Source organism: Chenopodium quinoa, unplaced genomic scaffold (assembly GCF_001683475.1).
Source record: "Chenopodium quinoa cultivar QQ74 unplaced genomic scaffold, ASM168347v1, whole genome shotgun sequence".
Classification (NCBI taxonomy): Eukaryota; Viridiplantae; Streptophyta; class Magnoliopsida; order Caryophyllales; family Amaranthaceae; genus Chenopodium; species Chenopodium quinoa.
The window spans coordinates 3,879,588-3,951,676 of NW_018743327.1; the positions used below are offsets into that span (position 1 = coordinate 3,879,588).

General features: G+C 33.9%; 4 protein-coding genes and 2 long non-coding RNA genes across 10 annotated transcripts; 4 read left to right on the top strand and 2 right to left on the bottom strand.

Annotated features, from left to right (window-relative positions):
- Positions 1-1,840: 1,840 nt before the first annotated feature.
- Positions 1,841-3,124, bottom strand: LOC110737346. The gene is made up of 2 exons (XR_002514371.1): positions 2,865-3,124; positions 1,841-2,171 (listed from the first exon to the last, which is right to left on the bottom strand). It is a non-coding gene; the product is annotated as an uncharacterized LOC110737346 (long non-coding RNA).
- Positions 3,125-12,008: 8,884 nt separating this feature from the next.
- LOC110737416 lies at positions 12,009-16,549 on the top strand. 3 transcript variants are annotated; one of them, XR_002514388.1, is made up of 3 exons: positions 12,009-12,591; positions 13,341-15,669; positions 16,151-16,549. It is a non-coding gene; the product is annotated as an uncharacterized LOC110737416 (long non-coding RNA). The 3 variants fall into 3 exon arrangements; XR_002514390.1 differs by having other exon boundaries at positions 12,149-12,591; positions 13,341-13,508; positions 15,590-16,549; XR_002514389.1 differs by having other exon boundaries at positions 12,151-12,591; positions 13,341-13,508; positions 15,581-16,549.
- Positions 16,550-19,028: 2,479 nt separating this feature from the next.
- LOC110737309 lies at positions 19,029-19,466 on the top strand. Its single transcript, XM_021917668.1, has one exon. It carries the CDS (start codon positions 19,029-19,031, stop codon positions 19,464-19,466), a length of 438 nt encoding a protein of 145 aa, XP_021773360.1.
- Positions 19,467-22,660: 3,194 nt separating this feature from the next.
- LOC110737310 lies at positions 22,661-23,932 on the top strand. The gene is made up of 2 exons (XM_021917669.1): positions 22,661-22,895; positions 23,663-23,932. The coding sequence occupies exons 1-2, from the start codon at positions 22,764-22,766 to the stop codon at positions 23,930-23,932; spliced, it is 402 nt and encodes a 133-aa protein (XP_021773361.1). The 5' UTR covers positions 22,661-22,763.
- A 535-nt stretch (positions 23,933-24,467) lies between these two features.
- LOC110737417 lies at positions 24,468-27,143 on the top strand. The gene is made up of 4 exons (XM_021917781.1): positions 24,468-24,622; positions 24,727-24,905; positions 24,986-25,106; positions 26,131-27,143. Exons 1-4 carry the CDS (start codon positions 24,503-24,505, stop codon positions 26,491-26,493), a joined length of 783 nt encoding a protein of 260 aa, XP_021773473.1. The 5' UTR covers positions 24,468-24,502; the 3' UTR covers positions 26,494-27,143.
- Positions 27,144-36,877: 9,734 nt separating this feature from the next.
- LOC110737418 (uricase-2 isozyme 2-like) lies at positions 36,878-44,933 on the bottom strand. Of its 3 annotated transcripts, none has more exons than XM_021917784.1 (8): positions 44,571-44,932; positions 43,220-43,312; positions 41,614-41,689; positions 40,726-40,835; positions 38,528-38,619; positions 37,777-37,950; positions 37,562-37,599; positions 36,878-37,481 (listed from the first exon to the last, which is right to left on the bottom strand). In XM_021917784.1, exons 1-7 carry the CDS (start codon positions 44,781-44,783, stop codon positions 37,596-37,598), a joined length of 762 nt encoding a protein of 253 aa, XP_021773476.1. In that variant the 5' UTR covers positions 44,784-44,932; the 3' UTR covers positions 36,878-37,481; positions 37,562-37,595. The 3 variants fall into 3 exon arrangements, with proteins under 3 accessions (XP_021773476.1, XP_021773474.1, XP_021773475.1); XM_021917782.1 differs by having other exon boundaries at positions 37,562-37,655; positions 44,571-44,930; XM_021917783.1 differs by lacking the exon at positions 37,777-37,950 and having other exon boundaries at positions 37,562-37,655; positions 44,571-44,933.
- Positions 44,934-72,089: the final 27,156 nt, after the last annotated feature.

Here is a 72,089-nt window from a genome sequence, read left to right on the forward strand (position 1 = left end):
ATTGATTTGTCATTCCTAATGCGATTAGAATTGATTATAGTCTTCTATATTCTTTTAGAAGGTTCTTTTGAATCGTAATTTAATTAGCATTGATAAATTAACTTTAGTTGACTTTTTAGAGTTTTAATCAGAATAAGAAGTGTTTTTAAGGAAAATACGATTTTGCCCTCTCGTACGGCTAAATTTTTTCAAAATAAGAAACCGCGTGGAAAATTGGATTCCAGCGCCTGGCGACAGGACCAGCGCCTGGCGCCACGTCTAGCGTTTGGCGCCAGGGTCGTGGTTGGCGCTGCAATCATGTTTTAGTCTTTTCGAAACTCTGATTCTTTTTTATTATATTCGGCTGATTTTATCTATAAATAGCCTCCTAAAACCTCCGTTTTCAATCATCAATTCTCATCAATTTCCATCATCAATTCTCTCTATCACCAACTCTCATCAAGAATCTCTTGATTACTCTCTCTCTCTTTTCTAAACTAGTTTTTTTTCAAACAAAATTTCGCATTCACAAGATCTAGACACACCTAGCCAAGTTCGAAGTTGTCTTCGCCCTAGACGTGAAAGGTTTGATATTTCTGAGGGTTTGGTCCCAAATCTAGTCTAAACTTTCTTTAGCTTTTCTATTTCAATTATTTAATTTAATTGTTTGATTTATTATTTTCCTTGAAGTTACTAACATGTGTATTTTGTTATCATAAATAGGTACGAGGCATCCAAGTAAGTGCTTTAATTGTTTAATTGATATTATGATTTAGAAATCATGTTTAGATTGTTATTTTGATTCCTAGTATCATGTTAGGATGCTTTTCTTAGTATGATATTTAGGGTGATTTGCTTATATCAATTATGATTTCTATGATGCCTTTTATTTCTTTCCTAATATTCATGTTATTAGTATCATGTTAGGGCTAATAAAGCTTTGATATTTAATGTTTAGTGACATGCTAGGGTTTGTCATTAATCTTGTTAGTATGATGCCTAGGATCTTGCTATTATTATGCTTTAACATGAATTTTATGATTATAATTGTTATTATAATTATGATTATAATTGTTATTATAATTATGATTATGCTTTAACATGAATATTATGATTTATTGTTATTGCTTGGCCACGCCTTTTATGCATGTTTAAAGGGAATTGGTACTTGTAATCACACTTAATAAGATGATTAATAATCTTGTTTAGGGTTAATTTGATTATAATTCAAGTGATCGCCAATAATAGATTTATTTGTGCATTAATATTCAACCAACATAGATTAAACATGCTTAGTGTTAACCTATTGATTGCATGTTAGTCAGAAAGCGCACATAAATACGATCAGAATAAAGTAGAGGCCTATTATTAGGCAGGTTCAATCTCTTTTAGGTTGGATTTGTACATTCATCCCCGAACTACCGGTCATGGTTCCAGACCTATTGGAGCTGACAATCTCCTAGATCGTTAAGGGGTGCAACCTTCGCCCTGTGAACGGTTTACAAGTTTCTTAAAACTTGTTGGCGACTCTTTTGCTCTATCTTCTTTCCCTTTGGACGCCACCGTACTTAAGTGTATGATCACAGTGGGGTCTAAGTTTGGAGTAATGCTTGAAAAATTCCCTACACTAGCTAACCGGTCTTTTTGGCAAAGAGACTGCTTCATTGGAGGCGGTCTTAATTTTTATAAAATTTGAGACCTGACATCTATGATAGGCGGTCTCTCTTGGTAGTTGTAGATCAAATAAATAAGAAGCGAAGCGAAGAGAACCGTGTTGTCAGATAAACAGTCTCTTTTTTAGTTTCGCAGAGACCTGTTATTTTACAAAGGCGGTCTCTTGAAACATTTACTTTTAAAAAAAAATCCGAAAAAGCCAATTTATTCATTTAGTTGTCAATTGATAAAGTTTATGCATGTGTAAATACTTGGATACTATAATAGGTACATAATTCATACGCACTAAAACTTAAATCTGACTAAAATGAAAAAAAAACAACAAAAAATGCTATTTAATTACATATTTTGAATTATTCAGCATATAAATAAATCTCTTTTACTACAACATTAAATCCCACACCTGCCAAAAAAAAACCCCACCATTTTCGAGATTTTTGGAAAAACCCATAAGATATAGACCTCTAAAATTGTAGAAGATTGCTTCAACTTGTCACGTCCGGGTAAATAAATCAGATCTGGGTAGAAGTATTCAAATACAAAAAAATTAGAAGTCAAATGATAAGCATAAAAATTAATTTACAAAAATAATTAAAACAATAGTTGACACAAACAAATCTAAAATACTAAATTGAAACATAATAAAAGTATAAATGTAAAAAAAAAAAAAAAAAAAGAAGGAAGGAAGTAGGAGAAAGAGGATCGGAGATAACAACTATTGTAAACAAGTATAAGATTCATGTGAAACTTTGAACATTAGAAAAAAATACGTTACTCATTTTCAAACATTAAAACACAAGAAGCATTATAATATAAAAAATCTTAAATTTCATAACACAAAATGTTTCTAGATCTTGAGGAATAATTAACATATAAGAATTAGCTCAAGAACTAAAAAAACTAACCCAAAAAATTCAGGAATTTCAAAATCAAATTATAAAACTTAGAAAATAAATATACCCCGAAAAAACTACACTATCCCTACTGATTATGGTGAATAAAATAAAAAAAAATAACAAAATCAAATTAAAGTTTTTGCACCAGATCTCAAAAGCTCGAGCGAATTTTCTTGTTATCTACAGTTTTTTGGGATAGAACTTAAAGATCTAACCCAAATAAACTTATAGATAACAAGAAATTGAAGGGAAAAAAACCCTAGTTTTTACGCCACAGCAAAATAAAAAAAAAAGTGAAAAGGGAAAACTTCTCACCGATCAAGCTTTTGTGAAATCAAAGAGCTTAATTTTGGTAATTTTGTTTCGCCATCCCCCTTTCCTTTTCTTTGTTTATGGCTTCTCGATTTGAATCTTTATTATTTGGCTTGAATGAATAGGGTTTGAAGGAAGAGAGGGAAAGGGAGAAGGGAAATGAGCAGGGGTAAGTGGGTAACCGGGTAAGAGTGAAGAGGAGAGAGAAGCTAAAAAGACAGTGGTTTACAACTGTACATGGAAGCGAGAAAACAAGAGACCCGTCTTTAATGTTAACCGGTCTCTCTATTAAAAAAGGAAACCGATTATCCTAAAAAGTGGTCTCTGGTTTATTTTTTAAAATCATTTTTTTAAAAAAAAATTCGCAAGAGACCCGTCATCTTAAATAATAGGTCTCTCGAATAGTTTTATTCCACCAACAAATAAAGTAAGAGACCCGTTATTAATAATAAAAAGTCTCTTATATCAAAGAGACCGCTTATGTAGATAATAGGTCTTTTATATTGGGTCTCTTTGGCTAATTTTGTAGTAGTGGCTTAATGGCTCATTAAAGGCTAAGATAGCTCAAGTGGGAGATAACTTTTTGTTTTACAACAAAACTTTTACCCAAAGACAATATACATGTCTCTTTGTAAGCATTCAAGTGAGACCACGGGCATTACCTCCACAACCTAATTGAGAACATAGTGTTTGTTGCTCTAAGTGGGGTCTTTCTGGAAAGTAACACATTTCCAAAACGACAAGTGGGTGGAAAATGAAATCGATGACAATCGAGCTTAGCAACAAACTAGAACTGAGAATCTCGGAAGACCTTAAAAGGGCTTCGTGAGAATACTTGATCAAGTTTACTCAAAATGACTTTACAAGTGCCTTAAAAGAGAATTCATTTCTCACAAATCTTTTTGAAGTAAGATCAAGAAAAGGGCTTTGGAAGCGCCTTGAAACTCGGTGTTTGATGCAATAACCCCGTATAGGTATAGAATTCACCAAAGGCTTGGGTTGAATCTTATAAATTTTCTATTAAGTTAGAAATAAACCTAAGACTTACAAGCATACTATTTAATATTAGATAGTAAAGGAATAATGTCTTGTAAGATAGCTACGACAAATCCAAATTCCAAATAATGGTTAGAGGCCATAAAATCTGAGATAGACTCTATGTTTGAAACTTGATTAATTTGCATAAAGGGTGAAAGACCCATCGATTGCAAATTAGTTTTCAAGGAGAAAACTAACAAATGTGGAAATGTATATTCATACATAGCTAGATTGGTTGAAAAATATACAATTAAATTCACGGAGTTGATTTTAATAAATACCTATTCACCTATCGGAATGCTAAAGTCTTTTCGTGATTGTTTTAGCAAAATTGCTCATATGAAATATGGCAAAATAGATACCAAAATCGCCTTCCTAAAATAGGATTTTGGAAGTGACTATGAAAATAGTCTAAGGGTTTTGAAAATCTAAATAAATGCTAGATTTAAAAGCAAGCTCAAGGAATCCGTCATGGGATTAATGGAAGCATTGCATATAGGAATTGGAACATGTTTTCTCATGAAGTTAATAAGAGGATTGACTTATGGAGAAAAATAAAAATTCTTATGAATAAGAAGTTTAGTGGGAGCAAAAGTAAATTATATAAAGGTCCAACGAAAAGTTTATGAACTCTATTGTGAAATAACTGTCAAAAACTAAATGCTTAGATTTGAAAGTAATTTTGACAATGGACCAAGCAAAAGACAATACTTAGTACATATTAGGTATTAAGATCTATTGTATAGACTTAATAAAATGTTTGAACGTGTAAAGGAATTTACTGTGTTAAACATGAATTGAAGGACTTTGAAAGTCTTTCGACCTGTATGTATAAAACTAAGTAAATGTTTGGACTAAGTATAAGCTAGGATAAATACTAAGTCAAACATGAAAGACTCTAATAGAGACTTTCAACCATATCACACAGCAAACAGTTTAGCAAGACTCAGTGAAACTGAATGAGCTAAAATGTCACATGGATGGAATAAGATTGAGAATTACTCTGCAACTTAATCCATCATGTTCGCTATGATATGGAATCATAGCAGGACTTACTTTCTTAGAGAATATGAAGCATGTATGTAGTACCAATCAACCTGAATCTATGTAATAGATCGTTAGATTATGGCCAAGAACATCCAAGTACTTGGATAAGTAATAGGATGAGTTCTTGACTTATGGAAACAAATAAAATTTGAGAATTGATGTTGCAAGCACAAACCTTAACAGAGATTAGATTCTTAACAAGGAAGCCGTTTATAAGCACGAGCTAACAATAAGTCGTGGCTTGAGAATGGTAACATGGACGTGCATCCATGTGTAATGTGCAGGAATTTGAGGAAAATTTCCATGATCACAAGGGATTAGGGTATCCCAAATCATTGTGAGCTGTTTGGAGTGAAACCCAAGCAAAGAATCATCAGGAAGTCTACTAAAATATATGTTGAGAATATTGTTGCCTTAATGGCGATAATAAAGAAGATGTTCTATGGAAAGTTTGTTGCTGAACGTTAATGATTGTAGGTTGTCAAGTTGAAGGTCTCAATCATGAAAATGAGTGGGAGCCATCACTTGGACAATAAATCCTAAATCACATATAATCCATGACACTCTCAAATTTTATCATCTTATTATGAAAGTGATCAGTAATGAAGATGCTAAGATTAGAAAAGTAGTTATAACTAAACCTATGCAATAAGTGAACGACAACATTCACAATTGCATGAAAGAAATCAAGCATATTAGATATGGGTGTGATTTCTATAGATGTTTTATAAAGAGTGATACTCTTAAAACATTTGGAAAAAACCATTTATCATAAGATGAATCATTCAGGTTTTGGAGTAATTTAAAATTTCATGCAATTTTTACACTCCGTTTGCTATTAAATTGTGTAGAATTAAATAATGAGTCCATTCGATTCTTGGAATATTCATAATAGAGTATCAAGACCACTCTTGGTAAGGAAACACCTATTAAGTGAACGTTGAATATTATAATCGAAAATTATCCCTAATCGTGGTCATTTAAACGACGGACGATTTATGACCAGTTGAGATTAGTGTGTAGTTTGATTTATAGCACCGTTTCATGTGCTACGAGGACATGATTGTCATGAATCATTTGCACAGGTATTGGTTTAGAACCATACTGGATCGACCTATGAGAATACTTTAAGAGATTAAAAATCGTCATAAGTATACCTCTCATTATTGCTATCGAAACCTTTTTCCTTGAACATAAGTATTGTGAGCTTTCTTGTTTGAGTACTTGTCCGCTTTGATGATTGTCAAACGTCTGCCGTAACAGGGGATTATAACGGTATCACTCGGGCGGCTAGGTCCTCTTAGTAAGAGAAGCTACATTATAAGACTGGAAATGCCCCCTACTAAAAATAGCGAAGATGTCTTTGTTTTTTACAAGGCCTCTCGTAGAGCGAGACTGTAAAAATGCATGGCCGTGCTCGGATGGATTTTGGAAATCATCTGTTTATTGACAGTCAGACTCGGAATCGAGAAACACTTCTGGACGTAATAAGGATGACAAATAAATCTTACCTTATAGTTCATGAAGAGGCATTAAGCGACATAGGAAAAGGGCTATACACTAAAAGCACACTTGTCCAGAAAAACAAGTGGGAGATTGAAAGGAATAGTGTCCTTCAAACAAGTATATTATTCTGATAGTGGGTTCAGAATTATTAGAAAGCTAATATATTCAATAAGGTCAAGTGATCGGAATGCTTGGGTGGAGGCCACTTTCAATCAGTAATATTAATGCATAATTAATATTACAGTTTAATCTTGAATGAATCCTTTGGGTCACACCCAAGCAGTCAATGAACCAAAGCGACGAATTAATTCGGAAGGAATTAATGAGTCCACCAAGTAATATATTTAGACGTCGAAAATTCGAGTCTGAAGCGTCGAAACCGAGCGTCGAAGAATCTCAAATGTCGAGCCAAAAATTAGGAATTGGCGAGACGGGAAAATGCTTCAAGTAACAAGCAAAATCCCTAGCCACGCAAAAATAAGGGAAGTGCGCCAAATAGGAGCGTGCCACATGGCAGCACACATGACCCACACGTGGCAGCCACTAAGTGGCAACGTGCCACGTTGGCAGCGCATGTGGCAAGGGGGCTGTGGACCCGGGTGACGGGTCATGGACACAGGCCAAAAGAAAGTGGCCCAACCGAACCCAACTTGGGGCTGAAGGTTGGATGACACATGGATATCTCACAATGCATGTGAGTTGCCTTGGGGACCAAGTGAGAAAGTGGTCCTCACCTAACCATGTGACACTTGTTACTTGTTCCTTGGTTTATTTAACTAAGGGTTAAATTCATCAATCTTTCCATGTGGGATCTTTTTGTGAAAAAGTCCCACATTGAAAAATGAGTGGAATTCACAAGCTATCCTTCCTTATAAATAGCCAAAGCATGACTTGAGAATTCTTTGCTTGAGTAGGAGTTTAATAGGGCATTGCCATTGCAAAAAATCTTGAACTCATATAATACATTGGACCTTGTCGGTATTCGTTGGTGCGGGTGGATCATCGTTGGAGGCTTCGTGTTTTCGAAGCTTGCTTTCAAGTAAGAGCCCATTTGGTCGGGCAAAGCACGCTCCGAAAAGTAATCATTTTATCTTAATCTTGTGATTAATTTAATTATGTTTATGGTTTTATTTATTGCGAGTGCGGTCTTTTTTTAGGTTTGTTTCCGCGGTGAGTCGGACTCACTAAACCCCAACAGAGCCCGAGTCCTTCGAAGTCTGGCGAACATTGAGCTTGTGGAGCCTGCCAAGGAGCTTCCTGCAGAAGGAGAAGCAATTGATCTCCAATCTGATGGGAATGATCCCAAGAAGGAGGACCAGGCGAGCCAGCCTTAGTTTTTAGAGGTAGTATGCCAATCTTAGTTTTTCTTTTTTCCGGCCTGTGTGCCGAGTATTTGAATGTTTAATCAATAATTTATATTTTTCCCCGGATTGGTATTCGGTTAAACAATTCTCCCCGGCACTCAGTGGCCGAGTTTATATATGAAAATATCGACTAGGTCAGCTTTCTTTGCACTCTTTATTTTGAATTTGCTCTTTAAATTTGCTTATATATGTCTGAATTTTCTTAACTTATTAAAAGCATGCAGTAGTTAGTACACCGGCTACTCTTGCCCTTGGCGCCTGTGTGGTTGGTTTCAGTACTTTATGATTGATTGACTTGAGAATTTTTTATACTTTAAGGAGTATGAAATGTTCCTAAGTCAATCAATCACAGTAGTGATTGCCCTAAACCAAGTACACAACTGTCCACAAAACCATTAAGTAGCCGTTTTACCCAGCTGGGGAATTGGCTAGACCATAGCCTTGTTCCTCTGCCTGGGATATTTGTAATTCAATTAAATTTTCTTTTGATAAATCTGGCAGTGAATTTATGCCTGGCAGTTGATGAAGCAGGCGACAAACGGTCCGCCTGACATATGGTCCCCAGACAACTTTAAGGCCGTCTGGTGCAATCCATTGCACTTTTTCCGTCAGCCCTATTAGGAAGACTTATACAATTTCGTCGAATAATCTAACTCAGAACTTTGGTTATCAACCGGATGATGTCATTTGACATCTGGTTTTAAGCTTAATCATTCTTTAGACTATTATGGGCAGACAACTATAAGTTGACCAATTAGGTCGTTCAATCTTTGTCGTCTGCATATGCTTGTAGAGCAAATGTTAGAACGCCCTCTGCTACGATAACACTCGGAGGGGCGTCGCCGGACGCCATACTCATGTTGGAGCAAACGTATTTATAAAAATAAATTTATATCCGGCCATTGGCCTCTTAATTTAAGCACTGATTTAGCCACTAAGTTCTTAACTTAGCTTAATTTATTTAGTTGGACCCTCTTTGTTTTGAACAGACGGTAATTTATTGTTGTGCATGTATATATACGAGGTAATCAAAAGGATTGAAAACAAAAGCAACTTTTTTTCATTGATAGGCTTTTCATTTACAAAAATTTACAAGTCTTAGAAGTAGTACTTTTTCAAGTAGTCTACATTCCAAGTTCTGGGAAGCCGCCTGCCGACTAGAGTTTCCAGGCGGTAGGTGTCGTTTCTTACTTACTCATAGATCCGGTAGGGGCCTTCCCAATTAGGAGTTAGCTTCCCCTGCTCATTGGCCCTACCGGTTTCCTCCATCTTTCGTAGCACAAAGTCCCCAACTTTCAAGGGTCATTTGTGTACTCTCTTGTTATAGGTCGGGTCATCCTCAAACAGTAAATCTCATGGCGTAGGGCAACATTGCCCCTTCGCTCCGGGAGTGAGTCCAATGATAGCCGCATGGCCTCTTAGTTTGCCTCTTCATCATATAACATGACTCGTAGAGTTGGCTCATAATGTTCGATGGGCAAGACGGCTTCAGCACCATAAACCATGAGAAATGGGGTTTCACTGGTTGCCCCTTTTTCAGTTGTCCGGATGGCCCATAGGACATGAATTAACTCTTCAACCCATAAACCACCAGCTCTTTCAATTTTCTTTTTGATACCGTCTGAGATGAGCTAGTTAAAGGCTTCAACTTGGCCATTTACTTGGGGTTGGTTGACTGACGCAAAACAATGTGAGATCCCTTGATCTCCTAACCAAGTCTTAAGCTAAGGCGTCTCAAACTAAGGACCATTATTAAACACCATAAACATAGGTACCCCAACCAGGTGATAATGTTCTTCAAGATGAAGGAGATGACATCCTTTGTCTTGATGCCCTTGGTCGCCTCTGCTTCCACCCACTTGGTGAAATAATCCACAGCCATCAAAATATAGCGCTTTCCGCCTGGTGCAGGCGTATAGGGACCTAGCTTGCCAAATCTTTGACACTTGTCACATTTTCTAACAAACTCCATGGCGTCTGACTCAAGAGTGGGCCAGAAATAGTGTCGCCTGGCTCTGACGGCCAAGGATCTGCCGCCTCCATGCGAGGCGCAGTATCTCGCATGATATTATTCAAGAACTTCTTTCCCCTTTTCTAGGGTAACACACTTCAATAGAGGCTTCAAAAAACTTGCTTTGAAGAGCTCTCCTTGTCTTATCTTGAAGTTTGCAGCCGGCTTCTTCAGTATGACCGCCTCCTGGGGTGAATCAGGGAGTGTGCCGTCTGTCAAATATGCTCGAATGCTATCCATCTAGGTAGAGCTTCAGTCAAGTACTCCAATGGGCTCTTCATCAAATATACTCTTTTTTTTCCATAACTTCCCAGAATAATGACCGAGGCGTATCACAGGAGGCGGAGGATGCCAATTTTGACAACGCATCCGCCTGATGGTTTTCAAACCTAGGCACTTGACTTAGATGAAATTTTTTTTCAAGTATCCCAACTTAAGCTTTGACCACCTGCAAATATTTGATCATAGCCCGATGGGTGGCGTCAATCTTGGTTGCCCCTGCCGCTTTGCACATACGGATGCCGACTAGTAGGGCTTCATATTCTGCCTCATTGTTTGAGGCTTGAAACTTGAAGCGTAGTGCATATTCATATTTATCTTCTTTCGGAGACTAACAGATTATACCTGCACCACAGCCGTTCATAGTAGAGCTCCCGTCTACATGCACCTTCCAAACCTGATCAAGGTTGTTTGGAGCAACCAGCCTTGTCATTTTGACAATGAAGTCGGCAAATGCCTGACCCTTCACTGCCTTTTTTGGTTCATAGGTGATTTCAAGACTCTAAATTTCAATAGCCTATTTGAGCATTCTACCGGATGAGTCCAAGGTTGTCATTAGCCGCTTGAGGGGTTGATCTATATAGATCACCACCGGATGTGCCAAGAAGTATGGTTTCAACTTCTTAACAACCATGTACAGAGTAAGGTCAAAATTTTCAACCATGGGGTACTAGAGTTAAGCATTTATGAGAACATGGCTAAGGAAATAGACCAGGAGCTTAATGTCGTCTTTCTCAGCAAGGAGAACGACACTAAGGGCATGATCTTAGACGGCTAGGTACATATATAGCGTCTCCCTTGGCAAAGGGCTAAGAAGCCTTGGCAAAGTGTGTAAATGTACTTTCAATTTCTATAAGGTTGCCTCATCATCATCCCCCCATTTAAATCTAGTCTTCTTCCTGATTGTTTGGAAAAAGTAAAGGCATTTGTCACCTGACCGGTTGAGGAATCTCCAAAGCACAGCCAAACAATCGGTAAGCCTCTGAGGTTCCTTGACAGAACGAGGTGACTTCATGTCAATCACCGCCTTTATCTTCTCGGGGTTAGCCTCTATCCCCCTTTAATCAATCGGGAATCCGAGAAATTTCCTTAACTCAACACCAAAAACAATTTTTTTAAGATTTAACATGACCATATGCCTCCTGAGTGTGGTGAAGGTTTCTCGGAGATCAGCAAGGTGATCCGTCTGTAGCTTGGATTTGACTATCATGTCATAAATAAACACCTCTACATTCCTCCCAATTTGATTAATGAAGACTACATTAATCATCCGTTAGAAAGTAGCTGGCGAATTCTTTAAGCCAAACGACATCACTGTATAACAAAATAACCCCTTATTAGTGACAAAGGCCGTCTTTTCTTGATCTTTTTTCCACAGAGGTATCTGATGGAAGCCGGAGTAGGCATCCATAAAGCTCATCAAGGCATGCTCGGCTGTAGAGTCAACCAGACTGTCGATCTTTGGAAGCGGGTAACTGTCCTTTGGGCATGCCCTGTTCAAGTCAATGTAGTTAACACACATACGCCAAGTACCATTAATATTCTTCACAAGCACGACGTTCACAACCAAATCAAGGAAGTTACATGGCCGAATGAACCCGTCGTCTAATAGCTTTTTGACCTCGGCAGCTACCGCCTGACTTCTTTCCTTGCCGTGATTTCTTTTCTTTTTCCGGATGGGCTTCTTTTTAGGATCCGCGGTGGGTTTTCGGACAGTAAGATCTGGGCTGATGACTGACATCTCTTCCACTTCAAAGGCAAATATGTCTTTGAATTCTTTAAGCAGGAGGTGCAAGTCTAAACCCAACCTTTCAAAGGCAGCCGTCCCCACCTTAACAGTTCGCTCAAGACGGCTGTCATCAAGAGTAATATCAATGTGCTCGCCAGCCGGCTGGTGACAGAGATCATCTGACGGTTCCCTGGTAAGTGATTGCTATTTCTTCTCCTTTTTCTCCTCCACCAGTTGATCAATTTTTTTTTTCTTTGTAGCTGCTGGTAGGGGTAAATTAGGGTCTTTGACATAGTCAAGGTCTATTGGCTCCCACTAGTAGAAAAACATAAATAGGCACTGAATAAATGGCACTAGTTTTTAAGAACCGGTGGTAAAAAAAATTAGGCGGAATCAGTATAAAAGAAATGCCACTAGTTCAAACCAAACCGGTGTCAAATTGGTGAAATGGCACAGGTTTGAACCGGTGGCAATTCATTAATGTAAAAAAAAAACGCCCCTTTAGTTTCTTTCTCTTTCCTCAATCTCGAGTTCTCTCTCTCTTCTTTCTCCTGTCTCCTCAACTAAGATCTCCCTCTTCTCTTTCTCTTTCCTCTCTCCTCAACTAGATCTAGGGTTTCTGATTTCTACTCCACCTCACCCTCGTACATCTGCTTTTTCGGTGGCCGTCCCAATCAAGTCCGAAACAAGGTTCTCTATTCCGGCGGCTTCAACAGTTCAACATGGTTGGTAGTACTGTAGCATCGTTTATTCCAGGTAATTCGCTTCTACATATTCAATTTCTTATCAATTTTGGGTAAAATTAGTCTATGAATTTATATAATCAACTATGAGAGTCGATTGATATAACATGCAAGGTAGAAAACCCAATTTTTTTACCGAATTATTTAAAATGTGAGCATTTATAGGAGTCGATTGATATAATCAATTAATCCTGTCACACTATATTTGGTTCGGTTTCTCTTTTTTTTCAATTGTTTTGCGATTCTTTGTTATTGGTTTAATATGATTATTTTTTTGCTGATTCTGTATTGAATTGTTGTTTTATTTTTTATTTTATTGTGATTTTTATTGCAATTTCTGGCAATTTTGTTGACTGATTATACTCTATGTTTGAGTTGGGTATGCAAAATTAAAGATTTTCCACCCAAGTTGGGTATACTCGTTTATTTTGTTTTTTGGTTTTTGTTTGGTTATGAATCTGATGGGTTTTTGATTTGTTGTGGAATTAGTTTTGTTTGTTGGGTTTCAGGGATTGGGATTGATCTAATTGGATTGGGATTTTGTGGGTTTTCATTGAATTATTGTAATTTAATCTTATAATGTGGAACTGTGATGGGTTTTTGAGATATGGTTGAGTTTGGATTATGAGCTTAATTTGGGTGTTTTTATTTTTGAGCTTAATTTAAGCTAGTATTCTCTGCCGGTTTAATTAAAACTACACTACTTCTTGTCTTTGATTAATACACACTCTGAGATCTCTTATCTTTGTTTGTTGATGCAAGTGGCTGTCTGAGATGTTATCTATATTGAAGCGAACAAAGGGGCAGTTAAGTGGGTGGGAATAAGTGATGCTTTTTCCACAGAGTTCGACCTTGAGGCAAAGGAGTCTTTCCCACTTCCTAAAGGAGAAGTTCACAAAACAAAACAAAAAAAAAAAGGAAATTGTGCAGGTTTGTGATGTGATTGTTTAGGTGTTTTGGATTTATTTTTGTTCTCCTCTAGCTTAATTTGGGTGTTTTAGATTTTTTTTGTTCTCCTTCAGCTTAAGTTCATTGAGACAAATTATGAGCTTAATTTGAGTGTTTTGTATTTTTTTTGTTCTCATTCAGCTTGGGATTGTTTGGAATGGTTTTGTGAGTATACTAGTATCAAATGTGATTTTGTTTTGTGCGATTATAATAGTATCTATTTTGTTTTGTGATTTTGTTTGGGATTGTTATGTTGGATGATTGCTTTGTTTGTAATGATGATGATTTTGCTACTTGGATTTGAACAAGATCTCGAAAAGATGATATTTTTGGTTGTTTTGGTGGATTGATTGGTATGATAATTGATTTCTCTTTGTTCTTGGTGTGTTAATTGAGGTTATGTGTATTAGAATGAATTTTTAGAATTACTCTTTGTTTCCTTTTCTTTAGTTCCTGTATTTTTTAGAGTGCGTGTTATCAGGTTTATGTAGCTACTCATAACAAACTTATGTAGGCGTTCGGCTTAAGATGAGCACTGTAATATTTATAGAGATGAGCAGTGCAATAACAAACTTTCTTGTGTCCTTATTGATTTGAATGATTTTGAGTCAAGTTTTGTGATTTTACTGCAGTGATATACAGATGGGATAATTGTAGATCAGTTCCTGTTCTTAATAAAAAGAAGACTATAGCTATGTATGAACAACTTTACATCTTTGTCATAAAATGTGGAAGTGTTAGTTTTAAGCTTGTGTAAATGTGTATTTGATCCCTATTGTGACTTGCCTAGATGGGAGAACCTTAAATTTTGAGCCCCGGGTTTTTGGAAATAAGTAATATATAGAAGTGGAGTTCAAAAGAGAACATTCATCAAAACCAAGTCTGACTCTAACAATTGCACCATTTTTTTTTCCTTCATAGGACTACAACAGTACAACTCACTAGTAGTCATGACTCAGTAATTTTTTTAATTTTCAATATGACTTTGATTGTTTTTAAGTAATGTTAAGTGTATGGTAGTGGGTTTGGATGCTTGTTATTGGTTGTATTATGGGTAAAATTCAATTTAGAATGTTGGCATAATACTTAGATTAAATAAAACAATTGAATATTCTACTTTTGTAAAATGAAATTTAAAAATTGAAAGAATAAAGAAGCATTTTAGGAAAAGTAGACTTCTATTTATGCATTACATTCCTGGATCTGTTTAGCCGTTGCCTTGCAAGGCTGCTGCTGCAGCCGCTGCCTCGTAAGGCTGTTGCTGCATGCTTCTACGCCCTGCTACTGTTCTGATCTCCTGATGTTGCTGCTATGCTCTACGCCACTGCTGTAATACTCTCGCTGCTGCTAATCTGCTCTACACTACTGTTAATTTGGTTCTGTTTTGCTGTCATATTTGCTTATAAAATTTTCATTTTTGTAATTTTTTTTTTATTTTTTTTATTGAGTTGTGCCTCAAAATTTTGTTATAACATTCATAGTTTCTGCGTATTTCAAAAGACAAAAAGAAAGATGATTCTTGCAAAAATCTGTTTTTTTTTTTTAATGGAATACTAATAATAAGAAATTAAGAATAAAGAGGTCCTATTGGCTGTGGGAATTCAGAAGGTTGGACAGTGAGATAAGGGTATGCACGTGTATGTCTAAAAGCCTTACACTTGACTTAGTTGGTAGTTTGAGTTTACGTGTATCAGTATGTACCTCATGCACAATTTTGAGGGTGGATGTATTGGAGAGGTTTCGAGTGATTCCAGTGATAGGAGAAGGGTTTGAGCCTGTTTATGTTCCTCAATTGACGACAAATATGCAAGTTGGTTTGTTGGTAAGGATTGAAGAAAGAATCAAAATTTGAATGACCGAATTGAATTGTTGAATTCTAATGCTATATTGTCTTTTTAAGTCTAATACAGAGTACATTTTCGCCTTGATTTCTCCTTTTCCGTAAAAATGATTATTTATTATAAGCAGACTTTCAGGTAGTGTACCAAACTAAGCTTTTTATTAGATTGAAATTTTAACATTTAGTTTTTAATAAAGCTCTCTGCTCTCTCAAGCCTGATCAGGATGATTTCCTTGCTAATTAAGGGGTTCAAGCTGCGATTTTCACAAATTTGAAGATGCTAATGCAGGTGAACTCTGCAATGTATACTTCTAAACTCATTTTTCAATGATTTAATGATATCATTTCATGTGCTTAAATGACTCGCCTTTACTGTGTGTTGCTTCCTTTTTGGATAAAAGAAAAATTAATAAGTTATTAAGCTCGGTGCTTTATTAGTTTTTCTGAACTTTGAAAAACTTGTTTTTGAATAGTGATAAGTCATAGGTTATATTAATTGTTAGGAAAGATTTCAATTATGACGTCGTTTTGTATGTTTAAGAGAGATACAACAATCTATAATTTGAATGTGCTGTACATAAATTTGGTAGAGATATGGCGGTAAGAACTTTGTTTGCTAAGGCAAGAGCTAACCTCCCATCAAAAATATTGTTTGATGAATAAATGGACAGTTAGGATTAAAAATCAGGTTTACTAAGCAGTGCTATAATGTTTTTGCCTTAATTACATGATAACTTGTACCTACTACCCTAATTAAATGATCATTGGCTGCTTTCAAAACAAGATGAGGAATTTTATCAGTTGTTGAGGCTGTTCGTGTGATTGTGGACCGACACACAAGTCTTGAAAAAGGGATAGCTTATGTATTGTTCAAAACAAGGGTGTATGCCTTATTCTCTGTCTGTGAAACCACTAGCAAGGCTGCTACTGCTGTCCTGCAGCAACTGGCTCGCAAGGCTGCTGCTGCCTCGCAAGGCTGTTGTTGCTGCTGCCTTGCTAGGCTGCTTCTACCCGCTTCTATGCTCTTGTTGTTCTTATGGTCTACGCTACTGCTTCTATGCTCCTTCAGATGCTGCTGCTATACTCTACACCACTGTTGCCAATCAGCTCTACGCTACTGTTGTAATATTATTGCAGTCGATCTGTTACAATATAAAACTATATTCTTTTTTTTGAATTAAAATTGTAATGCTACAGCTTTATATTAATAAAAATTATAAGTTAATATATATGTAAGTGTTTATATATCAATTTAATTTATAAAAATGCAAAAAAAATAAAAAAATTAAAATTTTTTGGGGCATTAAGGGCACCGGTTTTGAACCGAACCGGTGCTAAAAACTGTATTATTGGCACCATTTTTGAAGTGAACCGGTGGCAAAATTTTCACTTTTTGGCATCCCTCACATAAACACCGGTTCAAAACCAGTGTTATAAGGGGGTTTTGAACCGGTGCCCTTTTACAATTTTCTATTAGTGTCCTTCGGCTGACAAGCAACAACAACCTTTGGTTTGACGTCTGAGAGGTAACACTCCCTTGCCGTCTTTTGATCCCTGTTGACTTGTTGAGGGAGTCAACAGAGCCATTATCCTTTTCATATTTAAGAAGCATAAGAGTTGGGATGATGACGGCCTTGCACTCGTTCAAAGTGGGCCGGCCAAGAATAATGTTGTAGCTAGGCGGTTAGCTCTTTAACCACCAGCTTCAAATTAGAGCAGGAAACATGCTCTTAAGAGTAGGTCGTGCATTTCTGCAGTACATCACATACATGTATATCAAAGTTGAAAACACAAGGTTAGATTTTTTCTGGCAAAATCAAGATACAATAAGAGGTGATCTTTATAGAGGAATTCTAGACACGGTAGAGAGTGGCCAGACAAGTGCAACTAATGTTGGTCATAAGTTCATTCTGCCACCATCATTTATAGGAGGCCCTTGTGATATTAAAAGGAGATATCTGAATGCAATGGCTCTTGTGCGGAAATACGGGAAACCTAATCTCTTTGTCACTATTACCTGCAACGCAAATTGGCCAGAAATAAAAGCCGAACTAGAGCCCGGTGAGACTGCACAAGACCAGCCAGAATTAGTTGCTCGTATATTTCGAGCAAAATTGATTGCTCTGAAAAAAAATAAAGAAAGACAAGGTATTTGGTAAAGTAGCAGCAATGATATATGTCATAGAATTTCAGAAAAGAGGATTGACACATGCTCATTTCCTCTTGATTCCGGAGCAACAGCATAAGATGAAGTCTCCTGCTGATTATGATAGATATGTTTGTGAGAGATACCTCCTGTTACTCAGCCTGAGTTGCGTAAAATCGTGTTAAAGCATATGATGCATGGACCATGTGGCCACTTAAATCCAGAGTGTCCTTGTATGAGAAAGAAGGATAATGTTGTTTCTTATAAAAATGGGTATCCAAAACAATTCACCGCACAAACAACAACAAATAAAGATGGTTATCCTTGCTATAAGAGAACTGATACTTGAAAACAAGTGAAAGTCAGAAATGCTTAGTTAGATAATCGATGGGTTGTCCTTTATAACCCTTACCTCGCAGCACTCTTTGATTGTCATTTGAACGTAGAAGTTTGTTCAACTCTTAAAGCAGTGAAATATTTATATAAATATGTTTACAAGGGACATGATCGAGTGGCCTTCAATATTTCGGCCGAAGATAAAAAATTCTAACGATGAAATTGCTCAGTTTCAGTCAGGGAGGTGGGTGTCACCATGTGAGGCAGCTTAGAGAATTTTTGGATTTGATTTATTTGAGATTCATCCACCAGTCTTACCTTTGTCTATTCATATTCCAGACATGAACACTGTTTGTGTACGCCCTTATGAACGTTTGGATGTTGGTATTGCAAGCGGTGTTTATGCTAAGACTCAATTAACCGAGTTCTTCCGTACGAATGCAGCTACTGATAATGGTCTTGGTTACTCATATGTAGAATTTCCTGAACACTATAAGTGGGATGCTTCAACAAAACCATGGTCCAAACGGCAAAATAAAAAGGTGATGATTAGGCGATTAGCTTTTGTCACTCCTTCAGAGGGTGAACGCTTTTACCTTTGGCTTCTATTACTGAATGTCAAAAGTCCAAAATCTTTCACAGACCTACGCACAGTTGAAGGTTATGTGTGTGCAACTTTCAAAGAAGCATGTCTTAAAGCTGGCATTTTGGAAGAGGATGATGCTGCAAGCATTTGTTTGGCTGAAGCAATTGAAATTCAGCTCCCTGGGGCTTTACGCCGACTATTTGCAACTGTTATTATATTTTGTCAGCCAAGTGACCCTGAAGAATTATGGCACAAATATTATTCTGCATTGTCAGAAGATTTTGCACAGCAATACCCTGGTGTAGAAAGCAAAATTAAGAGATTTACTGTCAGATCAGTAGAGCAACAGCTAGAGGCCATGGGAAAGTCATTATCTGCCTGTGGTTTGGCTGTTTTAATGGATGACAATGATAAAGAGATTGATAGAACAAAAGACATTCAAGATGCCTTAGATGCTCCGATTCCTCAGGGTTGTATAGACAGCCGTCGCTTGCCAAATACCGCACAAAAGGAAAGTTTTACTTGTATTATGCAGCATATAGTGGAAGGAAAACCAGGGGCTTTTTTGTAGATGGTCCTGGTGGAACCGGCAAAATGTTCTTATATAATGCACTATATGCTGAGATTCGCCTTATGAATAAGATAGTTTTACCTACTGCTACATCTGGAATAGTCGCTGCAAATATTCCATCAGGTAGAACAGCACACTCAAGATTCAAGATTCCAATGGATAGTGATGCTTCATTAGCGTGCAGCATTTCTAAGAAAAGTAGCTTAGCAGCATTAATAAAGGAAACATTGCTTATAATCTGGGATGAAGCATCAATGGCAAACAAGCAAATTCTAGAATCTCTTGACCTTATATTGCAAGACATATGCGATAATGATGTACTATTTGTTGGGAAAGTAATTGTCTTCAGTAGAGATTTTCGACAAGTGTTGCCTGTTATTCCTAACAAGACTCATAGAGAAGCAGTCGAAGCAAGTGTAGTGAGTAGTTATATATGGCAGTATTTGAGAAGATTCAGATGAACTGAAAATCTAAGAGCCAAGGAGGATCCTTCATTCTGTCAGTTTTTACTTTCACTAGGAAATGGTAAATTGCAAACCATGGCAAGTGATTTTGTTCGGTTTCCTCCACAGATAGTGCAAACTTTCCAGCCCGACGCTGATCCAATAGATGAGTTACTTCAATCTTCTTTTCCATAACTTGGTTCAGGTGCTCTAGATCCTCAGATCTTTTCAAGAAGGGTTGTTCTAACACCTATAAACAACGACATTGATACTATAAATTATTTCATGATCAAGAAATTCCCAGGACAAGCCATCTCTTATACAAGCTATGACAGTATTCTAGATGATAGTGGCAGTGTATATCCTACGGGATTCCTAAATAAACTATGTCCAGGGGGAATGAGTCCTCACAATCTGTGCTCAAAGAAAATTGCCCAGTAATATTACTTAGAAACCTCCTTCCCTCTTCTGGTTTATGCAATGGAACACGCCTTATATGTAAAAGGTTTTTCCCTAATTTAATTGAGTGTGTGATTTATGTCGGGCAATATCAAGGAGAACATGTTTTCATACCTAGAATTAAACTCAGACCATCAAGCTCTCAGAAATATCCTTTCCTATTTCAGAGGAGCCAATTTCCTATCAAGTTGAGCTTTGCAATGACTATTAACAAGTCACAGGGGCAAACTTTAGATCAAGTGTTAATTTATCTCCCTCGCTCGTAGTTTTCACATGGACAGCTATGTGCGGTACTTTCACGTGCACGATCTGCAGATAAAGTGAAGGTTATATTGGTAGCTCCTACTTTACAGCATTCAGAGAACTCTGTTAAAAATGTTGTATCTTATGCGGTCCTAAAGCTAGCAGGAGTAATCTAGGCAGCTATGCACTAACCAAGCTCGGTAAGCTAATTTATTCTATGTTCAACTTTTGTTCAAATCAATCAACAGTTTTAAAACTTAAATGAGCATCAATAAATAGCTTATCATTTTTGCATTGCAGGGCAGAAATTTTGAAGTGAAAGCTAATTTGATTTGAGGTTTCTATACTATCTCATGCATAAAGTTATACCTTTTTTTTTTTATTTTTGGGTTTTTTTACATTGTTTTCCTCAAATATGACATTTATTTATTCTGTATGGATTTTCTTCAGCAGATTCTTCGTTTCACTTTCAATTCCTTGTTCTGCTGTGGTGGATATATTTACATGTCACGGGCACAAAAGTAGTTATGAACTCATCTGGTGTGTTCTATAAGCTAAACTTGAGTCTTCAGCCTCTCATATTATGAATAATTCTTGCATCATGAGCTTGATGCATTGCTAGGGATGACCTATTAATCAATGCTCTTACAAACTACAAGATCTAAATAGTAAGCACTCATACTCCCAATTTTCTTTAATTGTAGACTTGTAGTAGACAGATGATGGGTGGGATTAAGATGTTATCTTATTCTGGAATGAGGAGAAATTGATTCAAATGGCTTTATGGTTGCAAAATTAGACATTCCATGATCCTTATGCCACTGAACTATGTCCTTTGCATGTACAGTACATAATATTTTAAATTTCCTCTTTGAGCCTCTTATTTTAATATATCTTTCCCTCTCTAATGATAATTTTAATATCTCTTTAGCTCTCTAATGATAATATATGAGTAGTTCCAATTGCCTACATGTATTTTAAAATTAGCCTACATGTATTTTTAGAATTTGTTCCAATTTTCTTGTGTTGGATGTTCAAGTTTGGATCAAATTTATACTTTTATAGGGGGTTGAGACAATTTCAAGTTGGTGGTCAATCATAATAGTCGATTAGAATTAATGTCATATCACTATAACTACAGATGAGAAAGAAGAACCAAAGACAGTCGTGGAGAACAAGAACGTGGCAGAAATTATTAAGGAATGGTATCTAGGCAACATTGGATTTTGCATCGTTCAAAAAGGTACTTGCTAAACTTCTTAGTTGTTAATTCTGAGTTAATTATGAGTTAGGTCCTGCGAATTGCTCCTTCGTAGCCTTATAATTAGTTGTTAAATTTGAGACATATTTGTGAGTTTAACGACAACTAATTAAGCATTAATATGATAATGATTATGTGGTGTTAATGAAAGGGATTATTTCTTTTTCCAAGAGGATGATTTGATTTTTGAAATGCAGGTGTCAAGTTATAAACCAGTTTTAATTGAGTTTAAATTGGTCGTTAGTTATGAATTAATTATAAGATCGAATCTAGAAAGTGGCACTTCAGCCAAGCCTTCAAGACCAATGCGCTTATAGATGAACTAAGGTAATTTGCTGAGTCTTATATATGTAAGAAATTCTGACTGAAAATGTTTTTAGATTAATACTTAGCTTTATTTACTATGCAGGAAACTTGTGCTCAGGGAAAAATAGAATATTTGTCATTCTTTGGCATATATTAGGATTGCTTTAAAATGTACATTTAAAAGCCCAAAATTTGTTGTTCTTGTGGGTTTTAAAAGCCTATAGGCTTACATGGCAGCCCATTAAGGTGAAATGTACACAATCTGTGTTCAAGCATGAAATAGAAATTGATATAAAGAACTATGAAAGATTTCAAATTTCAATATATATATATATATATATATATATATATATATATATATAAGGAGTATATATTACATAGACTAATGCTATAAGTTTTAGGTCTGATATGATTTTGACATATTGTAGAAACCATTCCCTTAAAAAGGGAAGATTATACTACAGTGTTTTACTAAAGTGTGGCTGTCATGAATTCAGATCTTTTACAAAAAAAGTTTACTATTATTCTATTTTAAATAAAGAGAGTAGACTTTTCCAAGGTTTAAAAATTAATTTAAAAGTACAATGGGAAACTAGAGTTCTTTACCAGAGGTATGGTTGAACAGTACAAACTGTAAGAAGATTGAAAAAATTACCATTGGTAATCCTGACTACTGTTACCAAAACCTTTCCCAATTACTAAGTTCTATTTTGTATTCTTAAATTCTGTCCTAACTTATATAAAGACATTTGCTCCTTAGAATTTCGATTTTTCAGAGGAAAATCAAACAAAGGAGCACTGACTTAGTTAGCCATGGCAGGTTTGGTTTCTGCTTTTACAGATTAGTTACATAATCCTTTACTATACTTATTCTTACTGTTTTTGCTACAGAAATTCCATATTATCTGCTTGTTTACTTAAGATTAGATATTTATTATTGTTATGTTTGATATTATCAATGTAGCACTCCTATTATACAAAATAATATAGAAACGTTTGTATACACAAATCAAAAATACAAAGCAGCTAGGTAGAAGCCAGAGTATATGTACTTGAATCAGTTAAATGCAGCAAGCAAATCTTATATACTAAGGGTGGTTGTTGCTGAAAAGGGAAGGGACACACTATCTTCCAAAAAAACAGTTAGATTCCAAATTTTACTGCTAAAGGACGAAAAGGTATACATTTATTACTTTATATATGTGAAGATCATGCTAACTCTATTAAATTTATGATGGAACTAAAATAATATGCCTAACTATAATCTAACCTATGTCAAGCACTATGGTAGGCTGTACATTTATTACACATACAAATAGTATAAAGCATCTTAAATCTGATTACATTAGTTTAATTATTCTTATAATAATCTGTTTATGCTATAATCATGCTCTTTCTTATACTATAATCATGATTTATTTTAAGCTATTTAGATTTATCGTACAAGACAATCAAAACATCTTTTAAGTATGCTACTTTGAGTAACTTTGAATAATTATGCTATTTTGATAGGCTACTTTGAGTAACTATCTTTTAAGTATGTTTAACTTTTGTTCAAATTATTCAAATTAACTTTCTTATTCTTTTATAAAATATAAATACAATCAATGCTAAAAACTATTTGATTTGGCAAAAATTATTTTAAACAAAACACACATTGTATGTGATTTAAATTAAATGTAGGATTAGCCAAACGAAACAAGGAGTAGATAAACGCTTTAAGTGATTTTTAACCAAATTTCAAAGCACTACCTCTGTCCGAACTTTCTGTCAATGTGTCCTCACAATTTTGAATGGAGGGAGTAGTAATTTAGCAATGAAAGAAGAAAGAACATACAAAGAATTGCATAGAAACAACGTTGGATGTATGGTTAAAAATCTGGCAGCAGAACTATAACATAATTATTAAGCTGAGTTAACTTCATTATCATATTGTGTTTTATAGGGTAATAAGATGCGTGGAACTTTATTCAGTGATCAAATTGAAGCATTTGAAGAAGCATTACAGTACCTAGGTGCATACGAAATTTCTGCTGCACCTATTAAGTTCATCGACAAAAAATGGAGAACTGAACTTGATCAGTTTCCTTACCAAATGACTTTTGGTAGTAAAACTGTGATCCAGCCAGTTCATCCAGAGCTTGGACCAATTCTGCCTAACTATCAACCAATAGCAAGTATACCTCGTGCGGTTGATCCTAACAAACACCTCTGATTTCACAGATATCGTCGGTGTGGTGTTATTTGTGGAAGAAGAGCCAAGGAAAATCGAAGCTAGAAATGGAAAGATGGAAAGCTTGGTGCGAGAAATAGTCATTACTGATTAAAGGTTAGAATCAAAACAGCTTAATGTTCATCTATACTAACAAATATTATTTAATACATATTACAAATTGAATCACTAACAATAAACCTGGTATGTAACAGTTGTGTTCAACCGCTTACCATCTCGCTTTGGAATGATCTAACAACACCAAAATACTTAGACAAATTGCTTAATTGGGCAGAAGCATTCAAGGTTATAGGTTTTAGGGCTCTTAAACCATATACTCGCCGTGGTAAGACAAAAGCTATATTCTTTAGGTCATTAAAAAATTCATTACTAGAAGTAAATAATCACTATCTGTTTTATTTAGGTTTTTCTATGAATTCTGGTATGTCCACTCAAATAATCTATGAACCTGAGTGAGATCGTGCACGTGCGCTGTCTGATTGGTAATCTCCAAAACTTAACTCAACAAAAACAACAACTTTTCTAGTATGCTAATCATCTTTACAATAAACAATGTGCATGGCTAACTTGTTCTATCAAAAGGTAGTAGATAGGCAAGCTAGAGTATTGGAAGTTAGGTACCCAAGTGAAGAGAAAAAAATACTTTCAATTGATGAGCTGAAACAAAGAAAGGTGAACATTACTTCATTACAGTCTCTTCTAACAAATTCATAGCTTAGTAGTAATTAACAGTGCCGGATTTAACTTTTATTTTGTAAATTACAACATATGTGTAGCCAAGCAACACTTTACAGGATGAACTTCTATGGATAGAAGTAACCATTCAGTATGCAGAATTAGAAAAAGTGAATGCATATACAGGCTATTCGAACTGCTGGAAACGCACCAATCTTCCATTGCAGAAGCGCTATTCTTGCTCTTCTTGTTCAAAGAAAGAATGCATTTCCACTAATAGGTATAACTCCAGCTCATTTTTAGAACCGTACCTATTTGTTAATACTGTAGCTAACAAAAATCATCACACCACTCTGCCAGGATTACTTTTAAATTTGAGGCAAGTGATGACACAGGCACTATGGCATTCACCACATTCAATGATGACACAGAAAGATTGTTCAGGTGTAGTGCAGCTGAAATCTATGCCATAAAAGAAGCAGTAAGTTACAATTATTGTATACTAACATTCTAATTTTTAGAATAGTTTACGAATACTCTGTAAACTTTGAAAGAATACATGAAAGTTCTGACTTCATACATTTTTATTACAAGCAACAATATAGTTGAGCCTAGGATTACTCAAGTTGGATTTAATCTCTCTGATATTGAATATGTCCACAGCTACTACTTCTCAAGAAAGTGATTATTATGGATATCAAAATGGAAAATTAGGGTCATTTAATGGGGATGCAAAAGCAGCTTATACTATACAAATTAAAGGACCCTAATTTTACAGCAGCTTGTACTTCAGAAATTATATACAGTTTTGCCTAGGTGTTTAAATTACTAGTCTTAAAACTCTTGGTTCAGCTAACTATACTAAAAAAAAATTCTCACAAAAAAAAAGAAAGAAAAAAACTATACTATAATTAGTTGATCAACTCCACCTATTTTTGCTTCTTGTATCCTTCCATCAAACCTTTATCTGATTAATTTGTGCTATCAAAAATACTAACTGCTAGCTCTTCATGTGCAGAACAAAATTATGCTATCAATTGAATTGTTTATTTGTTCTTTGTTCTGCTTATAGTTCCAAATTCTACCAGATTTATGTGTTTGTCTTAAGTTTGTGACTTACCAGCTCATATAGCTTTTTCAATGAATAATCAACAATGGAATGTCAAAAAGTCCAGTAAAGATAACATATAAAGCAGTTTATATGTTATGCTTCGGAGAATTAGAACACAAAACAAAAAAAGTAACTTTTGCACAAATGCAAAGTGAAAATGCTTGGCCTTAATAAAGCACAAACTGTAGGGTAATGTTGCTAATCAATACCATCTAGAAAAATATATAAAGAAACGGGAGAGAAAAAATAAGTAAAGAATAAACTGAAGAATAATGCTACTAATTAGTCCCTCCTGGAGAAATATAGAAAGTAATTATTGCCTATGTTTATTATCTATTGTGTTAATGTTGCCATAGTATCGGCATGACTCTTACAAGTTTTCAATTCAATATAGGATAACCACGAAACATTCAAGGTTATAAAAGACATGCTTAGGAGCACACTGTTTTACATTAAAGTAGGCCCGACATTGCATTTAGGGCAGAATAATGTCCTAGAGTGGACTCTCAAGAGTATTAAACTTAAAGAAGATCCTGATACACAGGAAGCGTTGCAACCATTTGATAGCAGCTCTAGCCAAGGAAAAGATGGAAATGAAAAGGATGCACATCAGACTGTGGAATTAGGAAATCCTGAACCAGTCATTCCAACCCCAAACATCAAAAGTTCTTCCCAAATGCATACACAAGAAAACCCTTGCACTAAGACGATTCACCTCAGCAAGATGTCGAATCATTTAAGCGCAAGAAATCTTTAGGGAAAAGCCCTATGGAATTGGAGGATAAAGAAAATGAGTCCGAGCTGCCACTATCACAAATCCGTGCAAAGAAAAAACTTTGCTTTGGCGGAATGACCCCAAAGAAGCACACCGCAGGCCAAGTCCCAGAGATATCTCCACAAAAGGATCATGCAGAAGATGTCCCCACACCACTGGGAACTGGGCAGAAGCAAGCCAAACCTGTAATTGTGAAGACCGAGAAACTGAATAATCTTCCATCGAATCTGCCACCGGAGATGATAAGTCCCTGAAATGCAAGAAAATATATAGTAATCTAATGAAATACTTCACATCAGCTATTTAAGGTGCACTATCCACATATCTTTTAAATCCTAAATATTTTGCTAGACTAAAAATATATAGGCAACTTTAAGAACTTTGCATTGGCTGGAATTACAGAACAGCTCAAAATGCAAAGCATAATAGATAGTTGCCTAGGTATTTTATATAAGAATCCAGCATCATGTAGTACTAAATCTCCAGTTTAATTTCTTAGTTTCATGTATATAGGAGTATGATGCTGTAGAAGGTAATCTTTTGAGGGTTTCCCAAGAACGGAAAACACCGTACTAAGATCATGGCCTAATGTACTGCTACATTAATGTGCATGTTAAATTCTATCTATAAAAATATGGTATTTATATGTGCTGCTTTTATGAAATTTATTTCTATGCTATTTTTATAAAAACTCCTTGAACTTATGGGAGTTAGTCAACAAAGTACAAAGCATAATCATCTTATAAAAATTCACATTAAGTTAGCAGTGAGATAAAAACCACTAATACAGATAAATCACATTAGCTATGTTAAAAAAGATAACACTAACAACATTAATACATTAAACAAGGCTAGGAATTCCAGTACATATTATTAAACAGACACAACCATCCATAAATGCTCCTAACAAAATCTTATTTAGATTTAAATATACTAAAGCAACATAATATACACTACCCATTGAACCAAAGATACTTAGGTTGTAGAAGCTACATAGGTCCAAGCATTAATTCAAAGACAAAAGGATAGCCTTGACGATAAGCCACCAAAGCTCCAACACCATCAACTATGCCCTACTCTTCATAAAACACCTCAACACCATTCTTTAGTGAACAATCAATGATTGTGCTTCCTTCTTTCACCAAATGTAATTCAACACACCACTGCTTTGTTTTACAGCAAAGAAAAATAACATTGATGGGTTGTGCATTCCGAAAATGATTCTGAGCAAATAATAAGGGAACACCCTGCAAATATCCAAAAAAAAAAACATGAAAAAATATTTTTAAAAATAAAATATAATTAACAAACATAAAAAAATAAAAAATGACATTGTAACAAAAGCAATACTTACAGTAATTCCTTGGTGAATGCATTGACGGCTAAAAGTATACTTAAATGATGGATAAGGGCATTGTTGCTGCATTAAACTTAAACGAGCATCCAGTTCAGAAATGCTCAACGAAAGTCTTCTTCGAATTGGGACATTTCTTGTTGTAGGTACATTTATGCAAGTCTTTTCCTCACCATGGACATTAAAGATATTAGTGTGAAATACACCATTGCCCATGAAATAAATAATTAGAGTATCTCCAACTTCAATATCATTATCAGACATAAATTCTTTCCACCCAACATCAATATACATACCACTAATCATCTTTCTAATAGTAGTCTTTTTAATAACCAAATCCCATGAAAGCCCATCTTTTCCGCGGAAAATCTTACAAGGTCCACATTGGTATGCTAGAATGTGTTAAAAGGCAATAGGAACTTCCTAGCAAAGACAACCAAGTCAAACAATCAAATTGACTACAAATTCAAGGACAAAATCTAAAATATTTAACTTTAGAATAGCTTTTAGCAAACCATACAACAGCATCGATCTTGATGTTCTTCATCGACTTTCAAAATCCATTTCATAAGTGCGTTATTACCAGCCTAAGAATTCATATGAAAACCAAAAAATAAAAAATAAGAAAGGAGAAATTCACACATAAACTGAGAACACATAAATTCTTGTTATTTAAAATATTAAAATTTAGACTAATGTTAAGAATAAACATATCATTGTTACTGTCAAATCATTTACACTATAATTAAAAAACAGACATCTATCAAACAACAGATAATGCATTATATAGTAGTTACAATTGCTGAAAAATAAAGGGTACAATGTACATTATATGGCTAGAATAGCTATAAAATGTAGCCATGTGAATCAAAATATGGGAAGGCATCCTTCATGGACTGCAAATACTTCAACTTTGCAGTATGAAATGAAACCACTCTGAGAAAACTTATTAAAAATGTGCACATTCTAAAACCAATTCCCATAAATATATCTTCTCAAATAAGTCACTCAATAATGAACTATAACAATCCATAGCAATAACTAACAATCTGCAAAGTTAAAGTTTAAAGCAACAACTTGGACTATCAAAATGGCATTTGTTAGATTTAAAGTTGGTAGCAATCTTATTTCTATTTAAACTTATAAAAAAGTATTACATTTGAAGATCTTTACCATAATACAAGAGCAAATGAATGGAAGTATAAGCTATCTTCAGTTTAATTAATTCTCAAACTGAAATAAGCCAAATTTCAATATAATTAATTTTGCCAAGATTTGTGATAATTGAAACAAATTACTTTAATCAGAACTTATCATTTAGTACATTACAAGTAACCTTTAATCTCTATAATGATTAAAATCCTTTGAAAATCCAGCAAATTACTCATGGAAAGACAAATGAAGATTTGAACAAGTAATTGAAATCGTTATTCTAAAAGAAGTTGGTTATAAAAGATTGATTTACAATACAACGTTAAATGAATTAGAGCTAAAGAGATTAGAGCCAATATACCCTTAAATTGTGAAATTGATAATCACCTTAACTTTGGGCATTTTTATTTATCTATTTTCAGTCTAATAATAGAGTAGTATTAATAAATAATAATCAGTTATAGTAAGATGGATCAACAAACTCATAATCGATTACTTTAATTGATTTCAATTAAAAAAATGATTACAAGTCTGCCTCTTATAAGATTTTGCGATAAAAGTGTGTATGTGTTGCATATTATATGTAGCTTTTGCACTTGCATGTAATACATGCATTTGGACTAATAATAATAAGTTGAAGTAGGGTAAATATATATTTACATACATAGAACGGAGTGTATACCTTCTTCATCAAGTTCCTATTGCTTTCAATTAAAGCTTGTTCCTACACAAATGGAGAAATAAATTCCTAATTAATACCTACCTATCAGGTGGATAACTGCAATGAACATCATCCAATCCGATTATGAATTTTGTGATACAATAGAGAATGAATTATTATTCTTAATTTGTTGATTGCTGGGGATTTCTAATGTTGAAAGAAATAGATTGGTAGTAGCAAATGCTTAAGCTTCTCACTTAATGTTTTTCATTTTGTGATAACTTCATAACATCGTTGGTGAGGAAACACGCAAAATGTCATACAAGAATACTAACACAAGATCATACATCAAGCTTGCTATAATTAAAAACAAAGTGTTATGTTAAAATTGACATACACTATTCGTTTAGTTAGCGAAATAATATGCCAATTACATAAATAATTTGCCAATTACATAAACTAATCATGACTAAATTAATATGTGTTGTAATTGGCGAAATAATCCTTATTAATTCAAAAAAGAAAAACAAAAATCAAAATGTGGACAAATTAATTTATTCACGATAAAGACTCAACATTACAGAATCTTGTCCGCAAAGCTTCAGCATTGATTCCATTTCATCGCTTTAAACACATACTGCAGCACAAGAAAGAAGCATGCATGGCACTTATTCAGAGAGGACAGCCATTGCAATTTATCATCCACCATTCATTTAAAGTTGTAGCCATGTGCACCTTAAACAGAAAAAATCAAAGCAACAATAAACCAATAATACAAGTATCTCTATGAAGCTGTAGCAATAGACCCATCAATACATATTCCCACATGTATAATACCAAGCATATGATTTCACACGACCAATAGCATTTAATAATTAGAGTAAAAAATCTTCTTTAAGTTTCATATCCAAATGAGATAGGCAAAAGAAAGATAATACACAAAAGTATGTCATTTAAATTTGGACGATTATAAAAGAAAATTGTTTCATTTACATTGAAACGGTGCGAATAAACGAGAAAAACATATTTAGATAAAAAATAAATAAATTAATTAATTAGAGGGAGACATGCATACAATATGAATATATGATAGATGATCCCCTTTTTCAATTACGTGAAATTTGTTTGGATAAGAAGTAAAGGCATACAGGAAGTCTGCAATATCAAAATTCATGGTTTTATCATCCATTATTAAAATAAAGGTGAGGCTTAAAGCTGAACTTATTCAGAGAGAATGACCATTGCACTTTTAAACTTGCTCAATTCAATTTGAACAAATTATCAATGCATTTACTAAGTGAACTAGAACTAAATTACTTCTGCTAAGCAAATAGTTTTATTTATTTTTCCTTATAAATGATAAAATGAGATACAGTAATTAGTCTAAAAAGTCATCAAGTAATAAAGGAAAGTTCTAATTAGAATTCTAATTAAAGTAATATAGCTTAAATTAAAGTAATAATTAGAGTAAAAAGTCTTCTTTAAGTTTCATATCCAAATGAGATAGGCAAAAGAAAGATAATACAATAATTAATATAAGAAAAAATGTGCCAAACCATACCTTCCAATTCATCTTTATGTCAATCAAAATAATGAAAGTTACTGAACCACCATAAATACAATCAAATAGAGAGCACTTAAAAAAAGCATAAATAAAAGCATTACAAAATAAAGTACTTATCACATTATTTTATTTTATTTTTAAAAAAAATGCATTTTCTTACTATAAATACAACTCAAGAAGTGAATGAGCAAATGCAAATAATTCATTCCGACCCATTACAAATACAAATCAAAACATCTCAACAAAAAGAAAAACACAAATTTCTTATCCATCCTAACTTACAAAATGTCTCAAACAATAATTACAAAAAAAATATCAATCACACCTTCCTATTATAAACCAAAAAACAATTTCAGCTTACATAAAAATACCATTCCATCAATGAATAAAAACACAATCAGCAGCAAAGTTTGTGGTAAAACAGGGAATCAGCACCAAAGTTGATGGTAATGTATTCCCTTAAAATGCACTTTAATATAATTATGTTGCTGGCGGTTGAATTCATTGCGTAGGCAACATATTAATATTAAAGTGTACAAATAAATCCCAAGTTGTGCATAGAAGCAAATGGAGTCGGTGTTTATATGAAAGAAATGGAATTAATTTCCATCAGATGAATCCAACTCTAACAAAAAAAACTTGGGAGAAGTGTGCTAATATGAGAAAATCTATAATTTTAGAAATTTTTCATATTACGTACACGTATATATATATTTATTTAGGTCGGTTGTCAATAAATAAAATTATAAAAAAAATTGACAACTAGACACCTAAATAAAACCCGAGTTGGTCGGTAAAGCCAATGGTAATGGTATTTACATGAAACAAATGGAATAATAATCCATAATAGTAAACCAACTCCTAGCGACCAACTTGGGAAAAATAATTTTGGAGGATTTTGCACGTTGGATGCAAGTGAAAAAAGTTTTACATATCATTAGAAAGAATTGTATTTTAAAGATTAAATAATGTAAGGTTACAATTATACCTTGTAATTTTTTTACGGAGACAATCAATAATGTAATTACTTATACTTATTAAATGCAATTTAGTCCTTGTTCATTGTTTTTATATTCCTATATATTCTTTACATTCATTTCTCGTATTTTGCGAGTTACCGACTTTATATTGATTGTTATGCTTGATTAATAATAAGATGGAACAATAATCATGATTAAAACTTAAAATGGAAATTTTAGGCCGCCTATTATAAAAAGGAAAATTTTTAAATTACCAACCAATTATGTATTCATTTTTAAAATAACCACCCGTTTAATTTTTTATTTTATTTTACCACCTCTTAAATTAAAAAAACTACTCAAATTACCACCCATTGCAAAATTTTGGTGGATTTCTGCATAAGGACCTACGTACCCAATGGCTAGTAACGGCTATGTCTAAGCATTACAATCAACCATGTCCTCACTCCACATCCCCTTTAAACCAGTTTATTAAGTACAAGACAACCTAAAACTAAAAGAAAACAAGTAAAAAAAACCAAGAGCTTGTTATCTGAATTGCCACTACTACTGATTATCTTCTTCTAGTTACCACTAAGAGTCTTAGGTGGGGCCAACATAAGAGAAATCCACCGGAATTTTAAAATGGGTGGTAAGCTGAGTAGTTTTTAAATTTAAGGGGTGGTAAAATAAAAATAAAAATTTAACGGGTGGTTATTTTGAAAATGGATATATGTTTGGGTGGTAATTTAAAAATTAACCTTATAAAAATAAAAGCTAATGTAACATTTTAATATATTGATTTATATATTGCAAGGATAAATTTATTTAATTATGATATTTAAAATATCACAATTGTAAATAGAAAGTCAGATATTATCACCAATAATCTTTCATGTAATACAATTACAAAAGAAGTTTATACGTACTCCTTTAATTTTATGTTACTCTGTTAATTTTATGTTACACCATGGTCTCATTCCTACACAAAATTAAGATTTTTCAACCAAATAGATATACTCTTTAAGTAAGTACACTATTTTAATTAGATAAATTTCTAGAATGTTCAAGTGGTTTTAATTAATAAATAAAAATTATATTATTCAACCAAACCAACATTTTACTAAGACACATTACAAATCTTCTTCAAGTAATTAGCACTCCGTACGTTGTTTATTTTCAAGATTAAGAACTTTATTCTTTCTCTAACATGGCATGCACAAATTTACTTTTCAAAAAAAAAAAAAAAAAAAAAAAAAGGCAACTAACGTTCAGTTATTCCATGTATGTTAGTACTCTTATCACACTTAATTAAACACAATTTAATAAGTCACAAAAATATAAATAAAAAAATTATGATAGCTTACACATTCTCATCCACACAAGAAAAAACCAAAAAAAAAGGGAAAAAAAAAAGAGGTTATGATAAGCATCGAATAATGCAAACATAGTCTATCAAATTAACAAAAAAGGGAAAATAACCAATATTCTTGCTATATATACAACACTTTCAGCTACTTATTCATAACAACAAAATACCAAATAATGAAAACCAAGATAAACCCTCAAGCCAAAGAATACCTCTCAACTTCACAATATCTAAATTACACGATTATTGAAAAATTACCCCAAAAAAAATAGCTCTCACTTTCTTTCAATAACCAAAAATCAATTTCGGCTTACTTTAAAACACCATTCCATAAAACCGACTAATCAACACTCAGCAACAAAGTTAGTGGTAAAATAGGTGTATTGTCAATATAAACCATTTCTTATATGTTGACAATTAAACACCTAAATAACACCCGAGCAAAGCACTCGAGTGAATGGCTCGGTGTTTATATAAAGGAAATGGAGTCGTCTTCCACCAAACGAATCTTACTCCTTGCAAAAATCAATCGAGAAAAAAATTATAATTTTTATCAAATATTTTATAATACCAAATAATTTTATGTAATACATAAATATATATTTTATCTACATCCGGTTTAATTGTTTTATAGATTTGTACAATTGATTGTTTTGTTATATATCTCATAATGAATTCCTTTATAATTGGTTATAATATTGAATATTTTGCTATAATACTATACTCAATTATAGCGTATACTTGCAAGTTAGGCAAGTTTTGGAGTATGTTGACTTAGATAAGTAGGTTGTCATTGTTTAGGAAGGGCAGTGATTAATCTTTCACCTAATGCCAAAAATATCCTATAAACTATCCAAAGCCCCACCAACTTATGGGCTTATCTTTAGCACGAGGCCCTCGAGAAATTATTTTAACAACAGTGTATCCAAGGACATGAGTCAAGTAAATGATGCTAAAGTACAAAAAAAAAACAATACTTTACCCATTATTATGAAATTTAACTAAAATACAAAAAAAAAAAATGTCACAAACTGTATTGTTACAAACTTAGTACAAACTATGTTGTTACAAACTTAGTTACAAATTGTAGCCATGTGAATCCAAATAAAGAAAAGCACCTTTAATAGTTGAGAAGCTACGATGTATTGTTGCCTAATTTGATACTCTCTAAAAAGATGTCAAATATTGAGTATGGTGCTCCCCATGCCTCATTCAAATGTACCAAAATCATTGTGTTATCCTTCATTGATACCGCCTTAAGAAGATTTCTTAGCTCAGAGTACTCATCAAATACGTTAAAATATCATAAAAAATGCGTTATTAATAAAATACATAATATATAACAACAATTAATAGATGCAATTGAACAATGATCCTAACAATAATACATTGTACATGTGTGTATTCATTTTATTTGATTGTTTTCCTATATATCTCATATCGATATATCTACCTCTTTCTTAAACAAATGTATATAAATTGGCTAATATTAATGTACGGAGCATAAGTGTACATAAATTCGCTAATTTTGATGTACGGAGCATAATTGTACAACATCGGAAATGAAATTGTACATATTGAGAATAACATCACTACTTATAATATTCTAACAAAATTTTTGGAATAATTGGTATTATTCATTTGTGTCGCAATTGGGTTTCTAAGTCCAAGTCTAATAGTTTGGGCCTAATATGTTAGGCTTATCACATTGGATCAAATATTAGTTATACCATAAAAATTCAACTCCTACAATAAAAATTTATAGTGAACATCAAAATATTTTGATGATTAGTTTCCAATTTACATTAATATGCAAAAATTTAAAGTCACCTCGTATAGCCTAATCAAGTTTAGATAATCTAACAAAACATTACCCACAAATAATACAAGACTCGTGACCAATCAAAGCACATCACAATAAGCAATCGAAATATGGCGAACTACATTAAAGGATAAACGACACTTAATTACGCACCAATCACCAAGACGAAATCACCAAATTGGGGGACGCGCGCGGGCCAACAACTAGTATATATAAAAGGAATAAGAAATAATAAGGAAAGGAAAGTTGCTCGACCTCTCAGCAAAGCACATCCGTTTCCCTTCGCCCAGCTGAGGGCGAGGCCATCAATGGCAAGAAATTGTTCTTTGAAAATATAGTTGCATTTTGCCAAATAGTTCACGGGGTCTTGACCCGATTTCTTTTTGGCAGAGGGTTCGAACATGAACCGCTCAACAAATTTGAAACGCTGCCGATTTAAAAGGTCAGGTTCGTCGCCACTACTTGTGGGATTTCAAGCTCATTAAGGGTCCAATTTTTTTCTAGTGTCAATCCAGCTTTCTGGTGGTTTTAGCAACAGTTTTACTAATGGAAAGGATGCGAGAAATTGAAGAAAATAAGAGTATGAAACAAAAAATATCTTCGGAAAATGCCGAACAAGTTAGATATGTAATTTGCAGGGACAAAAAAAGGCGTAAAGATCTTCTAACTATGAAGAAAAGATGAACGGTTTTAGGAGGTAAAACTGTAAAAATCTCTCAGAAAGGGAAAAGAAAAGAGAAGTGAAAAGGGCAACGAACCTATAACTTTCCAAATGTCGAAAGACGTGAACCGCACAATCTTGGAAAGAAAAATAAGACAGAAGACGAGAATTGAATTTTGGTATGAAGGAAAGTAGAAAAAGGTTTAGGGCAATGAAAAATAAGAGAGAAAAGAGAATTGGGGGTTGTTTGGTTGACAAGGGAAATAATATTCCATAGGAATTGACAAATTATGGGAACTAACTTCCCATATTAGAAATCTCATAAATTATTGAAAGTTGTTTGTTATTCACGGAGGAATTTGCAAATCACGGGAATTTCAAGTTACAGGATGACACTTGGTAATTTAATTTCCATGTTTTATGGAAATTGAAAACTCCCATAAATTTTAAATTCCCAAATTTTTATGTTTTGTGGTCAACCAAACAAAACCCCGATATTTAAATTCCCATGATTTTCTATTTCCCTCATTTTTTTTGTGCAACCAAACAACACCTTGGGTTTTGATGTGATGAATATGATAGGTAACAAGAGGATATTTATAGGTATTTTTTTTTTTTGAAAAAATTAACAAGAAATATCTCAACTTTGCCTCATTCACCCGAAATAATCCAATCTAAACTTAAGTATGAATTTGTTTCTAATGATCACAAATGATCGGTAACTAGTTAAGTAGGTAATTTAAAAAAAAAAGTTTAAGTAACACGTGTAACCACGTAATAATGATTGGTAAAAAATAAGTTTAAAAATTATTAACACTTACGAAGTAATTAACTATTTTAAAATTAATTAACAAAAATTTATTTTCAGTCATAAAAAATTACCAAATTAGCCCCAGCCACCTCCACCACCTTTCCTCCCCTGAGCCACACGCCACAAGCCACACACCTTCCTTGCCATCCTTCTCTCTCCCCACTCGCCCGCCTCAACCTAAACAGAAACCTTCCTCAATTGCCACCATCTAATCAGAAACCACCCACACCCGAAACCCTAACCCCCAACTAAACAGAAACCACCCTTACTCAGATTGGGTAGCGTAGACACCTAAAAATCTCTCTCCAAAACCAAATCCCATGATGAACAACCTTTCACCTCCAATATTTGTTAACTTAGTAACCTTAGCTATTTAACTTTAAGCAGCTCCATAACACTTTTGAGTTCTAACATCCCGAAAGAATTTAGGGGAAAATACTGAAAAAGAAGCAAAGTGTTCCTGCCTTATTGCTTGGATCCCAAGGAGTAAGAAAAGTAGAAACAACCATCCCAATATACATTTACACAGATATTTACATCCTTGAATGAAGGCGACTCAAGCTTGCTTCAATTGATCCATGGGGTTCATCAGTAGGAAGGTATACATCGTCGGCAAACTGCAAATCAGCATATTCATCTATAAGTTTCTAGCATATTACAAGGAATTCAGCATCAACTTCAAACAGAAGAGTTATACCTTGACTAGATTTGGATTCTGTATGCTTGATAGATTAACTGGAATGAAATGCAGATTAGGCATTCTCAGACTGACAGATGATATAACATGAAATCTGATATTTCAAAAATCGAAGGATAAATCAGAAAGAAAGTACATATATCGAAATGACATTGTTTTAATACTACACAAACTACCAGCAACCATGCACTATAATGTAAGGTAGAGACCATAACCTGTTGAGAACAGCCTTTGCCATTTGATAAAGGGTGCTCTGAACTGATGGACTATAAACACCTTCATCAGGAGGACCAAAGAAAGTATCAACTAACACTTTCCTCACATCAGAGTATCTTTCAGCGAAGTATAGTGGTTTTGATGGAACGTTATGAACATTTTCGAATGAATACCTGTATAAATTATCAGTCTTCATGAGTACCAATTGTTTTTTTTTTTTTTTTTTTTTTTTGGTGGATATAAAGGAGTAAAGAAGAGTTCCAATCAGCTATTATATCTGCTTCAGCAGCAGAATAAATTTCAACATTTCATGGGTGAAGTGAGGAATGCTGATAGAATAATGAAAGCACAACTCTTAAGGAGTTAGCAGTCCAACAATAAAATCAGAAGACCCATACAAATGCAAGAGACTCCTCTCCTAGTCATTACCTTAGATTACAAAAAGGTTGACTCAATAAGATCCTTGGCCCAAAAGGAATCTATTACTGTATTCCTACAAGGCTAGAACTTCATACATAAATAAGTAAAAGACGCTTCTGTGAGACATTTGAGCAAGTATTGTTCACTATCTCTGATCCATGATTGATATATAGTCCCTTGTAATTTGGTAGAAGATGGTCTATAAAAGAGCACTGTTCCATATCTAAACTGTGGGTTGTCACTGCCGTGACATGATGATCATGGAAGTTACTAGATTCAATAAGAATGAGCAAGATAAATACAGACTTAAATGTGTAGCAGGTAAGATACCTCCATGTAGCCGCGAGTTCTGTGGCAAGCATCCTCTCTCGTGTTTCGGGCAAAAGTGTGTACTGGTCCCTAACATATCCTTCGAAACCAGACTACTCACAAAAAAAGATGAAATTATAAGGAATACTTAACTATTTTTTTTTTTTATTCTGTAAGACAGCATAGAGTAGTAAATATTTCCATCAGATTAATTAACATTACTTTATAATGTCTAAATAGAGAATAAATAATGACTAATCACAGATGTAACAACTTAATCCTTTAGAGGTAGCAGCAAATCCACAAGTCTTTAATGAATGAAAACTACATTTCATAAGAGCATTGTTTGAGTTGAAAAGCCTATATTTCCCATGGAAATTTTACACAGAGCCTCACGTAACAGTTTTTTACAGAGCTCAAGAGGTTTCTTTCCGAAACAACTATTAGATACTCTCTCCAATCCAAAAATAAATTTCACCATTGGATTACTAGAACTAGTACATAGAATAATTAAATGAAATTGGGTAGAAAGAGAACAATGTAAGACAAAGAAAGTGGAAATGGACTGGTCATATAGCATGAGAAATAAAATTAATATTTAAATTATAAACTTTACCAATTCATACGGGATAGAGGGAATAATAAGCATTACATTTTAGCAATTCAATGGCACATTTGTGCAGCATACTATTGCAAAGCTTTCTGTTATAGACGAGGCAAGCCAAAGTTCAGTTAAAGTTTACAAACACGAGTTGATCCTCGTATATCAATGAAGATTAACGCAAGTTATGGGACATAAGCAACTTTGACTATGTTAAATGTTAGACTGCCTCACACTATTTATTTATTTATTTTTATTTTTTTAAAATAATCAGTCTTAAATTCTAAATAATAATTTTGGTCTGAAGACTCTGAACAATTTTACAGATGAATGGTTGAATTTACATTTATAGGATAGCCTTGTGAAGATTCATATCTTTTTTCTAATACAATTGTAAACATGACTTAGCAGCGTTTAGAGTATGTTCATGGACTTAATAGAAATTTGTGAAGCTATTAGGAGCTGATTTCATGTTTAAGCAAAAGTTTACATTGTGAGAGAAGCATCTAGTTAATGGTGTAAAAATTGCAGCACTTGCATTGGACACATCTGGTAGCTTAAGTGTTTTAGTGAGTTTTGGTTTCTAGTCTTGCTACATTGACCTGGTTTCTAGTCTTGCTACTAGACCTGGTTATTGGGCGGGTCGGGTCAGGGTCAGTTGCGGGTTGGGTCAAAGAGGGTCACATTTTATAGGGTCAATATTGGGTCGGGCCAATGCGGGTTGCGGGTTGCGGGTCGCGGATCAATAGCGGGTCGATAATGGGCGGGCCTACAAAATATCAATTAAAAAAATATTGGACAAAGCCATTATTAAGTATATAAGAATATAAATTTATCTATGTAGTTATTTTTACATTATCTATTTTCTTTACCAATTAAATTGGAAAAACATTTTGGCCCTATATTGACCCTGTTCAATAAGGGCCCTGTCCATTAAAGGCCCTGTTCATTAAAAGCCCTTTAAGCTTGGCCCTGACCCTGACCCTATTATCATTGGGCTACCCTACCCAATAACCACCTCTACTTGCTACATTGACCTGATTTCCTAGAGCAAGGAAATTCTACTGGAGACGTCTAATGTGTCAATGTTTATTTGTTTTACTTTTATATATTGTTTTTAAGACTTTATTGATTGTGAATTACTTAATTTTTTAAGACTTATGTTACTTTAATAACCCTATATAGATGCCGAAATTGATAATTGAGTTTTGAGTTGTTAATACTTCATGTTAGAGCTTGTCAAATGCATTTTAGCCCATATTAGTAATTCAAATTTATTTCTTTGAGTTGTTTCTAGAGACATTTCAACAATTTTCCATTTGATTCTGAAACTCACAGATTTCATATTTCCTTCTGGCATAGCAAAACCAAATCCCATTTTTTTTTACAATGTTTGATACTGAGTATTAAACAAAACACAAAATTCCCTTAGCGTTTAGGTTTCTAAGCACACCACTAACTCTGCTTGGAAAATATTTCCATCAGTTTATAGTTTCCAAATGGAGGAAAATGAGAAAACATGTTCAGCCTTTTTAGTCTATACTATCAATAAAAGATATAGAGGAACACATTTTCTTTTTGATCAAATGGAAATAAATTTTTCTAAAGTATCATATACCTTTGTGGTCTTCAAGAGTGATAATCCTTCAATGCTTGACGATAAATTTAAGGCACCAGATTTACTCAAGACAGCTTCAGCAACATGTTTTTCAGATCCAAGTTCGAAACCTTCAAGAAGATAAGTAATAGTAAATTAAATTTTAAGAACACCATTTCATTTGACTAATAGAATCATATAAGTGTTAAAATGTAAGTCCACAAAGGAAAAAAGTAGTCAAATTCAATTAAAAATAGTTGTTTTCTGAGATTCTTGTTGATAATTAGAATTAGATGTCCATGTATCATGTCAATAATTAAACATATTTGTTATCAGTCTTTCAAGGGTATATTTTTTTAAAAAATAAATGACAAAAGTAAAAGATCTTCCCTTCATTGCACCGAACTAGTCACCCTGCTTTGTCGAAGCAAATAAGAACATTTTTGACAGCTTTTTCTCAGTGAAAATTTTCTTCACTAAAGACCACCATACAAAGAGATTACCCCCGTTGTTTTCTAAGCATTTCTATTTGAACACGCCAGAAATCATTGAAGCGGATATTGTATAAGGATATACACAACTTAAAGCTAAAAGAATCAAATAAAGAAACTGGCACCAACAAGCAGAATAGATTCCGTGGTGTGACCAGGACAATAACTGAATACTGAGGGACAAGGACCACTTATAAGTGCATAACACCAAAATTATTCAAGATTAAAGACCCATTCAGCTATATAGTTTTTCAGTGAAAAACAAGAGCAGAAGTATTTAGAAATTACAACATTGAATCATTTGCCAGCAGCATCAGAAACTGAAAAAAAAAGGAAAATCATACAACACAACCAGCTGTCCAAATGGCTATAACCAGTTTTGCATAACAACATCATAAGAAACAATTAAATTACCAACCATGCTTATGTGGTCGACCGTCTATATTCACACGCTTCCATGGCTTCTCTACTATCTTTACTATGGCGGTGGTAACCTGCACAAGGGAGATAAAAAGGGTGTTGGGATGAAGGAAGGAAAAGGAAAACACTCTTAGACATTATATAGTCGTTATCAAGCAAGAAACCCATTCCTTAAACTAAATGTTAGAAACTAAAAATGAGCCATGACGAATGCTACTGAAAATATAGGATCGAAACCAGATACTTAAGGTGCGTTTGATACCATTGAAGGAAAGCGGAATGGATTTGAATAAGAGGTAACTTGGAAGATCAATAGCCTCAAGTTACGGAAATTATTAACCATACCACTGAAAACAAAAAAACCTTAGCATATACTTGTATACTTTACCAAACCTACTCTAATTTGAATGACAAGGAAAACCGCTAGCAAGGTCGGATGGTCAATTATTTGGACAGAGACGAAGTTTAAAGAGCTTGGAACAGATTTCCAAAAAAGTTCCAGAACAAAATACAACAGCAGGCATACCTCAGCACGCTTGTAAAAAGGTCAACAACTTCAAACATTGACATATAGTATCATTTACTCCAAAATATACTTGACAAATTTCCAATATTTGCAGTTCCTTAATTATTTTACATTTACTCACAATTATGATCATAAATAACCCAAGATAAACCAACAATCCCCTAAAATTTCAATGTATTTGCTGATAAACTTTTCATGAACGGAAGACTTGAACACTGGCAGCTACAGACAAATCTCATCCTTGTTAATGCTATCACATCACTCAAATTCTACCTTCTCTTTCTAACTACTCTACTAAAGAGCATAGAACTTAATTTACATTATTTAGATGTTTTAAAAAAAAAAAATTTTATCACCCCTCAAAACACTCTATTTTGACTTAACCGCCCATTTTCTTGTTTATTGTATTTAAAACGCAAAATGTTATATCTCACCACCTCTTAACAAGAGTTCCATTTTTAAAAAATGAAAACATTGATTTTCATGCCAAAACTTTGCCTCGTTTTACGTGCTACAAATTACCAAAGAATTTTCGATATTTTATTTGGGTGTTGACCTCAAATAGGAACCAAAAAGTTAGAATGACTCCCAAAACCTTAATAGAGCAAGTTTTGGCATAAAAATCGATAATTGTTAGCTAAGAGGTGGTGCAACCTTTTTTTTTTTTTTTTTTTTTGTGTGGTTAAATAAAATAAACAAAAAAGGGGGGATAATATCAAAATAGGGTGTTTTGAAGGGTGATACAATTAATCCTAAAAAAAAGGCACATGAAAGTTACCACAGTTTAGCGGTTTAGCCAATAGATCTTGGCATAACAGTGTAATTCTTTTGCTTAAAACGACAAGATAAACAACTCAATAGCAACCAATCCCTTGAAGCATTATGCAGGCTGATTCAGGGGATTGAAAATTACATAATTGCAGTTCCCAAGTAGCAAAATAGAAGAAACGTATGAGCGCTATTAAAATTTTTATATTGTATGATTGAAATTTCATCACCTTGTGTCATGAGCACGCTTTTCACATAGAATGTTGGAATTCGAAAGACTTAGCTGTGCAAGGGAATATAAATATTCTACCTGCTTATAATATGATGTGAAGTGCTTAGCAAGAAGAATAGCGAAATCTTCCGCAGTAATTTGCTCTTTGCTCTCCTTTGCTTTTGCGTAAACCTGTTTCACACCCCCACCACATGTACATTGTATCAAACATAAGTGGAATATGTTAAGTCAATTGCGGTAACTAAAAGAAAACACCCTACTATTAAAGGCATAATGCCAACATCTAATTAATATCCCTCCCACCCCACCCACAACCACCATAAATGAAAATTTTGAACTTGGGAGGGCCCTCATATATACTTGGCTTATTATTAGTTGCAACATTTCAATTATTAAACTCACACTATCCTTTGATTATCTTTGATGATTTATACTTATAAAAAAAAAAACTAGATAATGAATCAAAACCTTAATCCCATAAGTGAGTTCGGCTACATAAACCAAAAGTATACTTTCTACTTAGATTCATCCAAATGTATACTTTTATAATATCAACTTTTTTTTTTATATGCAATTTTTACATATTCGTAAATACTAATGACTGAGGTTACACACTGACGAGCATGAAAATAGAATCGTTAGAACAAAAAATAAACGGAGGAAGTATCATATATTTGAAGTTGTGTTATTTATCACCTTATTTCAGATATAATAAGTTCCGTAAGTTGAGATTAGTTCTACCTAATTACTAACCTTGCGTTTTCAAAATATCCAAATCAACTAACTCGAATTAAAGATATTCAACCACTCAAAAAATCAACTGGTCTTAGAAGTCACCAAACAAATTCAATATACAACCTATCTAACTCGTGCCAACTGTGCTCCTTCTCGTCTATGAAGCGTACAGGCAACCATGTAGCGCATAGCTTAGCTAAGTTATGTAGTACTATTTCTGATTTTAGAGTGTGGTTAGAGGAATACCCTTGTGATGTTACTCAATTTGTTTTGGCAGATTTGAGCCACCTTGATGCTTAATAATATTTGAGAGCATTTCCCGTCAAAAAAAAAAAAAAAAAAGTCGACATAAATTCAATGTACAACCAATCCGTATATTACTTGTTATATTATCAGATTCAATATATACGCATCGGAATCTTTAAGATCCCGAAATAGACAAACAGAGGAAACAATAACATGGAAGTTCTATCATCAGGCAGAATTCAATACACAACCAATCTAACTCGACAAAAATTCAACACACAATCAATCAAACGCGACATAAAAGTAGCAGCAGAACACCGATAATGATAACCATAAGAAAAAGACACGAGAAAACGAAGATGGAACGGAAAAAGAAAATCGAAAGATTAACATACAACACGAGAAAACGAAGATGGAACGGAAAAAGGAAATCGAAAGATTAACATACAGTGTTCTTCATAGTATCAGTAGCAACAATATCAGAATTATCATCATGGGTGTAAGAGCGATTGCAATCAGAAAGAAGGCTGATACCAACACTCCATTCAACAAAATGACAAAACCCGGTTGAATCCTTCCAAACTCTTCCAACTCTTACCCTTTGTTTTCCATGTCTTTGCTCGAATTTCAATCCATCAATAATTTTTGCTTTCTCCGCCATTGATTTGATTTGATTGAGTTCTTTTGCTAATCAACTGTGATTTGAGTATAATTTATTTATCTTTAAAAAGAAATTGTGGAAAGTTGAGAGAAAGAAATCGGTAATAAAAAGAGGGTGGTTTGATGTCAACTTGTCATGTGATTCTGTGGGCTGTAGAGCACAGGTGGCAATCGTTGGAGGCTAGTAAGTACTCCTTACTATTTACAAATAGGTAATTAAATAAACATATAATAAATAATTAAGTGCTAAAGTCTACATCAAGTCATAAAGAAAAGTTGATTAAATACTTCCGTCATTCCGTGTGTCTTTTTTTGACAACACTTTCCGTGTGTCAAGTTGTCAATGTCTTGGTGGATACTAAAACAAATAGGTACTCGGAGTAATTCTTGGTCTCTATCTAATTGTATCTATTGAACTCTACCCAGTAACCCTTTTGGCGATATTTGTTTGATACCCCCTTCGTTTTTAAATACTTGCTTCATTTTCTTGGATATATATGCCGATGCTAATATTTGATCATTAATATTTTTAATTATCAATAAGTCTAAATTCTAACAATTGAAAATTAATAATCTATTCATTGAGATGATTCCAATAAATACCCACAAGACTTTATTTTTTCTTATGTATAAATCACAAATATAAGTCAAAGTATGACAAATGAATAGTGCAAAAAATAGAAATGGAGCAAGTATTTAAAAACGGAGGGAGTATTATTTTTAGTGCCGTTGGTATACCAACAATAAAGATAACTCTGATCGAATCTCAGTCCTTACAATTTTTTTGTCCGTTATATTCGAGTCAGACACTTTAAAAGTAAGGAAGAAGGGTAAGAGATCCCTACCCTTAAAGTATCTCTTGTGGGGATTTAACTCCCAAACTCAAGGTTCGAATGTGACAATCTTATCACTAGTCTAAGATTAACTTGGTGGGGATAATAAAGGAAGTTGGTTTGATGTCAACTTGTCATGTGATTATGTGGGCTTTAGAGAATAGATGGCAATTGTAGAGGGCTAGACTGTTGGCATAAAAATGGCTTAATAATTTTTTTTTATTTATTTTTTTTTGGAAATAGGGAATAACAAACAAATAATCATAGCTAATTACTAGACATCATATAACTAATATATAAAGTTAAACTTTTAGTCAGATTACGACATTGCGACACTTGGCGTTGCAACTTTTCGCCAAATGTCGCGCCACGTTGGACAGATTTAAATAGACTTCATATGATAAAAAAAAGTTAGTTTAGAATTCTATTTGTTTAGAATTTTAGGATAAATTGTTAGTTTAGAGTTTTATTATCAATAAGGTACCAATATTTCAGATGTACAAATTGACATATAATTTTATTCAAAAAAAATTATCAGATTATAAATCTAAAAAATTATCATATAAATTTATTTTTTTTAACATAATATTTTTGGTGTGAAGGAAGTAGTTCAACGCGTAAACACATCCATTTATAGTATGTATACTAGTTGGTTAAAATTATTTACTTCACAATCTAATAGAATAGATACCTGTCAATTAGAGTTGAGTCCTGAAACATCTCGAATGTCACTTCAGGTTAAGAGTCAAGAAATGTTCAACCCTTGCCCAAAGTTTTGGGTTCGGGTCAACTTATGGGATTTGAACATTTATTTTATTTAATTTATTTTTTGCTAATTTTTTTATTTATTTAATTTATCAAATTGAACATTTCCACCAACATTATTCTTAGTCATTACATGCTTTGTAGATAGCAAATCGTCTGAAAAGTACATCAATTTCTCACTAATAAAGACTTGCGTGGACCTGGTCTACAATAATAGTATTGGACAATAGTGACCCTTATTTTTAACATAGTAACCTTTATTAAAACTTGTATAACGTTTAATATTATTGTGAACTTGAATACAACGTTATGACCCTAGTTTTAACATAGTAACCTTTATTTTTCATATTGACCAGTATATAAAATATTTCATTAAAAGAAATAACCTCTTATAGCCTGTATATTACAAAAATGGCTTTTATTTCAACATAGTGACCTTATTTTTATTATAGTGACTTTTTTTTTAAATTAATAAAACAATCATAGTTTCTCTAATATTAGCGGTACACAATAAATTAGTGTGAACCAGGTTCATTTAAGAATTTGTGATTGTATTAAATGATATATTTTTAAAATGTGACATATAATTAAAATTTTATCTTAACATTCAATAAACATCCCGAACATTGCACGGGGCACAAAACAAGTTATTAATAAAAAACAGATTACGTAAATAATAAAGTCCACAAGTCCACATCATGTCATAAATACTTATAACACAAATACTTAATAACATCCGATTTATACTAAATTAGTGTAAATCGGGTTGGGCAATAGAAACAATTTTCAACACAAACATTAACTTCAAAAAATTTCTCTCTCTTCCTGATTTATTCAGCAACCTCTTTCTCTTTCTTCTTTCTTTCTCAACTGCCAATTGTCTCTATGAGAACTTCAATTTTCTCTCTCTTACCTCAATTCTAAGCAATGGAGTCACCGCTGGAATTAGCCGCACCACCGCCACCACCACCGGAATTAGCCACACTATGTTGGGCGACCATAGTGAAGCAAACACCGGAACCAACCCCGACACAACAACCTCAAAACACCCACACAATTTTTCAAAACCTGCAAATCAAACAAAGGCATAGCAGTTGCCATTGTTGATGTTAATTCTATCATCCTAGGAGGAGAGAGACTCCCTTCTTTGGCTGACAAATTTGTTTATGTTTATGTTTCTGATGAAGTTGATCTAAATGCATGTACATTTTATTTTATATTTAATTTGTTTTGTTATGTGATGTTGATCTTTATTATTTTGATTTGTTTGAGTGATTATACTATTTTTTCATGACTATTATTGTAGGGAATATTTCAAGCATTATCCTAAACTTGAACCCCACTATGATCATACACTTAAGCATGGTGGCATCCAAAGGGAAGGAAGCTAGAGCAAAAGGGTCGCCAAAAAGTTTTAGGAACTTGTAAACCATTCACAAGGTGAAGGATACACCCCTTAACGATCCAGGATGGAGATAGTTAACTCCAATAGGTCTGGAACCATGATTGGAAGTTCGGGATGAAGGTACAAATCCAACTTAAAAGAGATTGAATTTTCCCTAAAAATAGGCCTCTAATTTATTCTACTCGTATTCATGTGCGCTTTCTGACTAACATACAATCATTAGATTTACCCTAAACCTGTTTAATCTATGTTGGTTGAATATTAATGCACAAATAAAACTATTATTGGCGATCACTTGAATTATAATAAAATTACCCTAAACAATATTATTAATTATCTTATTAAGCGTGATTACAAGTACAAATTTTCTTTAAATGCATAAAAGGTGTAATCAAGCAAAAACAATAAATAATCATCAAGCAACATAATCATAATCATAACAACAATTATAAAAATAATCATAACAATTATAAAAGTAATCATAATTATAATCAATAATCATGTTAAAGCATAATAGCAAGATCCTAGGCATGATACTAACAAGATTTATAACAAACCCTAGCATGTCACTAAACATCAAAGATCAAATATATAGCTTTAACATGATACTAACATGAATATTAGGAAAGAAAATCAAAGGCATCACAGAAATTATAATTGACATTATATTCTTTACCTTAAGCATGATACTAGGAACTTATTGTTGTCATGCTAAACATCAAATTAAGACAAGCATCCCAACATGATACTAGGAATCAAAATAACAACCTAAACATGATTTCTACATCATAATATCAATAAAACAATTAAATTACTTACTTGGAGCCTCGTATCTCTTTCGAATAACAAAATACACACGTTAGTAACTTCAAGGAAAATAAAAAATCAAAGCATTAAATTAAATAATTGAAATAGAGAATTTAAGGACCAAATCCTCATAAATCAAACCTTTCACGTCTAGGGCAAAGACAATTTCGAACTTGGCTAGGTGTGTCTAGGTCTTGTGAATGCGGAATTTTGTTTTTGAAAAGGTTAGTTTAGAAAAGAGAGAGAGAGAGTATCAAGATTTCCTTGATGAGAGTTGGTGATTGAAAACGGAGATTTTAGGAGGCTATTTATAAAGAAAATCAGTCGGATATGATAAAAAAAGAATTAGGGTTTCGAAAAGTATAAAACACGACGCTGTCGCCAAACACGCCTCTGTCGCCAAACACGCCTCTGTCGCCAAACGACAGGCGTGTCGCCAGGCGCCAGACGTGTCGCCGCGACGCCAAGTCTATCGTCAGGCGACAGACTGTAGTTGCGGCGCTGCAATCAGTTTTTCCACGCGTTTTCTTATTTTGATAAAATTTAAGCGTACGAGGGGGCAAAACTGTAATTTCCTTCAAATTACTTCTTTTATCCTAAATAAAACTCTTAAAACTCAATTTATCAATGCTAATCAAATTAGGATTCAAAAGAACCTTCTAGAAGATTCTAGAAGACTATAATCAATCCTAATTGCATTAGGAATGATAAATCATAATAGGCCCTCCTTTAAATCATTGGGCCGCATATAAAAATCAAACCGGGCCCAGTTTAGTAATTTGGCCATAACTTCCTCATTATTCATCGGAATTGGGCTTATAATATATCGTTGGAAAACTCTTTTCGAACCCGACCCAACTACACTATTATATGACCCTTGCCATGGACCAAAATAAACTGGGTCGGCTATTTTCATAAAATAGGTTTTCAAAAACAAAGAGAAATTAAAGAAAAGAATTAAAAACAATTCGCAACACTAGACTTTCCACACTTTCACTTCATTCGATTATGATTCGACGTGAAAGGTACTCATCACTGGGTTTGATTTTGGGGAGACACAAATGGGTGTCTACAATGTTAATTGTAAGTTTATTTTTGTTGATTTTGATACTCTGTTTTGCATATGTAGCTTAATTACTTTGGTGAAAAGGGTCAATTTTTTGAAAAAAGGTCACTTTTGTAAAAAGAAGGGTCACTTTTGTGAAAAAAGGTTCAGTTTTGTGAAAAAAAAATTCACTTTTGTAAGAAAAAAGGGTCACTTTCGTGAAAAAAGGCCACTTTTGTAAGAAAAAGGGCCACTTTTCGCAAAATGTTCGATGTACAATAAAATTACTGTAAAATGGGGGCATGCAAAAGTTTTTGTACTTATAACTAGTTTATATAGAATTGTTTTTTTTTGGGTTAACTTGAGGGGCAAGCCCCAAAATAGAATTTTTTATGAGTAATACTTCCGTAATTCCGTGTCTTTATTTGACAACACATTCCGTGTGTCAATGTCTTGGTGGATAATTAAAAAAAAAATTTTATACTCCTTTTGTCTCGTAATAATCGTACAATTAGGTGTTTTAGGGGTTGTTTGATTCACCTTATTCTTACTTATTTGAACTTATCTGATTTGGTCTGATTTGGTTTGTTCTGATCAGATCTTATTTGAATATAAGATTTGACCTTAAAAATATGATAATATATACGTAAAAAGTATATGAAGTGGAGTCTTGTTAGATTCGTAATAATGTGTATTTTATTAATATGAGATTTTTATAATTTTTTACATTACGAAATTAAAGATATTTAGCGATAACAATGATCTGATTGAACTGAACTATATTTTTCTGATCTTATCTGAATTTATTTTTTTGAAATAAGTAAAAATAAGGTCAACTAAACAAGACCTTACAAAGTTTTGGGAAAATTATAGGGTAAGGGCCAAAAAACATAATTTTATTGTACTTCTACTGTGTTTTTTATGTAGTTGCAATAGTTTGACTTTTGCACTATTCATATGTTTCGCTTTGACGATTTTTAGTTAAGTAAAAAATATAGTCATGTGAGATTTTGTTAGATTCGTCTTAATCTAATATATCATTATATCACTATCATTAATATATAAAGCCAATATCGCAGCCACATAAAATTAGTATGTTTTAAAGTGCTACTTAAGATTATAATGGAAAATACGAAGTAATAGTTATCAAAGAAACACATAAGATTGTTATTTTTAAAAATTATCATGAATAAAATTAAATGATTTATTTGGGTGATTAATGAAATTAACCTTACGATAAATTTTTACAAAAAATACATAAAGGAGAGATTTTTCAAGAGATTTTAATGCGTCGTATAGATAAATGTTATATTTAGCCAATAAATTAAAAGAATTGCGATTTATTCTAGAATCAAAATATTATATGAATTATAAAATTAAAATATTACTCCCTAGTTCTTCCATCTCCATTTGATTGTCACTTTTGATATAAAATCACAAGAATGAAGGAAGTACATGGGAAAGTAGACTTCTAGAGTTTTGCAATGATATATTATTTGTCTTAATCCGATTTCTGCATCAAAAGTTATGATAAAAACAAAAAATGCAAAAAAAAACTGGAAAATTATACGGGTGGAAGCGCCTAGAATTTTCAAATCTCCTATGGACTTTTGAAAATTCTAGGCGTTTCTCCCTTAGAGTTTTGAAAAAAATTAGGCGTTTCCCCCTCTTCACACACACAAAAAAAAACGATTTTAATTTCGGCGATGTGTCCGATGACCTTGCTCTCGGTCGGTGGTGGTTTGTAGGGAGAAGAGAATATTAGATTGAGTTAGAGGCCAAAGAAGAAAAACATGGAATAAACACAAAGGTATGTTTGTCTATTCATATTATGCGGGCGTTACCTAGTAAAATAAAGGCGCCGTTTAACAATCCCCTCAATTAAACAACCAATGAAAATCAAGGACCACATTAGTAATCCATTTGATTTATTTTTAACCAATAACATTACAAGAAATAATTATATCATCTAATAGAATTACACTACACATATTGATGACTAAGCTAAAAATGTTTGATAGAGAGAGGAAGTCATAGTTACAAATTCCAAAGGGGGGCCAACAATTAAAGAGGACAAAAAATATGTAAATAGGAAGCCCATATAATAAGTACAAAAAATTATGAGGTTAAAATTGTAACTTAATGTATATTATTTAATCTAAAATTATTGTGAAATGTGACAAACATTTAGGGGCACCCAAAATGACAAAAGTTACAATCATTGAATCAAATGGGGACGGATGGAGTATCTTTTTATATTAGAAATTTTATCTAAACTATGATAAACGAAATTAACAATTAATTTTATAATAAAAAATTCTAGTAGTAAGAAAGCGAATAAAATCACAAAATTTATGTATATATTTATATAATGTGAAAAATACAAAATATTTTTATGTGAATATATACAAATAAATTGTGCATTGCACGGGCTTCATCTAGTTTATACAATTTTAATATCAAATGTTCATAATTTTTACATATTGGTAGTCAATATTAATATATAGTAGTAGAACATGCTCTACATACGAGTGAAAAAAAAACCGTAAACCAACCCTTGATTCAAACCCCTAGTTTGATCAAAATAGGACATCTCCTCTTCGGTTTGTAGCTAGTCAAGCCACCTCCACGATCGGAGAGGGTATTGGGTAAGCCTTACTCTTCAAACGCCGGCGTGCCCCCTCCACCTCTTTCGATCCATGGATGCCGGGTTATCTCTTAAGTTAATTGACATGAGTGAGATCGCTGTGAGTTTGGCACCAATCTTCATTTGCTAGGCTGGATTCTGTCACTCAAGATCATTTCCTAGCTAAGTTATTTCAATTGGGTTTTTCCTATTCCAAGCTCTCTAAGTAAGGATTTCTTTTGTTTTAGTTTTTGCTTTGTCATAGGCCTCAAGTTTTCTTTTGTTTAGCTACCTTAGTTCTTCTAACAAATACAAATACCCAAAAAAAAAACGAAAGAAGGCTTTTATTCCTCCTTTTGTGCTTTTATGTTGGGGTTTTATTAAAAGTCTTGTTGTATTATGGATTGACAACTTTTACATAATGCCCTTAGTTTTACTCACTTGAATGACAATTATGATGAAAATATTGTGAAGTTTGCTATGAATAATTGTCCTCAAATATCTTTAATCAATCCAAGTGTTTGAATGACGAGGGTAACATGTGCTACGAACGTGGTGAGTTTATCTATGTTAGGGCTAAGTATGATAGAGGTTTGAAATTTTTTTGCTATGGTTTACCAAGGAATGAGGAAGATTGCGTCCTGCTATGAAGTCTTGATATTGCTTCGGAATTGAATCTTGCAGCTTGTGCATTAAAGGTTAATGAGTATAAACAAACTAAGGAATTTTGTTCCTTACTTATCGAGATTGATGGTAACAACACCAAAGCTCTTTATAGAAGGGCTTTTGTAGAGATCAAGCTTAACCAATTGGAAGAGGCTTATGAGGACCTTAACAAGGCAGAAAGGTCAAGCCTATTAATCAATATATCCTCCGTGAAATGGAGAAAGTGAAGGGCCTAAGTTGTGAGGCAAGCAATTTTGGTGGTAAGAGGGGTGCTGAAATTCTATCGCGATTGAGTGTAACCACAACAAAAAGGGAAAAACCATTGAGTCAACTATCAGCCCAGTGAATTGTAATACCCCGTATTTTTAACGTATTTTATATTATTTATTTAATTATAAAATATAATTTTGGGTCAAATTATTTTTATTTTGGGATTTAAATAAAAACAAGTATTAATATTTTGGGTTAAAGAGTGTTCAATCCGAATTTAGCCTTCTTCAAAATAAACCCGATCATTCTATTTTTACATTTGACCTACCTATTCTATTATTCAAGTCCACAATTTTTGTAAAAAGCCCAAACCTACCCTAAACAACCCAACACTATAAATACTCATTCAATCCCCAAAATATTCCCTCACATAAGTCAACAAAGTCAAAAGGGTTAGTTTTCTCCTTTATTTTAATTTTTTTTTCCTTTTTCTTACTTTCTCTTTTTTCTTATTTCCTTACTCTTCCTTTCTCCTGGTTTAAGTGAAGAACAAAGCCAAATTGGTTGCTTGGTTGCCACCGGCTGCTGCCACGGCCCACATGCACCGGCCAGCCACCTCCTCGCCCTGCGTCTTGCTGGTGGTTGCCCAGACCACCACCACCGTACCACCCTTCTTCCTTTCTTCTCTATCCTCTTTGTTTTCTTTCTTTGTTATTTAGTTTGATCTTGGTTTTTATTGTTCGAGATTTGTTTAATTAATATTAAAATCAAAATTTAAAGGTTTTAATTTATATTTTCAGATTATAAAGAGGTTTAATATTGGATTTTTGTAAAGTATTGAAGTTAGGGTTTTTAATTTATTAAAGACATGATTTTTATGGTTTTAAAATCAAGTAAATTTGGGGATTTTTTATAATTAGAGTTTCTAATTGATAATTGAGTATAAAAGTATATTTTGATAAAGTTTTAAGGGAGTTTTAATCCATGTTGTTGGAATTTTATTTAAAGTAGTAGAATTGTGATTTTAATATAAGGGTTTAATTACCCATTAAAGAAGAGTTTAATTAGCGGTTTTAAAATAATTTTTAGATTATTTTAAGTATTATAAAGTGAATTTAAGTTGCTGTAAATTGTGTATATAAAGAGAAGTAATATAGTGCTATTGTCCCTTTATGTAGGAGACTTGATTCGGGAATTGTTGTAGTGTGTTTGGCTACTTTAAGGGCTTATTTGAGGCACGTACGCGTACTCAGAAATTTATTAAGCATGTAGAAACATGCTAGGAATTTATTTAATTAATTCCAAGTAATGACATGCTAGGAATTGGTTGGAATGGTTGAATTGAAATGAGATTGGTGATTGGAATTGAATTGATTGAATTAAGAATGATTTTGGTGAATTACTTGTGAAGCATGATTGGTTGAAATAAATTATTTATTGGAATTGGTGATATTGGAAAATTGTCATTGAACCATATTTTTATTATTGGTATGTTTGAAGGTTTATTAAATTAAACTAAATGTTTAATATGGTTTGGAATATAAAAAAGGAATTTTGTTATGGTTCATCTAATTTTTATTGATGCTAAAAGCATGAGGAGCAAGCTATTTAAGTGTCTTTATACACAAGGAATGAATTATATTTTGGTGCTTTAGTGCACTTAAGGTGTTTTTAACACCGAGGGATAGGATTTGTGGCGCTTTATAAGTTTAAGGTGAAATTAGCACCGAGGTAGAACTAAAAAGGGTCCAACATTAAATATTATTTGGTCATTAATTATTCAAGAATTAAATTGGTATGTTTGATTGATTGAATAATTATTGTTGATTGAATGATTGTGGTTTGAGAGTCATCACCAAGTTTAATAATATGTAAATAATGTAAAGTGAAAGAGATTACACACCAAAACTCTTGGAACGCATATACCTTGAGTATGGACATATGGGGGGGAGTTATTTAATTTTTTTATTTGATCATAACTTATACTTGAGTACAAGACACTGTACATTCCTTTATTATTATTATGCGCAGGAATTCTGCCACTTACGAGTGGTTATTGATGCTGGCACGGTTAGCTCCTAAGTCATTAACCTCAATTTATTAGGGGAGGTTAGTGGGAAACCCGTTCGATGAGTAATCAACGCTAAATAAATAATGTAGTTGTCTAGTTGAGAAGTTTTGTTGAATGTTGTATGCTTGAAATACAGATGCAACAAGGTAAGTTGTGTGTTGATAGGTATATGCATGTTAGTGTGTTAATTACGCTTATGTACTCAGCTTTGTTGATTGTGTGTTTTGTGTGTTTGTTGGCCTCGTCTTTATCTTGGTCCTATGATGACCCATTTTAATGGAGAGTAGTGGAAACAAGTAAAGAGAGGCTTTTCAGGTGATTGAAGCATATTCATGACGGGGCATGAGTGAAGAGCGAATCATGCTAGTTTCTATTAGTTTATGATGTGTTAATGCTTTGATTATTTTATGATATTATTATTCATGAGACTAACACAAAGTTTGGAAGTTTGTTTGGTTTTAATAAGGGCCTACAATGGCTCCAAGTTGTAGGATGGTTTTATTTTACTTTGTTTGACTTTGGTTTTGACTTTACTGTCATTGGTTGACTTTTCAAGTTGACTTGTTTTGAATGGTTTTGAAATTAGTCTTCTGCTGTGTGTCTTTGATGGTTGCCTTAGCCATTTTCACAATGGCGGTAATATCTTAGATATTCCTATTTAAAGTTTCAAACATGGCAAAACAAATATTTTAAAAGAAAGGAATTTCTAGAGCGTTACATGAATGGCGCAGTTTCTCATAGCAAAGACCAAAGGAGTGATGTTACTAGCCTTCCCTCAACAGGCCAAGCTGGTGAGATGGAGGTTGAGAGCCCTCTCTGTCAATACCCACAATGTGTATGCTCCTTTGGAAAATGAGGAAGATAGTTCAACTTATCCCTTAAATGATAGGAATCAAGACATGCTTTAGAACCTAGGAAAATCCATTGTTTTTCTAATAGAATGAAAAGAAATAGGACCCTTAAGATTTCCTCCTTGTCCTATTCGAATCTGAAGGAAGGGAGGACTTTGGGTTTTTGTAACCAATCTACTGGTTCATGGATGACTAGCTATACAAATGAAGGAAAAGACTACTCAAGATAGGCATTAAGAAATTTACAAGGATACAAATTCCAAAGGTCCGAATCCCTTGTCCATGCCTATAAATAAGACTAGTTCAGGTAGGAAGAGGCAAGTTAAGAAGCCCCTAAAGGAAAAGGTCACTCTCCCCCCAATTTTTCTAGACCTAAAGCGGTCAACATGATGTTGGGTCTATGTTTTTATGCCTAACTTATAACAACGTTGATGGTTCAACCATCGAGTGTAAGAGTGAAGGTTGAGCAAGAGACTACATTGCCATTGACCTTGTTGAAGTGGAATCCGTTGGATCTAATGAGGATGAACCCATGGATTTTGAACCTGAACAGGTGCAGTTTATCCCAACACCCTTTACCTTCAAGTTCTCTGCCACCGCGACGAAACATAGTAGGTTTCACATATCAAGGGAGAAGAACAAGAGAGCTAATATTTATTCTAGGTATTGTTTTTGCAGGTCCAAGAAGCGAAAATGAACAGACTCTTATCATCTTATGGCTAACGTCTATGATGGAACCTGGCAACCCCCATATATGTATCTATAGGCGCTGTTCGAAGCGCGCCTACGTTAAGCATGTGTGAATATGCTTGACACTTAGGAAGTGAGAATTGACATATACGATTAGGGACAATGATTAGGGACAAGGAAAGTAGGGAGCCACCAACAAGTTTTTAAGGAGCTTGTAAACCGTTCACGGATCATAAAAGGCAACTACAACAAAGGACAACGATAGGCAATAGCGATGACCCGTGAAGGTTACACCCCATTAATAATCCATGAGATTACTAACTCCATATGGTTCGGAACCACAAAAGGATGATCGGAGATGATGGTACGAAGTGAGTCATGGAGTCACATTCGCTCGTATTGGCCTCTACTCGATTATTATAGTGAAAAGTGATTCCTGCGATCTCAAAGGCATACAAACAAAATATTCAATTCACTCCAAACTATTATTGTAATACCCCGTATTTTTATGTATTTTTATAAAGTATTTAAGTATTAATAAAATGTATTGTCAAGGGCTCAAGTATTTTAACTAAATATTCTAAAGGGTTAAAGTATTTTAAATATAAAGTTTTATAAAAGTAAAATATGTTTTGGGCCAAACATTTATTAATTATTGGGCAATGTAAATTATTCCTACATACTCTTATTGGAATAACTCATTTCAAAACCTATAACTTAAGGCCTATCCCATAACTCAAGCCCACATTTTTATAAGCCCAAATTTAACCCTACACTCTCTACTCTATAAATACCCCATGAATCCCCAAAAATTTCCCACACAAAAAGGTTAGTTTTATTAATTTGTGTAATTATAATTATTGATTTATGGGTTTTAATTTTATTGTTTGAAATTAATTTAATTAGTATCAAATTGTATTTTGATGATTAAACTTTATAATTTTTAGATTTTGTAAATTTTATAACCTAGGGTTTTTAATTATTGAAAATCATGATTTTAGGGTTTTTATGAATAATTGATTTAAGGCTTTTATAGTAATGATGTTTTGAAATTTTGGTGATTATAACTACTTATTAGTTTAACTTAATTCCAGATTATTTTGAACACGTAAATTCATGTTTTAATAATTAGATTTCCGTTCGTTAATATTAATCTCGTTTTAATCCCGATCAGGTTCTAAACTCCTCCGATTTTGATAAAAAAAGTAGTGTTTTTCGAGTGGAAACAATGTTTTAAGAAAGACTCACTACCGTTGGTAGTTTTCACTACCCTATCGTGGCCAAATTCAGCCTCTAAATACGATTTTCGAGCAGTTTTTGATTTTTAACGAAGTTTTTTTTTATGCTTTAAATTTTATCTTTGAGTTTAAAAGGGATAAGAGATAATTTAATGTTTCTATGGATAATTTAAGTATAAAGATGTATTTTGATGAAGTTTTAAAGGATTTTTGATTAGTTTAAAATGTTGGAATTTTATTTAAAGTAGTATAATTGTGATTTTTAATAAAAGGGTGTGCTTATCCATTAAAAAGGAGTTTAATTAGGGGTTTTTAAATAATTTTCAGATTATTATAAGTTATTTAAAGTGAGTTTAAGTTGATGGAAATTGTGTATACAAGGGTAATTAATATATTATTATTGTCCCTTTATGTAGGAGACTTGGTTCGGGAGAATTGTTGTAGTGTAATCGGCTACTTTAAGGGCTTATTTGAGGTACGTACGCGTACTTAGCATATTTTGATGATGTAGAATCATGCTAGGCTTGATTTCAATCAATTACAAGTAGTATCATGCTAAGATTTATGTACGGAATTGTGAATTAATGGTGTTGGTGATTGAATTGTGAAGCATGAATTATTTGTGATGGATTAATAGTTGAAAAATTATATTTTGGGCATGTTGTGTTTGAACCACACTTTTATTTATGGCATGTTAGAATGCATGATTAATTAAACTACATATTTAATTATGTTAGGAATATTGAAAAGGAATTTATTATGGTTCAAATAATTTTTATTGATGCTTTAAACATGAGGAAGGAGCTATATAAGTGTCTATGTACACGAGGAATAAATTGTATGTTGGTGCCTTTATGCACTTAAGGTGTTTTTAACACCGAGGGATAGGATTTTTAGCGCTTTATGCGTTTAAGGTGTCTTTGACACTGAGGTAGAATTAAAAAGGGTTCAACATTAAATAATATGTGGTCACTAATTATTCAAGAATTAATTTGGTATGTTTGGTTGATTGAATAATTATTGTTGATTGTTTTATGATGCTTTGAGAGTCATCATCAAGTCCAATAAAAGGTAAATAACGTAAAGTGAAAGAGATTACGCACCAAAACTCTTGGAACGTATATACCTTGAGTATGAACAATGGGGGGAGTTATGGGGTTTTATATTTAACCATAACTTCTAATGGAGTACAGGACGCTGTACATTCCTTTTTATTTATTATTATGCGCAGGAATTCCGCCACCTTTGAGTGGTTTTGTCGCTGGCACGGTTAGCTCCCGTGTCAGTTAACCTCAATTTATTTGGGGGAGGTTAGGAGGAGGAAACCCGTTCGATGCGTAATCAACGCTAAATGAATTAATTAGTGTCTAGTCATTGTGCTTGTTGATTGGTGTGTGTGCTTGTGAACATGTGCAATGAGGTAAGTGTGTGTTGTTAGGTGAAAGCATGTTAGTGTGGCTAATTTACACTTATGTACTCAGCTTTGCTGATTATGTGTGTTTGTGTGTTTGGCCATGTCTTTACTTTGGCCCTACGATGACCCATTTTCTAATGGCGAGTAGTGGGGACAAGTAGAGAGGAGGTTTTCAGGTGATGAAGCATATTCATGAATGGGCATGGGTGAAGAGTGAATCATGCTAGTTTCTATAAGTATATGATGTGTTTAACGCTTTAATTATTTATGATATTATTATCATGCATGACTAACGCAAAAGTTTTAAAGTCGGTTTGGTTTTAATAAGGGCCTACAATGGTTCCAAGTTATAGGATGGTTTTATTTTACTTCGTTTGACTTTGGTTTTGACTTTACTTTTGTTGGTTGACTTTTCAAGTTGATTTGTTTTCAACGGTTTTGAAGTTAGTCTTCCGCTGTGTGTCTTTGATGGTTGCCTTAGCCGTTTTCACGGTGGCGGTAATATCTTAGATATTCCTATTTAAATTTTTTTTAAACAGGGCAAAACATGTATTTTGAAAGAAAGGAATTTCTACGGTGTTACAATTATTATGCTAAATAAGTTGAATATAACGCTACACATAATTCTAAAATATTTGTGATCACTTTAATTAAACAACAAGATTAAAAAGGAACCTAAACCGGTCATCCAAATTATCTTATTTGGCGTGATATTCAATTATATATTCCCTTTAAATATGCAACAATAAATATAATAAAATTAAAATCAATATTGGAAGAAATTTAACAATAAATCCAACAATCAATAGATGACAAACATAATAAAAATCGTTAGTAAAATAATAGAAATAAAAGGAACACGATTCCTTACTTTGATTTTGTTAGCTTGCAACTAAAAAATAATAAACGCGTTAGTAACTTCAAGGAAATTAATAAAACCAATAATTGAAATTAAATAAAATTTGATTTGGGGCCAAACCCTCAAACAATTTTACCTTTCACGCCTTAGTTTAAGGACGAAACCTCGGGTAAAGTATGGACTCCTTGGAGTGCTTGGGGGAGGTATTGTGAGAGAATAGGGTAGGCTAGTGTTTAGGCTAGAGCATAGAATAGAGAATACAGGGTTATTTGATGCCCCAAACTGTAGAAAGGAGGGGGGTATTTATAGAAGAAATCAGTAGGGGATTACACGAAACCCTAGAAAAGATAAGAACCGCCGAAAAACCTTAATTTGGCACCGTGACACGGTGTGTGTACACGTAACGACATTATCCACCGTGTCCCGACACAGGGCACCGTGTCACGGTGCACAATTATGCCCAAAAAACGTCCAGATTCGTTCCTGACCTAATTCTTAATAATTAATGTTCGGTATTTTCAAGTGTCATTTCATAGTTCTAGGCTTATATAAGCTATTATTCATTAATCTGGTTCAATTAATAAATAATAAGAAATGAATTAAAAAGGTTCGGGCCAAAATATAAATTGGACTATGCATTGAGTAAACATTAGGACTGAATATTTTGTGAGCTGGGTTTAATTAAATATGGATTTTAAGCACTCCCAGGATTAAATACTTGACCCGAACAATAATGGCGGTGAAAAGTTGTTCATCATCGGGTTTGGTTTCGAGGAGACATTTTTAGGTGTCTATAGAAGCCACCACTTTAACTTGGTTTATAAAAATGTTAGTTTCAGAAACGATAGTCAAAGTAGTTGGTAGAGACGGAGAATGATTTAACACGTTCTGCTATCCTAAACCACTCTTTATACACCGATACCTGCATATAAGCGTTAGTTCCACAAATAAAAGAGAAGAGATAGAATGCTTAACTGACACCAGTGTATCGGTGGAAAATATTTTCAATAGTATGTGACACCAATGTATCAGTGGCAAATGAGTTCAGTAGCTTTCTATGCTTGAAGAAATTCACCGAATGAATATTGTTGTGAAATAATCGCTGACTTCTTCACCTTGAGAGGTGGCAACAACCGAAAATTTTCCATGCTTGAGGAAATTTTTTTTTGATGATGAGATTGCAAGTCTATGTGTATCGAGAACCTTGCACCGTGAATCGTCTTCTCTTGGGAGATGATCACAAAAAAAATGATGATGGTTCGGTTTTCCCCGAACGTGGGATGTAGTTGGTTTGATTGTCCCCAAACGTGGGCTGTAAATGGTTCGGTTATCCCAAAAGTGGGCCATAGTTGGTTTGCTTGTCCTCGAACGTGGGCTGTAGTTGGTTCGATTGTCCCCGAACGTGGGCTATAAATGGTTTGACCTTCAAGACGAATATATTCGACCGTATTAGGTGCTCAAAACATTAGAAATATGTTTTTGATTCTTGCTAGGGGTAAAATGGTAATTTTGGTACCATTTAAATATTAGTTAGAATTTCTTACGAGTTTTGGTGAAGAAATAACTGTCAAAAAGCTACGGAAAACCGTTAAAACTTGGTCAAATTATGCTTGGAATATTCGGTAAAAGATTTATGCAAACGCACAACTACCGCGTCATGTGGGAAAATAACATGACATGGCATACTTTTCCATCACGCGACATTCCTTTTTGTGACACAACACTTTTCTTCTTGTTGAAATAGTCACGTGCGCTCGATTTTCGATTTCAGCTCCCTTTTACACTAAGGTTTTGCCGTGCCACGTCAGGTGGTACGTGACACGATAAATGATACTGTCACGCAGGATATTACACCGTGTCACGGTGTTTTTGTTTTGCATTTAAATTTAAAATTTCGGCTTCTTCCTCATTTCAGTTTCATTTTTTTGCTGTTCGAGTTTGCGTTCGCTACTACTGCGGTTTTTCAGGCTTACCTCACTCGTTTCTTCACCATTTCCGCCCAAATTTCTTGCAAAGTTCCTTATTTTCGAATTCCTACAAATCCTATGTAAGTTTACTTGCTTCTTGTCTCAAATTTTGCTGCAAATGAGTAATTTTTGTGAAAAGTTCCTTGAAAAATCAAATTAGGGATTTTTTATTTTGAGCTTTTATGTTGAAATTATTGTTATGATCTTGCTAGTTCATGTATGTATGTTGGTTTGTGAACAGTTTGAGACAAAGTTTGCATGATTTGGTGAAGAAATGAACAAATCACCATTTTTGCTACTACTTTGTGCGTGAATGGTGTTCATGTTGTTCTTATTGTGTTTTGTAACTTGAAATGATAATATAATTGTTGTATATCTTGTAAAACATGCTATGATGTGCAGATCTTTTGTTTTTGTGCAATTTCGAAACATGCTCTGTTTTGCATATATATTACATTGTCATGGAGAACATAATATCATGCAGTTAGGAAAACTACAGTGTAGACACTCAAATGTATCTCCCCAAAAACCAAACCCAGTGATGAATACTTTCCACGTCGCTTAATTATCGAATGAGGTGAAAGTGTGAAAAGTCTTGTGATGCGGTCGTTTTAATAAAATCTTTCTTTCTGTTTTCAAACATTCCTTTTCTTACCCTATTTATTAAAATAGCTAGCCCAATTTATCTTGGTTTGTGACAAGGGTCTAATAATAGTTTAGTTTGGTCTAGCTCGTAAAGAACTTTCTAACGATATATTATAAGCCCAATTCCGATGAATAATGAGAAAGTTATGGTCCAAATACTAAATTGGGTTAGAAATGGTTTTATGGCCTAATGATCTAGTGGAGGGCCCATTAATTATTATTCCTAAAATTATTAGGATTTATTCTAATTTTCTAGAATAGTTTAGAAGGTTATTTAAAATTCTAATAGCATTAGGATCGATAATTATTCTCTTTAGATAAAATCTGATTCATTAATTTTCTAAAGAGAATAATTAGGATCGAAAATTATGATAAAATCTGATTTAAAATTAATTAAAACGGAGTTTAATTGCTTAATCATATTAAGAATATTATTCCGTAAAAAAGCACGTTTTATCTTTTAATTAACGCCAACGACGAAGTTGTCGCAGAACAACAGAGCCTGTCGCCATGCGTGATGCTTGTAATTTCGCGCTGGGCTCTGTCGCCGACGACAGGGGTCAGTTAATTATGATTCTTTTCTATCAATTCCGGACTATTTTCTTATAAATAGGGGTCATGTTCCCCGTTTTAATTCATTCACAATCATCAATAATCATCCTTAATTCCCTAAAAGCAATAGCTTATTCTTCTCCCTCTTTCTAAACCTTCCCCTCTTACAAAATTCTGCATTCACAAGTCCTAGAAACACCTAGCCAAGTTTGAAGTTGCCTTCTCCCTAGACGTGAAAGGTTTATAATTCTGAGGGTTTGGTCCCAAATCCCTATTTCAGTTATTTAACTTAATTGTTTAATTTAATGTTTTCATTGAAGTTACTAACGCGTGTATTTTGTTATTAGAAATAGATACGAGGCATCCAAGTAAGTTATTTTTATTGCTATATATCTTTAGAAAACATGTTCATTTTACTTTAATTCCTAGTTACATGTTAGGATGTTCTTTATTGCTTTCTAGTATCATGTTTAGGTTGCTTCCTATTCTTTCTTATATCATGTTAGTATCACGTTAGGGTTAAACCTTTAATCTTTAATGCTTAGTGAAATGCTAGGATTTGTTATTAATCTTGTTAGTATCATGCCTAGGATCTTACTAATATTATTATGATTTGTTGAGAATATTATTATGATGATGATTGTTATTTTTATGTTGCTTGATATGGTATTATTATTGCTTGATCACGCCTTTTATGCATGATTAAAGGGAATTTGTACTAGTAATCACGCTTAATAGGATAATTAATAATCTTATTTAGTCTAATATGATTATAATTCAAGTGATCGCTAATAATAGTTTTGTTTGAGCATTAATATTCAACCAACTTAGATTAAACTAGTTTAGGGTTAACCTAATGATTGTATGTTAGTCAGAAAGTGCACATGAATATGAGAAGAATAAAGTAGAGGCCTATTTTTAGGGAAAGTTTGATCTCTTTTAGGATGGATTTGTACCTTCATCCTTGAATATCAGTCATGGTTCCAGACCACTATGGAGTTAACGATCTCATGGATCATGAAGGGGTATAACTTTCACCCTGCGAATGGTTTACAACTTCCTAAAACTTGTTGTCGATTCTTTTACTCTAGCTTCCTTTCCTTTGGACGCCACTATGATTAAGTGTATGATCACAGTGGGGCTCAAGTGTGGGATGCTTGAAATATTCCCTACATGTAGTATTAGTTTTTCATTGAGAAACTAAATACTAGAAATGATTCCACTATTTTGCTAATTTTTAGCCTTGAGGTAAAGATTTAGCATATAACGAAAAATGCGACTTTAAGTAGTTGTCATGCTGTTTTGAGTAAATAACTAAATAAATTAGGAAATTATGCAAAGTGTAGATACCTACTTTTGGCCTCTTGTCCCGAAAGGAAGTGCGACGATGTTACAAAAATCCGTTCTTCATGTTAGATCAAAGTTGAAACGTTTATGGACTATGAAAAGCATTATGAAGTAAGTTAAAACCCATATTTAAGACCAAGTTATCATAGAGCCTTGTCCAATTACAGATTAGTCCTAAAATGTGTTCATACATGTTTAAACTTGATTAATAACGGACCCAAATGCGTCAAATGCGATGATTGGATCCAATAGAACCTACATTGTTGAAAACCGAGCCAAACAAATAAAACAACCATCAAATTCCCGTGCAAGTCCTATACAGATGGATATCCCTTTAAAAGAGCTTTTCCAATGGTATATTATAAGCCCAATTCCGAGCCAAAACGAAGAAGTTATGATCAAAACACTAAACCATGCCCTAAAACTGACACCCTTGCACTCCAATGGCCATAACTTTTGATCCATAACATATTTTAATCTAAATTTAATGGAATTGGAAAGTAGACATTCAGAGCTTTCCACTGATATCTCACATGCCTTAATCCGACTCAGAAATCAAAAGTTATGGAAGTTTTAAAAATGCGTTTTCGTATAAGGCAAACCACAAATCAGCGCAACTCAATTAGGCGCGTGCAACTCATTGAGATGCGCGCTGCACCCAGCGCAACTCAGAGAGTTGCGCGCGCCACCTGACGACGCGGCTCTAAAACCCTAAACCTAGATCCTAACGAGGGGAAAACTAGGTCGTTATCTAATCTTCCCTCGGTCAACTAAATTTATAAACACTTAACAAACCTAAATATGAGTATAGAGGCAAGTCAAGGGTCGAACCCGAAGGAACGCTAATGTTCAAGCACTTTCAATTATGTGCCTAAGCTAGGTCGAAATTAAAGGGTAAAGGGAGAATACTAACAACTAACGAAACAAGTAACCAAAGAAATAAAACACTATGAACGGGGATCAACAAGTAATCATGTCAATTGCAACAACTTGGAAAGATCAAGTCAATCAAAGGCTGTGAAGACTAATGATAAGAGCAATCAATTGGAATCAAAGAGCTATCTCCTAATTGTTAAGCTAGGGTTCACTATGAATAACAAGCTAAGAGAATCACAATCAAACCCAATCGATAATTGCAATTACTAAATCAATTGTTCGTGTCATTAGCAATTATAATGCAATCTAGCATAATTCCCGAGGCCTAATCGAATTACACATGAAAACCTTCATTAATCACTTTAATATCAATAATAAATCAACACAATTTCCAAATTAATCATAATTAATCAATCATACAAGTTTCACCCAATTCCTAGCCAAACAACTATTCAAGAATCATCATCTATCAACTAACAACTATGGAAATCAAGAATCAACAACATATCAAGAATAACTACACTATATCAAACATCAAAATCAATCCAAACAAACATGAAATTAAACAAAACATTAAGGTGAGATAGAGTTAAGAATGCTCATTGATAATAGTGAAGATCTTGAACACAATTGTCACCCTTGCATCTTCAATCTCTCAATCACCACTGAAATCCTTCACTTTCTCTCTTTAAAACTACTCCTAATCTAGCCTAATCTAGAGAGAGAAGCTCTCAACCTAAGAGAGAAAACTATTCTAATACTAAGAATTACATGAATGAACCCTAATAAAAACCTCCAAAAACAATCTATAAACAAAAGGAGAAAAGAAGCTAAAAATCGTAAAAGACCCAGAAGCCCGCGCCTCTGAGAAATCGGCCGCGCCCGCGGAGGGGAATGGACACCCCGGAAGCCGCGCCCGCGGCCAAAGCCCGGGCCCGTTGGGAGCCTGCGGCCAGCCCTCGGGGACTTACTGCCCAAAATCGGTAGAAATAGGTTGCGGCAGATTTGCAGGGCCAACATTGGAAGGCTGTAACTCCCGATCTAGGAATCGTATGAAGGCGTGCGACCTATCATTGGAAAGCTCTTCAAGTCTAGTTTCCAACCCAACTTGAATCACCTCAATAAATCTGTAGAACTTTAGATATGGCCGAAAAAATGAACAAAGGTCCTTTTTGATATTTTGTAAGCCTTCATTTTCCTTTGTTTCTTGGATTGGCTTGACTTGCGTGCTTGGCTTCCCTAACTTGGCTCCGTTAAATTCCTTGAATTCACTTGAGATCCCTCCTTGATGGTTAAATCCCGGGAAGCTCGACACACCTACAAAACAAGTCAAACAAACCGAGATGCGAGGGAAATAGCCGAGAAATGAATAAAGTAATAAGAAAACCACTAAAAGCACGCATTTCTCTAAACTAACACACAAACACGCAAATCAAGAATTATTCCCTAAAAACACGACATAAAAGACTAAAAACGAGCATAGAAATATAAAGAAAACATAGCCTAAAGGTGCCATAAATGGCACGGATCAAATTCCCCCAAGCTAAAATTTTGCTCGTCCTCGAGCAAAACAAAATCCAACCCAAGGGAAAAATGAAGACATTATTTAAGCAAAGGAAGAAACAAGAAAACTAGAGAAGATGAGAATATACACTAACTCACTTTCGTAGGAATCACAGTCAATTTTAGCAACTAAAGACAAGCCATTTAAACCCCTAGATCGCCCTAGAGGACGAGTGATGCTCTCGTAAAGGTTTCCTAAGAGATTAACCTATAACTCTCATATTAATACAAACAAGGCAAATCATGAATTAGAAACCAAAATAAAAGAAAAGAAAACAAATTTTCATGAAAGGACTTTTGCAAATGTACAAGCACAAGTGAATGCAAATCTTTCTAAATAAGTAAGGGAGTGCACGCTCCAAGATACCTAAGGTTGATTGAAACATAAATATGCTAAGCATAGGAACTAGTTATCACACTCCACTTTCATCCCAAACGGTATTATCGCATTCCCCCTACTAATCTCATATCTCCCCTTAGTGAGCATCTCATAAGTTCCACGAAGGAACCGGAAAAGATCAAATTTATGGCTACTCGACGTCTTGACTTCGCATCCCCTTTCCTTAGGCTATAAACCATGATTCCCTCCACCGATGAATGACTCAACCCCTAGGTCTAAAGGTCTTCCCAAAGTTTGTAACGTAAGGCAAAAAGGGTTAGGGTAGGCTAAACTTAAAATTTGGTGGTTAACCTAAATTGTGAAGCAAAGATTGCGCATTTCTTTACACCATAACCAAGTAATCACCAAACAAAAATACCAACACCCCCAAGCTAATTCAAAGCTAAGATCACAAACATATACACAAAAAGCGTGAGAACGCTTCCCCCCAAGCTTAAATGGAGCGTTGTCCTCAATGCTCAAAAAGGAAGAAAACTCGCATAAAAATATTTTTTGCATTTTCTCAGTTTTTTTTTTCATAATTCTTTATTAGTGCTTTGTCCTCGCCTCTTTTAACTTTGGACGGGTTTTACAACTTTGCACTTGCTTTGTCCTTGCCTTTTTTTTTTTTTTTTACTTTGGACGACTTTTTTCATTTATTCACTTGCCATTATTCATAAAATATACACAAAAACACGATCTTGCTTTCATTTTTAACCAATAACCAAACTTATATACCACAATCTCCAAAATTTGATCATTTGCTTCACAAAAATCCAAAGATGAAAACGAAAATGAAACAAAAGGCTCAAGATCTAAAGATGTGGCTTGAAAAGAAGGCAAAAAGGCTCAAAGGGCTAGCAAGAAGGCAAATGTATCCCGAAAACCAAAAGTAAAAAGAAGGACACTATCCTAGTAAAAGGAAAAATACCTCCCCGAAAAGATGCCTTTGTTCTCTCTAGGTGGTTCGGTCTCGGTCTTAGGAATCATACGTCAAGATTCTAGATTAGGTCCGCAATAGTCAAGGATCCATGCCGCTCATGCAAGAATATGTTGAAAGCTTGAAAAAGTATGAATCTCACATGGTTGTAGCAAAAACTCACTAAGGTTGTCAAATCGAAGATAGGGAGCAACTACCAAACAAGCCACAAACAAGTAGAATCCGGTTTCATGATCCCCCTAGTTCTAGACAACTACCTTAGCATGCTTTATCCTAGAATCAACCAAACGTAATCTCAAACCGTGCACACCACTACCATTTAGGAAGAAAAGAATTCAAGTTTACAAGTCCAAATGTTATTATGTCCAAAGCAAGAACAAAACAAAACACATTGCAAATTTGCCTTGATAAAAACAAAATCATTTTGGAGTTTTTCAAAATAAAAGAACATGGAAAAGCATATACAAAGGTGCATAGCATATACGAATCAACATCCCATCAAACATGATAGAATACCCTCCCCCAAGCTTGAATGAGACTATACAGTCAAACATAAATCAAATAATCCGTGGGAGGAGAAAACAAGGAGACCAATCCAACCAACCAACATATGTCCAACATGGCATCAACCATTAGAGAAAGAGCAATGAAGGATATTATCGGATTTTAGGTGGGTGTAAATACCCGCAAATGACCCAATTAGACCTTTCAAAGCTAAATTCTCAAGAATTGAACCTTGTTTCCATATGCTAGCAAAAATAGGTGTCAAGCTTCCTTGATTCTTGATCCAAATCGAAGCACCAAAGTATATCAAGTCATGTACCTAGCAAAAGGCACACAAACATTTTCATGAGAGAAAATATATTCTAAAAAGAAAATAAAATGAAAGCAATAAAACACGGGTTACTTCCCGAGAAAGGCTTACTTAAGGTCCAAGCTTGACCGCTCTAGAAAATAATAATTAACACACACAAGAGCTTATCAAATGCACTACTACACATTTCATAAGAAAGTAAGTGTGCACATGACAAAAATAAGGCATGCAACAAGCTTAATGCACACCTATGGAGTTGAGAAGAAGTATGCCAAGGAGAAGAAAGAGAGAAGGGAAAAACAAGAATATAAGAAAAAGGAAGAGAAATAAAAGAAAAAGAAGAAGGCATACTTTTCTCAACAAAATATTTTTGGTTGGAAATCCCACCATCGTCCTCAAAAGTCATCAAATGAGGCTTGGGGGACTAAAGGCTTTTCAAGAGGAGGGGATATGAGAAAAGAAGGTAATGACATGGGATAGGAGGGAATAAGATCAAGCTTTCTTGAAAATGAGGTACAAGGTAAAGAAATAGGAATTGGTTGTTCACTTACACCACTATCTATTGAAACACAAGCTCTCTCATCCAATGAACTCACATCCAAAGAGCTCTCCTCCAACTCGTCATTATTCAAATTTAGCTTATTCTCAATTACACCCTACTCATAAACTTCACACCTTAATGAGATCTTTAAAGCTTCAAATCATCATCAAGGTTCAAAGGAAGCTCATCAAAGGGTTGAGGGTCAAACTTGGGAGGTAGCTCAAAATAAACATGAGAAGTACAATATCCCTCTAAAAAGGCCTCACCATTCTCAATGGTGGAAAATGTAGAAGAGAAGGGATCATCAAAGGTGAAAGAAGATAGCAATGGTTTAAGATTTGAGATAGGAGTTGGAGACTCAACCTCACCAAACCCTTCACTCTCATCTTCATAATCATCAAAAGTAGGCTCTACCTCTTAACCTTATCATAAGAGACCTTTTTTTCATCAAAGTCGCTTAAGCTCAAGGCCTCACCCTTAAAGCAACCATAGTTATTAATTAAAGGAGATGGGGTGGAAGAAGGTTGGTTTTCAAAATTAAGGAATGGAGGAATGAAATCACAATCAAAGGAGGTGGGTGGGAGAATTGACTCACCAATTGGTTTTTCAACACTCAAAACCTCTTGGTCCTTATCACCCTCAAACATCCAATCTCCATGGAGACTACTTCATCCTCCTCGTCCTTACTCTCTTTCCTCACAACTTCTTCACGCTTCAAAAATTGCAATGTCCCATCCTTCATAACTTGAATTACCATTTCCTCAAAATTAAGAGAAGCCAACATTTTTAGTTTCTCTTCAACTCCATCTAAAGGCTCAATGGAATGAAATTCAAATTTGGAAGGAGGTTCAAAATGAAAACTCTCCTTAGGAACATCCAGCTATACACCCTTTTCCTCACTCATGGGCTCTCTAACATCCTCCTCACATAATTTGGAGCTCTCAAAACAATCATCATCATCGTCTTCCATACCTACCAATGTGGTAGAAGCTTCATTTACATTCAATATTGATGACAATTGACTCTCTATCTCCTCATTCTTCCTAAAAAGACCCTCATTACTCTCTTGCAACTTTTTCAACATTTCCATTTGGCTTCTCACAATCTTTAAATATCTCATCTCATTTGGTTCCAAATTAGAATTCATCTCCAATTTTCTCAAAGAACCACCAATTTGACTATAAGAAGACTCAAAGGTAGGATCTAAAGATTGGAAAGATGAAGAGCATTGAGGAGCATCATGGGGGAAAGAATTATGTGCAAGCATGCAAGGATCAACATTAGAGATATGAGTGACATCATCAAATTGGGGAATGGGGGCACAAGTAGGCATGCAAGGTTCATCATTCATGGAACATGGACCATAACAATCATTAATGGAAGAATTTGAATAACCATGACCACGATCACAACTATCTCTAGCAAACCATACATAAAATTCCCAAGCATCATCGATTAACAATGCCCGAAATCCACCATTAAACATGCTTTCAACAATGTCTCTAGTTTGCTCATTCAAATTATAATAACAAATCTCGCAAGCCTCCTAAATATCACAACCATGGTGACTAATGAAGTTCTCTAGTCTATTAAAGTACACCCAAAATGGTTCATCCTCTAATTGAGGAAATGAGGTATTTTCCATTTTATACAAAACAAACAAAAATAAAATAAAAGAAAAGTATACACAAAGACCTAGACTCAAGTAATAAAAAACACTCAAACATAGACACCGTTCCCCGGCAACGGCGCCATTCTGACAAGGGGAAAACTAGGTCGTTATCTAATCTTCCCTCGGTCAAACTAAATTAATAAACACTTAACAAACCTAAATACGAGTATAGAGGCAAGTCAAGGGTCGAACCCAAAGGAACGGTAATGTTCAATCACTTTCAATTATGCGCCTAAGCTAGGTCGAAATTAAAGGGTAAAGGGAGAATACTAACAACTAACAAAACAAGTAACCAAAGAAATAAAACACTAGGAACGGGGATCAACAAGTAATCATGTCCATTGCAACAACTTGGAAAGATCAAGTCAATCAAAGGTTGTGAAGACTAATGATAAGAGCAATCAATTGGAATCAAAGAGCTATATCCTTATTGTTAACCTAGGGTTCACTATGAATAACAAGCTAAGAGAATCACAATCAAACCCAATCGATAATTGCAATTACTAAATCAATTGTTCGTGTCATTAGCAA

Bases quoted from the DNA above. Each gene is read 5' to 3' on its own strand.
- LOC110737309 (XM_021917668.1), top strand. From the start codon at position 19,029: ATGTTCTTATATAATGCACTATATGCTGAGATTCGCCTTATGAATAAG.
- LOC110737310 (XM_021917669.1), top strand. From the start codon at position 22,764: ATGTACTTGAATCAGTTAAATGCAGCAAGCAAATCTTATATACTAAGG. The intron at 22,896-23,662 runs GTATACATTTAT...TGTGTTTTATAG, and splicing joins TACTGCTAAAGGACGAAAAG to GGTAATAAGATGCGTGGAAC.
- LOC110737417 (XM_021917781.1), top strand. From the start codon at position 24,503: ATGTGCATGGCTAACTTGTTCTATCAAAAGGTAGTAGATAGGCAAGCT. The intron at 24,906-24,985 runs GTATAACTCCAG...CCACTCTGCCAG, and splicing joins GAATGCATTTCCACTAATAG to GATTACTTTTAAATTTGAGG. The intron at 25,107-26,130 runs GTAAGTTACAAT...AATTCAATATAG, and splicing joins TCTATGCCATAAAAGAAGCA to GATAACCACGAAACATTCAA.
- LOC110737418 (XM_021917782.1), bottom strand. From the start codon at position 44,783: ATGGCGGAGAAAGCAAAAATTATTGATGGATTGAAATTCGAGCAAAGA. The intron at 41,690-43,219 runs GTAGAATATTTA...TCCCTTGTGCAG, and splicing joins TCACATCATATTATAAGCAG to GTTACCACCGCCATAGTAAA. The intron at 37,951-38,527 runs GTATCTTACCTG...TAATTTATACAG, and splicing joins GAACTCGCGGCTACATGGAG to GTATTCATTCGAAAATGTTC.